This window comes from Nelumbo lutea, chromosome 2, assembly GCF_056320005.1.
Source record: "Nelumbo lutea isolate HS-2025 chromosome 2, American lotus-T2T, whole genome shotgun sequence".
In the NCBI taxonomy this organism is placed as follows: Eukaryota; Viridiplantae; Streptophyta; class Magnoliopsida; order Proteales; family Nelumbonaceae; genus Nelumbo; species Nelumbo lutea.
This window is the reverse complement of record NC_142685.1, coordinates 66,739,003-66,810,842: the sequence shown is the minus strand read 5'-3', so window position 1 is coordinate 66,810,842 and position 71,840 is coordinate 66,739,003. Positions and strand designations below refer to the sequence as shown.

The following is a 71,840-nucleotide window of genomic DNA, read 5'->3' as shown; positions in this document are numbered from 1 at the left end:
AAGAATGCAGGGTGAATCTAATTTTATGGATTGACTGATGCTTAAGTGGGTGTGTTTCACTTGAATGGAATGGAGCCATGAGACTCAAAGCTCAGTTACAGATCGATCTTGGGCGGTTTATTATAGAAGTCTTTGATCATTTGATGTGTGAACATGCAGGGAACTGTGCTGTTTGCACAGTTTCAGATTGGGAAAATTCCATATAATTAAGCTCAGGTTGCTAAAGAACAGAGGTGTACCGGAATTTCGTTGCCTTTAGCCTTCGAAGTTAAATACTGGAGGAATTGAACAAATGTTGTCTCTCCGAATTGAGCACAGTTCTTCCAATGCATCACAGCTAAATCCCAGGCTCTTTCCCTTAGTTCCCCCATATTCTGATCGAGATCTGGCTCATACTTCGTCATGAAAGGCCGCAGGAAGGTTTCATAGACATAACTAGTTCCCTACATTTGCAGTTAAGCTTTCTAACATTAGGAAATTGAGTATAAATTGCAGAACCCAGTAATCGGTAGTTTTCTTTTGTTATTTTTCAATTAATACCATAAAAGAATTACCCTGGTTCTTGGAAACCATAAGTAGATCATGAAGGCCAGCTTCATCTCCCCATACATGGGTAACCTTCACAAGCAAGTATACTCTTCATAAGAAACTTGAAATCTTTTATCTCTCTCTCTGAACATCTACAAATAACTGAAGAGCTAAGCTATGCTTTACCATGAGATGAAGATATCCCCCACCCTCTCAGAAGCAGTAACCAGTGCAACAATGACCCTGCATGGTTTGTTAACAGCAGGTTCTTAGCTTCACCTGAGAAAAAAATAGGCTATACAGTCTGTTCAGAGAATGCAGATTTTCATTTACTGAATACTGTTCCTGTAAAGCTGTTTCATTGACCAGTTATTCAAGAGAATCTTCCTTCAGATGTCACTCACATTTGACAAATAGTCAAATACTAATTGGATTAACCAGCCCATCAGTGCACAACAAGCCAATGCCAAGTCTTATCAGAGGTGCATGGATGTCTCTATACGTTTTAAGCCCATCCTTAATATCAGTGGCACTTGCTTTTATTCATAATTGGATTTTAGTTGGTGACAGTCTCACCAAGAAAGACCAACATCTTTTTCCTTACTTGTCTTCTACATAATACAAAACTGTTTCTAGTAAATTTGGAGATAAAGACCCTGGCCCCTCAATGACTATTGCAACACGCTCCAAGCCCCTGGATCCCCAATGGGAAGAGTGCCGTGTGAATAACATTCACAGTCTGTATTTACACGCTCAAAGGTGAATTCCTTTTTGGGATCCTGGTTCTGATGGTCCGATTGTCTCTTCTAGGCAGTGCCTGGCGAATTGGATTCAGGTGCATCCCATTTTTGATGAGGTTGCATATTGATCTGGGTACAGAGCACTCCTAGTTGGATCTGAGGCTGCCAAACTTGCCCATGGTTTTGAAGGATCCAACACGGCACACTTGCGTAACCAGATGATTTTAACCATCTCATATGAATGTTACTCTGTTTAAAGTGCAAATGTGAAATGGATACAAATTTTGCACCTGGTTCAGTTCCACTTCTACATCCGCTTGTTGGTTATTATGATTTATACTCCTACCTGATTGTAAATTTGCACTAATTGACAGTGCAAATTTTGCATCGAAAAAAACTGGCAAAATTTACACTTTTCTTCTATCTCAATTCTCTCTCATATAAAGCGAGGAACATGTCATTTTATTTCCCATCTTACTCCTCCCAAACAAAAAACCTTCCTCTTCCATCTCTCTTACACCCTTTTCTGCCCCACCAGGATCCATATAGTGAAAGTTTGGCAAAAATTTTATTGGTGGCTGCCAATTTGACGCTCCCTCCTTTACCCAGGTTTGGAACAGCAAGACAAATTCACACTGTGTAGTTTGTGATATTATAAAAAAATAAAGAAAAAAGAAGGGATGAACTCGTATTACTTACTATTTTACTTCTTACAAACAAGACGACATTAAAATCTGAAGCAAAACTGAAAAGGATGACAGAATTGAGCCTAATAGGAAAAGAAGTTTAAAATCACTTTTTCCTTTGATCAATCAAAACGTGCCTCATGAATTTTGACAAATACTACCACCTTAATAATACCGATTGAGCTGAATGGAGTCTATATATCAAGCTCAAATTTGGCGTGAAGCTTAATATAGCCTGAGTTAAATTAAGCTTTATTACAAGCCAAACTTGAATTTCTCAACATTAACTTGATTCGTGTTCACCAGTAAGGGGCTGTTTGAATAACAACTGAAGTTGGTGAAAACACTTGTTGCTTTGTCTTTTAATTGTTAGAATAACTAAACAATAAATTTTTTATGATAATCTACCCAACTTTCGGCTTCAGAAATAAAGAACCCCACAATGACACAACCTCTTTAAAAGGAACTTATGCAGACAAAGCAATAAGCTTTTCAGTTTATCTTCAGCTTTTATCAAACGGTCCCTAAGTTTGGATGCATCAAATCAATGCATTCTAATCCTCAAAACATTGCGCATTTGGTAAGTCATGGACTCATGGGGCTCTAGCTAATCCCGTTATTATTATTATTATTATTATTATTATTTAGAAAATGCAAAAAAAAAAATCTTAATCTTTTTTTAAAATAATTTTATTATAAAAATTTAAACTCTTTATTTTAAACACAGTATCCTTTTTTCCTTTCACATCCTATCTACCGAGATCAGTTAGAACCAGCAAATCTGATCACCAAACCTATGGACTTTCTTTACTAATCTTTAACTAATCATGTCCTTCTTCTGACTATGAATCATGTGGGTCCCAACTCCTAAACCTCCACGTGTACGCCATGGTTAATCACTACAATTGGCAACCTCACAAGTCTACAGCTAGTAATCTATACTTCTATACCTTTCACCAGCCTTCTTCAGACACTTTTTAAACGTTATTTAAAAATTAAGACCAAGTCTACCTACGCTTTCTTCCTTTGGTAAGAAATTTCCTAATAATGGTGGGCTTCCTCTGTCACTGGATTTGTTTGAACAAGAAGGAAGAACAAAACCAATGAAAACTGAAACTCCAATAAGAAGACCTTTGATAATTTCATAGCTTTAGCAAAATTTGAAAGCTAAGGGAAGCTTATCCTTACCAATATTGACACCAAAACCGGAGTTGATCAATCTCGACTCTGTTCTTCTCCATGGTTTTGAAGCACTCGAACGCAGGATATATATACCCTAGCACCATCCTGCCATTCAAAATCCGAAAGCAATTCTAGGTTCAAGAAGAATCGAGATTATTTTTTCCTAATTACAGTCTCAAAAGAAATGAAATCAGAGTCAAGAGAATCAAGATAGATAGGGATGAATAGGATTATAGGAAGATATTTAGCAACATACATGAGACTCCTGGTAATGAGTTCCCCCAACATTTCGTTTTCTTATGCAACAACAATCTTCAATTATTCTACAAAACCACAAATAGATTCAACTCTTTGTAATTCTATGACACAGACAATAGAAGCCAAGGAACGTAAGAAAAATAAGCAGAAAAAAAAAAAAAAAGAAATTAAATGCCTCTCAACCAAACAGAACATTCCAGCTTACAATCCCGAGGAGCTTAGAAGGAATCATACAACCAAACTCTTGTCCCGAAACACAGAGACAACAAGAAAACCAGAGTCTAAAAACAATGAACTCAGCCAAACCTTGGAGACGAATGGAGATTGGTAAATTGATGAAGTCAAGGTCTCTGCCAGAGTTCAAATTGACGGATGAAACCCCTACAATCGCACTGAATCTGGTCAAGATACAGTAAAGCTCCAAGAGATAATTCAAGAATTTGCTTTCAGATTCTGGTTTCCTTTTCCTTTTACCTTCAGCGGTGGATCCTTGGTTGTTCTGTAAGAAAAACTAAGCAACGATGAAGAAATGGTGAGAGAAGGATCAATTTGGATTTCGGAGAAGCTTGAGATGCAAGAATAAAGAAGTCCGCAAGGAATAATCTACAGAGAGAGAGAGAGAGAGAGAGAGGAATAAGGAAGGTTACTTGCCACCAACGCTTCCCTCTTCTTTGATTTTCTGAAATGCAGAAGAGAGAGGGAGAAAAAAAAAGAAGATTCCTTGGGATTCTTCAAAACAGAATGTGTTTGTTTTCGTTGGCGCCCGGTCTCTGGCAGTTGGATTCAGGTAAGGGCATTTTCGTGAGTCAAGTTTATTCATACTGTAGAGTAGACCTTTTGACCGTTGACTACAATTACAAATGATGTATTATGTATATACTGCTTTTCATGTAGAAGAAAAGCGCCCTCTTCTAAACCTACGCCGTTCACCATCCAACGGCGGGGGCCTTAACAAAGCAGCTACTTGTTAACGAGAGGGTGGTTTTAGATTTTAGTATATGGTATTGTTGATGTATGCGACGAGAAGCGATACTGTGGTACTACCGTAGTTATATGAAACCCTATCTGTACAAACATCTTAACATCGAATGGGGTGATAGGGACGTGGGAAAATCTAACGGTTTGGATTCAAAATGCAATTTTTTTTTGAAGCCTTCAAAAAGCAATTAGGTGCAGACGTGGAAGCTTCTATGTATATATCAAGCGGAGTTGCTATGGTTAGACTAGGTATAGCTTTTAACCAACTTCTGTTGTTGATAACTAAAGTTGTCTAGAGTGGGCGAAGTTTCTTCGGTCTTGTTTGGTAGTGGTTAGGCCTGGGAGGGACAGAGGGTGGGCGTGGGGCTGGTCTGGATCATTTCGTTTTGTTCATTTGGGTTTTTTATTCGGTTTTCAAAGTGCATGGGACTTCATCTGGTCTACATTTGGTTACTTGATAATTAACCACATTTTTTTTTTGTATTTTTTAAAGGTTTGTTTAACACCCAAACTCACCTAGAAGAAATTCTTGAATTAGTTAAACCGATTGGAATCGCCAAGTGTTTAATCCAATTATAGGGTCTTTTCATTTTTTATTTATATTTTAAACGATTTCTATCAATAATAATAATAATAATAATAATTTTCAGTCATGACATTTATTTCTGTTTAATATGAGGAGACATGCTTCAGCTTTACGATAAATTTTATATATTTTTAGTATTTTTTATTTTTTATATTTTCCTTAATTTTTATCTCGTTAATTAAAGCATTTAACACTTACGCTCAGTTTGGGAGGAGTGCAAATACAATTACGTAGAGTGCAAAATCTTGCATTTTGTATATATATTTGTATTGTACATATTTATATATCTACAAATACATGTTATTTTGTACGTATTTAAAAATACAAAATATAAGGCTTGTACATATTTGTACTGAGTCTGGATCTCCTGCCCATGAGAACTCTGCCCATGTTTATTGGAGCCACACATGAACATCTCATGTGCATAGTATTATGCAGGGGTAGTGCGTTGTGGATAGGCGTGGGCAGAGTTCTCATGGGCAGGTGATCCAAACTCCCAATTCACGGCTGATTTTCCACTAGGATGAAAAAGACAAAAAAACACATAAATCTTAAGCTTGTGAGTAGGGATGACAATTTGCTCTATTTTCCCGATTCCCGTGAGAATTGGTGGGGATGGGGATGCAGAAAATTTCATTCCCATTGATGGGAATGGGATGGGGATCCCTAATCTCCACCCCAAGGGAATCCCAATTGTATATATAATTGGGTTTATGTTAACATTTTTATAATATGGTTAAATATGTTTCAATGTATTTGAATATACTTAGATTTATTTTGATAGGATTATAAATTATAACAATTTAGTATTCTGGAATGAAAATAAAAACAAAAAAGATAAAGCAAATATTATATCATAAGAAAAAGGTGGAGAGTGGGATCCTAGTGGGTACAGGGATAGGGGGATCCTTGTCCCCATTGGTGGGGACGGGGAGGGATGAGAATGGTGTTTTTTTTTTTTATTTTGGCAGGGAGAGGGATGGGGGTGGCTATCTCCCCTGTACCCACCCTGCCCCATTGCCATTCCCACTAATAGGCTTGGGCTCAGATTGTAAGTATCAAGCCTGAATAATTTTTGAGTGAGTCTCAGGCTTTTCTAAATAAACCCAATCCGATATTATCAGTGTATATATATCAGTATATGATAATATATAATAAAAATATTATAATTATTGTTAATAATATATACTTAAATTTTCTTGTTTCTACTCAGGCTGATTCGGGCTTGAACTGAACATTTTTGTTAATAAAGTGGTCAAATTAACCTGCCCCAAACCCAGCCCGATCTGGCCTATCAACAATTTTAATAAAAATCAGCTCTGAATAGAGATTAAGGTTGCATTTGACATTTCTTATTTTAAAGATTTATCTTTTTTTTTATAATAAAAAATTCAATGTTTATAGGAACATTTTAACTGTAAAAAAGAGACAAATCTTTAAAATAAGGAGTGCCAAATGTAGCCTAAATGCGGTTAATGCCAGAGAATAAAAATACAGCATGATGAAAGTTTTGTTGCCAAACACCACCCAATTAACATGAGATGAGATCAATTGGTTTCTTTCCTAATATATGGCGAACATCCCTGTAGCCGGAAGTCATGGGCAGGGATATATTTACAAACAAATAATCACTTTGACGCAGTTGGATTATTTTATTTTACAAAGCATTTTTTTGTTAATAAAATTTGATTTGGTTGTACATAAAATTAAAGGAACTGAACACATTTTCACTTGCATGCACACAAACTAGTTATATAAAACAAATATTTTTAAGAAAACGACAAATATTCTGAATTGGAATGGGAATGAGACTACGGAAATAGGACCGTTCCGATTTTGATTTGCAGGAATAGCAATTTGGAATTGGAATGGGAATGAGACTACGGAAATAGGACCGTTCCGATTTTGATTCTGAAATCTTTCAGATTTCGGTTCCGATTCCCACTACCAACTAAATAAACCCTTAGTTATTTGTCAAACAGAGAGGGTTAGGGTTAGGATTAGGGTTAGCTCTTCACCGGTGAGAATCCAACCAAAGACAGCCTTAAAAAAAGTAATATAATTTGATGCATACGTCATATTCACCTGAGACATAACAAGTGGTGAAGATAATACGTGGTAAAAGAAGCCTTCTGTAGTCAACAATTCATCAATTGGAAGGATTGAGTGAAGCAAAAGTCGAGGCTATGGCTTTCTAATCAAGAAACACAATAATAAGTTTATATAAAAGAGGAAACTTCCAAGAGCAGAACTCCACTACATGACAAACTTTATGTAACAGAAAGCCGGAACACACTCCTTCACGTTTTAGACTTAACACAGTTTTTGTTAACATGCACGGGTGGTGGACAAACAAACGGGACCATTACTCTACCACATCTCTGATAAAAAATCTGTTTGCTGAAGTATAAAAGAAGACGAAGAAGAAGAGAGAAGGGAAGGAGTTTGTGAATGGGTGGCAATGTATTCTCATTCTGCCTACAAGCTAATATATATTAACAAAAAAATATTACAGAAATAGATAAATACCCCTGATTAGTAATGAGACACCTAGACATAATAAAATAAAATAGGTTTAGGTTCAATAATTAAAGGCCCGTAACATACTATAGAATTGGGACATAAAAGATAAATAAGCTCACCAACACTTAACCACTCCATCCAGCACTCCCCCTTAAGAGTATGTATGTCAGTCATGTTTAACTTGCCAAGTCTAGAAATTTCATTGAAAATATTCTTTTTGTCAAATCATTAGCAATTTGCATCTCATAGGGTGTATAAGAAATGCAAAGTTCACCTGAGACAATTTTCTCTCTTACAAAATGTTGGTCAGTCTCGATATGCTTAGTCCTATCATGTTGTATTAAGTTCATTGCAATGTTGACGGCAATCTTATTGTCACATTACAACTTGAGAGGACCATCAACTTTCATCCCAAGCTCACCAAGGAGGGTCCTAAGCCACAATAGTTCTACAGTATTATGTGCCATAGCCCAATATTAAGCTTTTACACTTGATCTTACAACCACATTTTGCTTTTTATTTCTCAAAGTAATTAAATTTTCTCTAACAAATGTATAATATATGGAAATTGACTTCCTATCTCTAATTGATCCAGCCCAATCTGCATTAGTATATGCCTCAATTTCAATTTTATTGTGTTCTTTGAACAAAATTTATTTCTTTGGACATGTCTTCAAATACCTAAGGATTCTTTCAACTGCTTTCATATGAGGAATCTTGGGAGAGTGCATGAAATGGTTGACAACATGCTTAGATAAGCTAAATTAGGTCGGGTAAGAGATAGATATATCAATTTTCCACTAGCTTTTGGTATCTTTCTTTATCAGGGTAGTACTTTCCAATTGATTCCTAGAGACAATGGTTCCGCTCAACTAGAGTAGATGTTGGTCTACTCCCCATCATACTTGTCTCTTCTAAAAGATAAAAAACATACTTCCTTCGACATATATAAATGCCCTCTTGTGACCTTACAACTTTAATTTTCAATGAAGTATCTTAGATGTCCTAAATATTTGATATCAAATTTAGATGCCAAGAATTCTTCCAATCTTTTTATCTCTTTTGGATCATTCCTTGTAAATCACCATATCATCCACATAGACTATGAGTGTTGTAAGCTTGCTATCCTGTTTTTTTATGAACAAAGTATGATTTGCACCACTCTGAGTGTATTTCACTTTCTTTATGGCCCTATAGAGCTTTTCAAATCAAATTTGAAGAGATCGCTTAAGTCCATATAATGTTTTCCTTAGCTTATATACATTTTCATGAAAATCATAACTAAGTGGAGGATTCATGAATACTTCCTCATGTAAATCACTATTCAAAAAAGCGTTATTCACGTCCAACTGATGTAGCTCTCATGAAAAATTTGTAGATAATGACAGTAGAACCCGAATTGTATTAAGTTTCGTAACTAGAGCAAAAGCCTTCTTGTAGTCCGTCCCTTCCTTTTGAGTAAACCCTTTTGTCACTAGTGTTTTTCCCTTTTGGTAGATCTACTAATTCCAAGTCTTGGCCTTCATTAAGGCTTTCATTTCCTCATTGATTGTCTCTCTCCATCTTGGGTCAGACACTGCCTCTGAACACCTAGCAGGAACATGAATAGAAGAAAGAACAAACACAAAGGAATAATAACGATGAGATAAACATGAATAAGAAACATATTCAGCAATGGGATGTTGAGTAGTATAAGAACAAATAGGCTTACGAAGAGCAATGGGATGATCCAAATTAGAAGTAGGAGTTATATGATTACCTGAAACCATTGAGACAGATTGATCCAAGTCTGATTGGTTGTTGCCACAAGTTGGAGGATCATTTTTTCTTCTTTTGTAGGCAATTCTCATATCTTTCTGTTGTCTATTAATGTCATCAGTCACATCCTCAACATTAAGAGTAGTAATAGGTTTAGTGGGATTCTCACTAGGTTGACCTGGGCAGCTAAAACTAGGAGGATTGGGAGGAGAAGATGGAAGACCCAAGGCTAAAAGAGACATAAAGAAAGAAGGAGAAAAAGAATCCTCTTTCATTCTACTAGTCTCCTCTTGAAGAGGATTCCTAGAGGACTGGAAATATGATTGACACTCAAAAAACACCCCATCTATGGTGATATATTTTCTCTTAGTAACTAGATCATAGCATTTATAACATTTTTGTGTGGGAGAGTATCCTAGGCAAACTCCCTTTGTAGCCCAAAGGATCCAACTTAGTCTTGTTAGGATCCTTGACATGAACAAAACACACACAACCAAAGACCCTAAGAAGAAGATGGAATTTGGAAGGTTAGGACAAAGGACAAAGGACAAAGAAATGAATTCTCATAACCAATACCCTAAATGGAATTCTATTTATTAGATACGATGGTGTAAGGACTACTTGAGACCAATAGTGCTTGAGAATTTTGTACTGAAACATTAAGGCTCAAACTGTCTCCAATAAATGTCTATTTTTGTGCTTAGCAATCCCATTTTGTTAAGGGATACAAGATGAATGATGTAAAATACCTGCATCCTCCATGAATAGATTCAATGAGCTTTCAAAATACTTAGTAACATTATTTGAATAAAACTACTTAATTTCTTGCTAAATTGAGTTTCAATCATTTTACAAAATGCCATGATTGTCTATGGTACTTCATCACACCCTTTTAATAAGTAGATCTATGTACATCATGAATAGTGATCAACAAAGCTGATAAAGTAATGAAAGCCATCTATAGAAACAAGAGGTGAATGACCCATACATCAGAATGAACTAAATAAAAATGAACTTGAATTTCATTACTAGAAATTGGATAAAGAGTTCTACATTGTTTTTACAACAGACACATTTCACAAATCAAACTCTAACTTGAAACACACTTGAACAACTCAGGAAACAATCATTGCATTAAAGAAGAAGGTAAATGACCTAGTCTAGCATGCCACAAATGTAAGTTACTGACTCCTCATTATCCCGATTACTAAATTGATACTTGCATCAAAATAGTAGAGACTTTCAGACTCATGATCGCTCCCAATTGTTCTCTTCGTCAATCTATCCCGAAAGATACAATGAATGGGAAAGAATGTTATGTTACCGTTTAAGTTTTTGGTAAGCTTAGAAATAGATAAGAGGTTGGAAGCAAGATATGAGACATGTAGAACTAATTTAAGAGAGAGATCCTTGCTTAGGTTAAGCTCTCATTTTCTAGAGATGGTGGAGAGGGAACCACCAACAACTCTCATCTTATCTTGGCCAAACATTAAATGATAAGAAGAAAATAAAGAAGACATGTGTGTCATGTGGTCGGTAACACCAGAACCGATAATCCAAGAATTAGACACTATAGGATTAGTCACGTTGTGAGCAGAGACAATACCTGATTTGGCAAGAGAGGTGGATGCAAGGGAATTGTTTTTTAGCCAAGCTAAGGATTTCTACCTCATTAGCTGTGAAATCAAAATAGGACCCTGATGTGTGGGAATTAGTACTCTATCCCATTGGTAGAAATGTACAACTATATGTGTGTTCTTTGGTCTTTCACCACTATTACTTATGACAACATTTCCACTTGATGTTTGGCTCTTCTGAGACTTTTTGTCCTTCCTTAATATAGCTAGTTTCAGGTGAGGATAAAGAATCCAACAAGTCTCTTTCAAATGCCTATCTCCACAGTGAAAGCACTTGAGATGTCTCTTGTTTGAATGCTTATCCCCCTTTTGGGTTGAAGAAATCAAAGTTAACGCTCAACAGGCTGCACTTGGATGTCTACTTGCACCTCTTTCCTTCTAACCTATTCATTTCTTACAAAATAGTAAACATGATGTAAATCTAGAAGCTCACCCCTTCCCAAAATTTGGGATCTTATGCTTTCATACAATGGGTTTAGGCCAGTCAAGAACTTAAAAGCCCTGCCTTCTTCAATTTGTTTATCATGCCTTTCCTTATCTCTTGTATTTTTCCAGTCAAATACAAGGTGGTGGTCCAGTTGTTCCCATAGTCATTCTAAAGTTGCAACAAACATATCCCCTTGTCTCAATGCAACAATATCTTGGGTTAGCTTATATTTCTTGCATTGTTCTTCCACCGTTCATAGGTTTTAAACACATTCTCCCAAATCTTAGAGGTTGTAGGAAAGTACTGAACAATCATTGCTACTCTTTGAGTCATTGAGGCAAGCAGCTAGGACATAATAGTAGCATTCTCTTTATGCCAGGTTGAGTAATTAGCACCATCTTCTTTCAGTTCCTTCTTCTCTCTATCTATATAATCCATAAGTTCCCAGGAAGTAATGAAAAGCTTGGATGAAACAGACCATTCTTTGAAACTGTACTCATCTAACAACACACTAGTGATCTGTAGGCTATGCACATTTGGGTTTTCTAGGTTTGAAGACCTCCCACCAGTCCTATTGTTCTTAGAGGACGCTTGTCTTGATATTGAAGGCATATTTACCTCTAGCAACAACCTACAATTGTAACCTCAATGAAAGGGACCAAATTTCAAACTTACCAGAGTTGTTGTTAGTCTAAGATTAGCTTCCTATAGTTTCTAAGGCCTTTGAACTCAAATCTCGGCAAAAAAAAAAAAAAACTCTGTAAATGGATTGAAAACACTCTTTGTAACCAGTTATGGGCTAAAAACACTCTCTATAACAAGTTCTGGGTTAAAAGTAGTTTCTATGTCCAAAACCACCACTTCTAGAAGTCAAACATGGGTTGTGACCACTCCTGTGGTCTGTTCTAACTCCTAGATAACAATTAGGACTATCCACTTAGTCCTTCCTCCTAGATATTCTCTACACATATCTCTCTAGTTGCCAAGTCCTTCCTCCTAGATATTCTCTACACATATCTCTCTAGTTGCCAAATGGCTACTAACTACTATAGAACCACTAGTAGGGCATAAATGGTTGTGAAAACCTCTCCTTAGTCCCTACACCCAAAGAGAAACCCTAGACACAGACCTTTCTGTAGGTTACGATCAGTCCTAGGGCTTCTTCACTGTAGTAGAGATAAGAGAAGATAAAAGAAATAGAAGAGAGAAGAAGGAAAAAAGGAAAGAAACTAGATGTAATCAATTAGGTCGATTGGTGCTCTCATACCATGTTTGTTGAAGTACATCAATAGAAGAAGCTTGTGAATGGGTAGCAACATATTCTCAATCGGCCCTAGAAGCTAATATATATATTAACAATAAGATATTACAGGATTAGACTAGAATGCCCTTGATTAGTGATGGGACACCTAGACATAATAAAATAAAATAGGTTTAGGCCCAATAACTAAAGGCCCATAACAAACTATAGAATTAGAACATAAAAGAAAAATGAGCCCACCAACACTTAACCACTCGATCCAATAAATTGCACATGGCTTTTAAATCACGGCCTTATACGTATTACTTTGCTTGACCCTACTTTGATTTTGATGAAGTGAGGTTAGGCCATGATTTCACGATGTATTGCTTTGTTTTTTGGAACAACGAACAAGAATTTCATTCCACATGGGTAATTACATTATATGATAAAGCAGAACAAACAAAGGATATGGTGAAGACTAAGGTTGTGTTTGGTATCATTGTTGTTTCTACATGAAACATTATGGGTTGATTAATATAAATTGGGATACAATTGTTATTTGAGACTTTTTATGGTTAAATTAGGCATAGCTTCAAAGTGCATATGTATGGGTCAAAGGCTGTTTCTAAAAACATTAAAGCTGTGTTTGGTTACAATGCAAATAAATTTGTATTAATGCAAAACTATGGTAGTGCAAATTATTTGAGTGTAAATTCTGACCTATTTTTGTTTCAAATTTTAGCTTATTTTGTTTGGTTGCAATACAAATGAAGTAAATTAAGACATGAGTCAGAATAAAGTAAAAGTTAAAACAAAATTAAATGAGAATTTGCATTTCTATATTTGAACTCCCATGCATTTGTACTAGTACAAATAAAATTGCACTTCAACCAAACACAACCTAAATTGGTGTTTCTTGCTCAGGGGTGAAACCTAATCATTATAGCTGAAGTAACTCTCACATGTAATGTGAGGACATATCTTTGACCAATTTTTATTAATGAATCCAAAACATTTCAAATAGAAACAAGAATGACACTAAACACAACCCAAGTCATTGACCGATTAATAGATAAATATCTTGAGCCAATGAAGCTGGAATGCATATAATGAGTTGCCAGAAAATAGAATCCAGCCTTGATGATCTCGAATATTGACACATTTGTAGGAGCATTTATTGCATCATCTGCATTGAGTTTCAACATGTAGCTGCTGGAAGACATTCCAACCGGATACAAAACTACTTCTAGAGCGGTAGAGTGGGCTATGCGCCTGTGCCGCTTGTGATATGGGTTATGCAAGGCATGGTCACTGGAGCAATTGGGCTGTGCCACGGCCTGGGCCATACTTGTAGACTATGTCAGGCTTGGATTTTGAGGCTTGCGGATTGGCACGATATGGAATGGTTATATATATTGTTTTCAATTTTATTATATTATTTTATTCCAATTTTAATGTAATATTTTTCAATTTTATTATATTATTTTATATGTAAACAATTGTATACATTAAATTTTATATAGAGTATTTTTTTGCTAATTAAATTCATATAGAGTAAAATTTTAAATTTTTTTCAATATTTTATCTATCTTGTTAATTTGTTCTAACTTTTTTATTTTATTTTTTTTTCAAATTTTCTAGAAGACTATAATTTCAGGCTTCACCTTTCACGGGTTCTTAGCCAGGCAGGCATGGCATGATCTGCTCAGGCCCATGTGCCAAGCACAGTCAGCTATAGTGTGGGCTGACACGACACGGCCCACATTACATCTCTAACTACTTGATGGCCCTTGGCAATCCAAACAAGAAATAGAAGAGTATTTGTCCATGAGATACTGAAATGCATAGAGTTTGATAAAGTATTCCCTTTTATTTTGTGTATGATCTTCATGAATTTAGCACGGGTAAGATATATGGATTTAAGAACTTCAGTCCAAAGACCTACCTTGTTTAGACAAAGAATGCCATGTGACGATTAGTGAAAGGTGTTGGTAATTAAACCTTACGAAATATGAGCCAATGAAAAGTTAAGTAGATTATGTTACTGATTTATGATCATTTTTGCATAGTAGTAGTAGTGATACTTTATTTATCTATTATTATATAAAATGAATATTTATCATTTTGATACAGGTGATAACAATTAAATTTAATTATATAATATTAATTTATATCTTTACTCTTTACTTATATTTAATAAATATAGATATATACTTTATTTTAATAAAAACTTTTCTATTAATTTTGCAAATTTGGATTGGACCGGACAGTTGAATCCATGTTGGTGATTCAATGATCTTTGTAGGGTCTCAATTTATTAATAGTTCTTATGGGCTGAATGATCTAATCAGTGGTTAAACCAGTAACAAGGGTGTCAATTGGACTGAATTTGGTCCAATCTGATCTGATCGGATATGAATCCATCTCAAATGGAACATGTCCAATCCAATCCAATGAACATTTTGGACCATTTTATATTGGTCCAATTCAATGTCTGAACTGTCCAATCTGTTTAAATTAGTTTTGATTTAGATTTGTTCCAATCCAAACCTGATCCACTGACACCTGCATTCTCATTTTCTATCAATGAACTGGATCTGACCCAATCCAATATAAAACTATTATGAATGGACCAGGTCTAACCCAACCGTATAAATGCTTTGGATCACTAAATTTGGACTAGTCCGGTTAAATGCTTTATTAGTCCATACAAACCGTCCAAAATCAAAACCGGTCCATTGACACTCCTAACCAGTAAAACTTAGACTCAATTGTTTGGCTGTTAACCGAGCCGAATTTGGCAACATTCCCCGGATGCCCAAATGAATTCTCTGCACTATTGGATTAAAGGACCATTTGGGATGGCTGAAGCTTTATAAATTTATTTATTTATTGGGGGTGGAGGGTTTGCGGAACTAAATAATGGGGGTAGCACATCCCCAAACCCTGATAAAGGTGGGACTCTGTCCCGAATCTCCACTACAACAACAAGCCAGAGACTTTATTATAAACTGAACAAATTAGCACCTTCAGAGGGCTGCAAATGTTCTGGAAAGCATATTAAGCTCTGTAACATACACAATACAATTTGAAATGTCTCATATGCTACATCAGAATGAATAGAAAGACTAGACTAAAGGAAAATTGAAAAATAAAAATCAGAATAGGATACTATATTCACTGTGATTTCCCCAAAATGTAGTTTTATTTAAGTTCTTTGGGCAGTTGATTTAAAGTCGAAATTAGGAGTTTAGGACACTTGGTCCAAAACTAACAAACCTCAGCCATATCCCAAGCTCTTACCCTTAATTCAATTGGCATCTTCCTTGCGAGTTGCAAAGTAAGGTGCCATAATGGCTTCATAGATGAATGCCGCTCCCTGGATTTAGGGGCAAATTATATGACATTACAATTATATTTAAGCATAAATTTAGCTTCTCAAATTGTACATATTTAAAGTATATAAGAAAAGAAATACCATGGCTCCAGAATAGCTTAAAGCGAAGAAGGAGACCTGCTTTATCTGCTGATACATGGGAAACCTATGCAAGGATTTGCAGCATTAATGTCCATTATAATAGGAAGTTGGTGCATTTTATTTTAAAATTTAATTAGAAATAGTAAGAGGACACTACCTACCATAAAAAGGCAATTTCATATTCCTCCTCAAAAACATCAAGAATTGCAATAATTATCCTGCAATGAGGTAATGCCTGAGTGTTGCATATGACAATGGGAATATGAAGCAAGACATTAGCTTAATTTTGTTGAGCTTAATATGTGTGTGTTTAGTAGTTCCCAAAAATTTCAAAAATTAAAGAAAAAAAAAATTGTTACTTTTAGCTCATCTCCCACACCTATACTGATTATCTCCCACCTGAATCCACCTCCTTTTAGCAATAACATTTCATAATCCATATCCATTAAGACCAGCTCCTTTCTGTAGATATTTGGTTTCAAGACAAGTAGAAAACCTAAAACATCAAGTGTCGCATGTTTTGTCAAAACTAGTTTGCAACTCATGATTCCATTGATCTAACCTACATGTGGCCTAGCTTGTTGTACTTTGAGCCCACTATATAAAGCCCATGTGATAAAAGTAAGGCCCATATACTTGTTGTGATTGTAATTAGGAAATGGAATCTTAGCTCCCTCCATATAAAGTTATGTATTCTTCTTTCATTTGAAAGAAAATAATAAAAAAAGGAGAATGATGGTTTAACCCTTTATTCTCTTTGAGTTGGTGATCTATCAACATAACAATTAGAACAAATAGAAAACTCAAAGTTCAATGTATCTAAACTTTCGATACAAAATTTTGTGTATCGAGCAACCGGTGCTATTTTAACAGGGGACATGTCACATCAAGATTTACCATACAAAACATTTCAAATAATCAAACTCCCATCTATTAGCATATTGGTGATTATGAATATTAAAAAAAAAATAATCATGTTATCTACTAGAAATTTCTCTAATTAAAAGTATCATCTTTGTTCAAATATTTTTTTTTTGGTCTTTTTTAATTAATTTGATAAACTTTGTTAGAATATTGTGGGATTAAACTCATGAGACGCACTTTGAAACTTTGAGAGAGAGTAATTAAGCAAAAGTTACAACATGGAATAAGTTTATCAGAGAACCAATTTGGGTATATGCTATTTAGGAGGTGTGTTTTGATGATTCATAAAAAGGGGGATTTTAAGGGGTATATCTTCCATAGCATGAGAGAAGAATGAGCAAAATGGAGGAGAGCATGTAAAAGGCGAATACCACTTGGATTAAAAGAAAATTTTCATAAAATAATTGTAACGTCAACTATATTATTTAGAACAAATCATGGCATTGGGTACTCAGGAAATAGCATACCAAAAATGTGTGTCAAAAATGCATATGTTGAGATGGATAAATAGAAAACATTAGAAATGATTGGATTAGAAATTAAATCCTTTGAAAGACCTAAGAATAGTTCCAATAGGCCATAAAATGAGAGAAAGTAGATGAAGATGGTTTGATCATGTGCATAAAAGACACCTATAACACCCATAAGAAGGGACATGAGTTGTAGTAGTAATAAATGATTTAACTGCTCATGAAATATGAAATCTAAAAAGTTTAATAAGATATTAAGTGTCTGAAATCTAAAAAGAGAACCTTTTAGAAACTTTGAATAGAAAAGGTTGTTTGTGTTGGATCAAACCCTTAGTATTTGAAATTAAATTCAAAATAATATTGAAAAATATGAGTAAATTATAAAAAATAATTAATTAAAATTGAATAAAATTAAAAAATGAATATCAATTTATAAATAAAAATAAATTATTAAGAGTTAAAATAATAGTGAAAATAGAAATGAAGGCCATGACGCAATAAACAAAAAGTTAATAATTACCAAATTAATATCTTAAAAATATTAAAATATTTAATAATTAATAATTAATACAAATATAATTTATTAAATAAGGACAAAATTGGAAATAACCATCACTATTGTTGAGAGTTGCAGCGGCGGTGCCTGGAAGACATGAGAGAGAGAGAGAGAGAGAGAGAGAGAGAGAGATCAAAGAACTGTCGCTATTGAGAGTTGTAGCGGCGGTAGCAAGAAAGAACAAGAAGAAGAGAGCAGAACTTCCCAGCAGCAAATCTCCTTTCTCGGATTAGGGGAGGAGTCGAATGGCCTAAATTTTTGGCTTATATGAAGGGCATTATGGGTCATTTCAAATTTCTATGGGGCTCTTTTGTCTTTCACCCATGTACGAAATGCCTCTTAGTGCGTTAAGCACTTATGGAGGCTCTTTTATACTTAGATATGAAATTGGGTTTCAAATCTGAAAATCAGACCCAACCCAAACTTAGGTGGCATCTAAAAAGCAACATTTTCAATCTTTTGGTCTGAAAAATACTATCAAATGCCACTTTAATAATGAATATGCCACTAAATAGAACAGAAGAAAAGAGCAATATTCATTTTGCTAACCCCATATAGTTGGGAGAAGGTTTAGATGATGATGAACTTTTCAGACCTTGCAATTCTCTTAGTTTCAAAATGAGCTTTTCATTCATTCATACAAGAATAACATTCAAAATCATTTGAGAAATAAAGTTGAAATACAAATAGCCACAAATGCAAAACATCACAGAAATAATGTTATATGCATTAAGATTTGAAAAGCATTTTTAATTACCAATATTTACACCAACGGCGGAGTTCTTCAATCTCGGCTTTATTTTTCTTCACAATTGTGCAATAAGCGCGATAGACATGGGGCACACATCTTAGGAGAGCTTTGAAATCCAACATCTAAGACACATGGAAATTTAATTATCTTTCACAAAAATGAAAATAAAAGTTAGTGATATGTAGGGTTTAAGAAGTGCAAAACATGATTAATCATATAGATTACAACTTCGGTCATGAAACCTCTAGCATTTTGCAATAAGAAATTGAATCTTAAAACTAAATAAATAAAGGGAAAATTCTCGATCAGTATCTTGTAATTTGGTTTGAGTAACAATTTGGTCTCCGTACTTTAAAATGTGATAATCCAATATCCAAATTTTCAAAATGTGTCAATCCAGTATCAAAACTTCCAAAATGTGACAATCCAGTACCTATTGCTAATCAGCCATTATATTTGAAAAGTCAAAAATGCCCTTTGAATGCCATATAATTCTCTTTGTCAATCATCCAAATGTTGACAAAAAAAACTGAACAGTCCAAAATCCTAGCCTCTTATATTCAAAAAAGTTGGTGACTGTTTAGAAGAATCTAGAATTTGGGACTGTTGATTTTATTGACAATGTTTGGATGGTTGACAAAGAGAATTAGATGGCATTTTTAGGGTATTTTGACTTTTCAAATGTCACTTAACGGCTGATTAACGAACTACTTAATGGCAGATACCATGTTGTCACACTTTGAAAGTTCGAGGTCCAAATTGTCATTCAAACCAAAATACAGGGTACTGATGGAAAATTTTTCCATAAATAAATAAATTCAAATATTTTAGCAAACTATAAAAACTATAAACTGAAGATAAGTTAGTTTATTTGTGACTGATGGGGATCCATAAAATTGTTGGGGGCCACCGACCCATGGGTTGTACTATTGTTATCGCTCACCAAGGCTTTAAGTATCGTTACACTCTGTGAAAATTAGTATATGAAGATTTTATTTGTCCATCAATGCTTTTTTTTTTCTTAATTTTTTTTAGTTTGATAGTTAAATTATGTAAACGCCACATACCTATTTAACATATATAGCAATTAAAATACCTAAACTCTTATTTATTTACATATCAGTGACCCAGAAAATTGATATGAGAGGGTTTATAACCCTCCCAAGTCCCAACCCTAGTGGTAGTGGGATTTGATCCCAGGTCCCTGCTACAGTGAATCAGAGATGGTTGGATCGTCTGATCCGTGACCTAATGACATTTCCAGTTTTGTCAATGATCTCAGTTTGACAACACTACTGATACAAGTTACAAGCTTTAATCACTTGTTCTGTTCTATGTCCTCAGAGATCAGAAAGTTGCAGTAGAGTGATCACATTCAATCTGTAAAAATATTAATGTAAAGAGTACCTGAAAACCGTTGATTTCAACCTTTGTGTGGTGGCCAGTGAAAATCTCTAAGAATCTCAGTACAACGCTAGCACGTTTCAGCAAACGTTGAACATTGAAAACCCAATCCAAAATTACAAGGATGTCTTCCCCTTTCCTCCAAGGCGGTAGAATGAGGGGCCCTCTCTAAATTCACATACAAGTATTAACTTCTGATATTATAAAGAGCAAATTAACATAGATTTCAAAAACCAGTAATTTGCTTTTTTTTTTTTTTTTTCTCTCGGTTAGAGTTCAAAAGAAATCTTACCCAGATTGCCAAGATTGAGGGATGACATAAAAAGATGAGAATGACCATTTTTTTCTCACCTACTGGTAGGCTACACAAGGATAGCAGAATTCAGTTATAAGAATGTGAGACCACATTTCTCAATGTTTATGAATAATACTAAGAGATCATGCTCTGCGTACCTTGATATCAAATCATCTAAAATATCCCCAAAAATATCAAGCAATATGACTGTTATCCTGCATTGATATTTAAAATATTTGATGTTAAATGATTGTTGATACAAACATATTAGAGTATCATAGGAATTTATGGAAAGGAATTGATGTCTTTTTTTTTTTTTTTTTTTGAGTAAAGAGGTTTTCATTCATCTTAATTAGTAATCTTATAAGATACAATGCCTGTAGAAAGGGAAAATCTATGATGGGAAGATATATATGATATGGGAAAGGCTTTCACCAATTACAACTCCTTGTGAATTTGATGAAAATCCATCTCATTGGTTACTACCTGGTTGATTGGTTATAAGTTGTTTTCTGTATCATATCTTTTTGACGTCATAGTCAAATTGACCAAATAGTAAGAGACAATTACAATGAATATAGGCGATTAAGAAACCGTCTTAGTATGCAATTATAGTATTTAACACACTACTGTGGAGATGGAGAATCCACCACCAAAAAGAATAACTATTCGGTTAAATACAAAACCTCACCTAAATTTTTTGACAAACATAAAAATCCCTCCAAAACTTCTAAAGAATTCGACAAAAACCTCCCTTCCATCATTAACCCAGACCAAAAACCAATAAAACTATGAAATTTCCCTTGATTAATCCTGAGGGTGACATTAAAATATTTTAAAATACCAAAATTGCCCCTACTTCCCCTTCCTCTTGACCGAAAATGAGGGAAATCCTTCCCTTAATCTCCCCTCACTAGTTTTTCTCCTTGATTTATTCTTTCTCCTTCTCTCTTCTCTGTCCCCACTCCCCATTGTCCACCACTCTCTTCCAAGAGCGAGAGCAACCAAAAGGCATTGTTCATCTTCTTCACAATGGCAGCAAACAAAGTTTTGGCAACTACCAACAACAACATCCTCGAAGCTCTCTCATTCTCTCCTTTCTTCTTCTCTCCCCTCTCCCACTTTTCTTCATTTTTTCTCTCTCCCTCTTTCCCTTCTTCCCTATCTTCTGTTTCTTCCTTTTCTTTCCGTTTTCCCTTCCTCTGTTTCTTTTGACCACTGCTACAACTCTCAGTAGTGGTGGTACGCTTTCTCCTCACCACTTCTTTCTTTTCAATCTCTCGTTCTCTCTCAATTTCCCTCTCTCTCTCTCTCTCTCTCTCTCTCTGTGCCCCCCCTATTTGCTTGCAGCGGCAGTTGAGGCCGAGACCGAGGTTAAAGTTAACGATCCTTATTTTCTTGTGTTCTTCCTTTTATTCCTCCCACTTCCCTGAATGGGTTCTGTTACTTCTTTGTTTTGTTAACCTCTCGGTGCATAACAGATCTAGATATAGAAGATTGGCATTTAACACCAATGTTGTATTTGGAGGGTAAGGTCCAGAGATCTCAAACATTAATTCTTTGATTTTTCTAATGGCAAGGTAAATCTGTTCTTGCATCCACACTTGATGAATATGTTCCATTTATTGGGGAAAGTCAGTTTAAATTTTGAGAGGACAATAAAAAATGGGTAATCAAGCTGAAGAAACATCAAAATGTGGTGACCCCCCTCCCCCCAATTCTCATCACCTCTTAGCAACTTCCTTCCTCTTATTCATCTCTCCTCTTCACCTCTCAGAATCCCCAATTGATCACAGATCTTTTGTTTCTTGATTTTATTGTCGGTCGAATTGAGTTCTAGTAGCAGCGGCAACCTAGTCACACCCGGCGACCAACCTCTCGGTTGCAAATCTCCAACCACCGTGGCTGTCCAAGAGCGAATGGTCAACACACTCTAGTTCTCCCTATGTCAATCGAATTCCACAGACCTAAAAATCTTTACAATTCCAGTATTTTGTAATATTGCAAATTTTGCATCACGTTCAAAATCTATTGTAAATTTTACTCCTGAAGAAAAGGCGCAGCATCAAATTGAATAGGGGTGCCACACGGAACAAGGACGGGTTGAGAGTGAAATCCAATGATCTCTAATAACAATTTATCTCCAGATTTTTCAGCTCCCATTATATTAATTTTCAACCATCCAACGGGTAATAATTTGAGACATAAATGTGTTTGGTTGCAGTATAATTTTATTTGCACTACTACGAATACGAATATTGGTTTAATTTTGTTTTCGGCTTTATTTTATTTTGTTTTATTCGTATTGCAATTAAACAAAAATAAGGTAAAATTTAAAACAAGAATAAATCAAAATTTGCACTCAATTCATTTGCAATATTATAATTTTGCATTGATTTAAATAAATTTACACTACAACCAAGCACAGTAGAGGCAATTAATGGGTCCAAGGCATTGGTATTTGGGTACCTATGAAAGAAACCATTCATCGCTTGAGATTGCATGATAATGGCAATGGCTTGTTGGTTGAGCACTTTTATGTTCAAATTTCAAAAGTAGTTCATTTAGATGCCCCCAAATCAACTAAAATAGAGTAGACTTGAAAAGGAAGAATAATTTTTTTTTTTTCAGTTTTAGAGTTCAGCTGGCTGGGTTAACCGGTTAAATATAAACATGTACTGACTCGATTGATTGGTTTTGTGCCGTCTATTTGGACCGAATGGTCGAACCATGAACCTTAAAACCGGTCAAAACGGTTCCTAGAGTCGTTTTTTAAAACATTGAATTTAGTGGGTCTCTAACGCCCATGTTAGGACTTAAGAGGAAGGGAGGAGAGAAAACGAGAGCGCCCTTACCACACTCTTGTATTGTTTCACACGCTTCATGGACAGCCGTCGTCTTCTTATTGGGGATCCAGCACTGGATAATTCCAGTCGATAGGATCGCAGCATATCTAGGGGAGATCACATGCGCCCCCCATGTAGGAGATGCTCCCAGTACACGGTTTGGCGCATATGTGAATTGGATCTAAGGTGAATTGAAAAAAGCAGAAGTAACGGGGGGTAGAGCTTCTTGGTATTACCAATATTCGCACCATTCCCATAGTTTTCGCCGGAGGTGTGGGTCTTCGGCTTCATTTTTCTCAACATCTCTGCAGCACTTGTAAGCATCCAACAGTCTTCCGACATACATTCTGCTTCTGCTCTCCAAAAACCCAGACTCGATACAGTCAATCCCTCATCACTGTAAGAACTGCATGAAATAAATGAAGAAATTCCGGTTTTACCTTCCAGTCTGGTGACGTTCAAATTCCGCTTGAGCTTGAGCTTGCCAGAGAGATGGATGGTTTCAGTGTGGGAAGTAGAGGAAGGAATCGTCATGAACCTGAGAACTGATTTGGATGAAGGAAAAGCTTCATATTGTGCATACTTGCTAGATCGAAAGAGCTTTTGAGAGTCAAAACCCTTTCTTTCCTGGATCCTGAGATTAGGCTTTTGCAATTCGGTTAATTTACCGATTAATTCTTCTCTTCCTCGTTTCGATGTTGGAGCTTGGCTACTACTTGCTGACTACAACAAGATCTGGTCGTGGGTGCTGTGTGGTATGATTGAACGGGCCGGAGACCGGATCACAGGCTCATGGTCAACAAAGCTTGTACGGGGCTAGTATTAATGGCGTTGAGTTGAGGCTGATGAGTTCTGTATATATAATGTGGAATCTGAATACTATCCGTAACCACCAATCACAAAGCATAGATACAGGGACTGTATCATAATAATAATAATAATAATAATAATAATATTAAAATGTGGAGAGGTTTTCGATCAGAAATTGGGTTGACTAAGGCTTAATTTCATATCGGGCCTTTAATATTACTTACCATGCATGAATGAGTTTCTTTATGCACACCAGCCTGCAAATTAATGTGCGTAGAAGATTATAGGCAAGGCTGGAGCTGATCTCACAAACCCAGTATAATAATATACATCAATGCTCGCCCTTAAATTGGCATTAATTCGAGCTAGCACCTATCCCAATTCTATCTAAGAATTCTGAATTCTGACCCTGAGCTAAACCATCATTTTTCCTAATATATAATCAATTAGTAAAGTAGATAAAATAGAAAGAAAATGATAAACATTGCAATATAAAGCACACAAAGATTTCCCATTTACGGGTGTTAAGAGAAGAAATCTACTAGCTCTCAAATGCATCCAAAGTTTACACTCCCCAATTTCTCACACACTCTCTTGTTCTCTTTCTTGGCCTCCTAGATATCAGATGACTTTCTGTATAAGGTATACATTTATGTGAGAAAACCATAAATCGGATTCACCTCACAAACTGTTAAGAAATTATGCTACCGTGATCTCTCGTGAGATCACACTTATGAGTTTAGAGATTAGCCATCCCTATATCAATGAGAAACTAGGACCTACGAGTCCAACCTATGAAATCATGCTCCCGTGAGTCTAGATAACTTATGAGCTTGGGTCTCACGAGTCTACATGATCAGTTGCAAGTCTGAGCAATTTGCAAGACTAGATGTGTGTTGGATCAACCAACCTGCAAGACCAAGCAACTTGTGAGATCCTTAACTAGGGGTGGATTTGAGTTGAGCCAAGTCAAATATCTAGCTATTCAAGCTCAGTTCCCTAATAAAACATCATGCTCGAGCTCGATTCGGGCTAGAGACTTGAGCTCGAATTGGCTCGAGTCAAAAGCTTGTAAGTTTGAGCTCAAAAGTGAGCCAAACATTCTATAAAAATAAAAAGATAGACATAAAAATTTAGAATTATAACAAATAGTTATTATATATATATATATATATATATATATATATATATATATATATATATATATTTTTTATATATATATGTATGTATGTGTATGCATACTAAAAGCTCGATTAGGCTTGTGAGCCTCACGAGCCAAGCTTTATTATGTTCGAGCTTGACTCGATTAGCAAATAAGCATATATATTAGGCTTGAGCTTAGCTTGAAGGCCGGTTTAGATCGAGCTGAATTGAGCTTTTCATGAGCCAAACTCAAATAGCTCGTGAGAAGCTCAGCTCATGGCCACTCCAACATAACAAGTCTATTTGGGCTTTAGTAGCCCAAGCCCTCCACTTCCACCACAAGCCATATGATATTTTGCTTTCAGTTTTTTCTTAACTTATTCGAGTTGGGTTATGGAGTAAATCTCAATTAGAATTCAAGGCACCAACACAATACACAATGTTCTCAACTTTTTATCCAAAACTCTTCTTACTTTTCTGGGATTCTCTTAAACTTAGCCATACTTTTACATGCCTCTAGAGGGAAAGCTTCCTAGGTTGTTGGGATTGGAGAATGTTCTCCACATGACACATAACCTAGAATTTCCCCCTCTTTCTCACCCCACCATATCTCTACAACTTTAAACCACTAGAGATCTAAACACCCCCTTTCACACTACTAGAGAGACCAACACTTGCCAGAGAGATCCTTTTGTCCTGATGGAGAGACACCCTCTCCTCTCTATGTAAAACTTGTATTTTGATAACCTTAATACCTTTGTATCACATTATGGTTGTATTGTACATGCTTCCCTTGTCTGATCCTTTATTGCAAATATTGTATTTCAGTAAGCTTTAAGCTTCTACTCCCAAATCTAGTGTTTTTGTGTTATGGTTGTATTGTGCTCTTTTTCATAGTTAACATAAAGATTGTGTTGGCACTGTTAGCATGACAACCACATCACCACTAGATACCAATCTAAATGAGATCCAAATGTGGTTGTATCTTATCCAATAGGATCAACTACTCCTTAGTTGGTTGTTGTCATTGCTTGTAGAGTTGGTTATTGCTTAACTCATTGGATGTCAAACCACTAAAGAAGCATGGAAAACCCTAGAGAACTTATATGCCTCTAGATCTAAAGCTTGAGTTACATAGCTTAGCAATGAATTGCTTGTCGTACAAAAAGGAGCACCTATGAGAACTTATCTACAAAACATCAAGAACATCTCGAACAGTCTTGCTTGGTTATCCAAGCTCTCTCAAATGGTGAATTATTTTACTACACTTTGAATGGTCTTGGTAGTGAGTTCGATGCTCTAGTTACCTCTCTTACCACTTGAAAGGATGATCTATCATTGGATGATTTTCCAATACTCTTGATCAATCAAGAAACCATATTTGAAATGTGCATGACTCCATCCACCACTGTCTTTCCCTCGATCAATTATGCTGCCAAAAAAATCCTGGTATTCGGGATAACACTACCAGGATCATACCCATGCAGGACACACAAGCTCATTAACCTGGAATCCTATGCTTATCTTTTAGTTGGCTTCCTTATATATATATATATATATATATATATATATATATCTTTATATTATTGTTATTAGTATGTTTACGTATTGTAATCAAACTCTCATTCTCGTTAATATAAATACTCCTTCTCTCAATCATCGAGAGTGAGATTTCCTTTCCAAGTTTAGTGTTCTCTATTATGGTATCAGAGCCAATAAACAGCCCCACCATGTCAAGTAGCAATGCATCTACGTCTGTCCAAACTTTCTACCAAGTTCAAACTCTAGGGCTGCCTAGTATGAATATTGCTCAACTAGTGACAGTGAAATTGGATCGTTGCAACTATTTGCTATGGCATTCACAAGTTTATAATGCACTCAAGGGTATAGGTCTGCTAGGCTATGTTGATGGGTCATATCCATGCCCTGCAAGATTTCTCACAAGTGTTGAAGAGACCTCTTCTAGTACCAGATCCGGTGCCGAGCAAATTGTCAATCCAGATTACTTGACATGGGAGAAACATGATGCTCTTCTACTGAGCTGGTTGTTGTTGTCCATGATGACAGAAGGAGTTCTTGGACAAATGATCAGATGCACTACATTAGCCACATTATGGAAAACAGTTGAAAGACTCTTTGCATCCAAATCACGTCTTCGGATGATGTAACTTAAATTCGAGCTCCAACTTCTCAAAAACGGTATGCTTCCCATGGTAGATTGCCTTTAAAAAGCAAAGTCACTTGCTGATAGTTTATCTGTAATTGGAACTCCTATTTTTAAAAATGATCCTAACTTGCATACACTAATGGGCCTAGGCATAGACTATAAGGATTTTGTAACTTCTATTAGCACTAGATCTGAAGATCTCACTACTGAAGAGCTCCAAGGAATGCTTATAAATCATGAGCTTCGCCATGAATACAAGCAGGACACTCATTCAAAGAAGAGCACAAACAAAGGGGGCAGCGATCAAATACTACCACCTCTCAATGCTCAGATGGCCCATGCCAAATTTGTAAGCGCAAAAATCATATTGTTGATAATTGCTATTATCATTACAGCAGGAAGACAAATGAACCTGCGGTGGCATATGCCACATCTACAACAGCCTCCAACAATGATGCAGTGTGGTACCCAAACTCGGGAGCCACAAATTATATCACAATAGACCTTAATAACTTAAAGTTACACACTGAATATCCTGGCACTGATCAGATCAAGATTGGAAATGGAACAGGTTTTCCTATACTCCATATTTGTTCTTCCTTTTTGAGTACTACTACGCGTCCTTTAGTTTTGAAAGATATCCTACATGTTCCCTCAATTACAAAGAATTTGCTATCTGTGGGCCAATTATGCTCCAATAATGATGTATTCTTTGAATTATACTGATTCCTTTGTTGTGAAGGATCTACAATCCCAAAGGATACTTCTTTGAGACTTGAATAAAGGAGGACTTTATCAACTTGATCCAGGCGGGCTTCCTCATTTTAGCTCCAATTTTGCCTTAGTTGGAGAACGTTGCTCTATTGACACATGACACCACTGATTAGGCCACCCTTGTCCTCGTGTCGTGCGCCATGCAATCTTTTCAAATAAACTACCTTTGTCTTCTAAAAATAAATCATTGGCCTTTTGTTCAGCATGTTAGCTTGGCAAGAGCCATAAATTTCTATTTCATTCTAAGAAGTCTAGTGTTACAAGTCCTCTTCATTTAGTGTTTGCTGATTTATGGGGACCCGCCCCTCTTGCTTCTTTGCAAGGATATAAATACTATATCTCGTTTGTTGATGGTTTTACTAAATTTATTTGGATATATCCACTTCATTCTAAATGAGATGCTCTCAGTGCCTTTATCAAATTCAAACAAATGGTGGAACATTTATTGTGTACTACCATCAAATGGTGGAAAATTTATTGTGGGTCTTTCATCTTAAATAGAACCCAAATGATAGTATCAATCATTACAAAGCTCGGTTTGTTGCTAAGGGCTTCACATAGCAGATTGGTATAAACTACATTGAGACATTTAGCCTAGTCGTCAAACTAGTGACTATTTGAGTTATTCTCTTCATTGCAATCTCACGCCAATGGGCTATCCATAAATTGGATGTCCAAAATGCTTTCTTACATGGCGATTTACAGGAGACCATTTACATGCATCAACCACCAGGCTTTTCCGACCCTACCTATTTGAAGCATGTTTGCCTCTTGCGTAAGTCCTTGTATGGGCTTAAATTGAATCCACAAGCCTGGTACTAGAATCTTAGTGCCTTCTTTCTCAGTGATGGTTTCTTTTGTTCTAAGTCAAATACCTCACTTTTCATCAAGAAAGATTCTACCTTTGTGTTATACCTCATATATGTAGACGACAAAATCTTGATTGGTTCTCACTCCCATCTCATTTCAGATTTGATTCCTCGTATGGGCCAAGCTTTTGCAATCAAAGACATGAGCCCATTAAGTTACTTCCTTGGGGTGGAAGCTATTAGGCTTAAGTTTGGACTCTTTCTTCACCAGCAACATTATATAATAGACTTTCAACGTTTATATCTACAAGACATCAAACCTACATCCACCCCTATGTCATTTTCTAGCACTCTTTCCAAATCTTTTGGGGATCCACTTCCTAACCCATCAGAGCACCGAAGCATGGCAAGAGCTCTCCAATATCTTTCTCTCACTCACCCAGATATTGCATTTTCAGTCCATAAAGTATGTTAGTACATGAGTTCTCCCACCACTGAGCATTGAAAAGTCGTTAAGCGCATCTTTCGATACTTGAAAGCTACCATTCATTATGGGCTTACAATTACTCATTCCTTGGATTTCTGCTTCCATGCCTTCAGTGATGTAGATTGGGTTGGTTGCCTTGATGACCGTAAGTCACATGGTGGGCATTGCATTTACTTTGGCTACAACTTAACTTCTTGGTCCTCTAAGAAACAACCAACTGTTTCATGCTCTGGCACTTAAGCTGAATATAGAAGTGTTGCTTTTGCTTCGTTTGAAATTATTTGGATCACCTCTTTACTTGCGGAATTGGGATATACTCCTAGGTCCTCCCCTGTGCTTAGGTGTGACAATATTGGTGTAACCTACCTCAGCGCCATCCCAGTCCTGCATGCCCAAAGCAAACATATCGAGATTGATATACACTTTGTTTGTGACCTCGTCTCCAAGGGTCATCTTATAGTGTGCTTTTTTTCCTCTTGAGATCAGCTTGTTGACTGTATGACAAAGCCTTTAGCCACCTCTTGTTTTGAGTGGTTGCGTCATAAGATGAACGTGATCTAGCCCACGTCCACCTTGAGGGGGGGGGGTATTCGGTATAACACTACTAGGATCATACCCATGCAAGACATGCAAGCTCATTAACCTAGAATCCTATGCTTATCTTTTAGTTGGCTTCCTTACCTATATCTCTTTATATTATTATTATCAGTATGTTTACATATTATAATCAAACTCTCATTCTCATTAATATAAATACTCCCTCTCTCAATCATCAAGAGTGAGATTTCCTTTCCAAGTTTAGTGTTCTCTATTACCTGGCAAAGGCAAAGCACCAACCTCATTCAAAACAGTAACTGATTCTTCATGTAAGCCATCAAAGTATGAAAATAAACTATGTCTATCACTTAGCCTTTTGGTGCAAGAACCGTTTTGATAGGCAATTTAAACCCAAGCCTAAGAAAGAATCCAATGATCAACAACCTTAGCCTACACTCCTACTCTCGATGATGATGCCTGGTATCCTAACTTAGGTGTCATGCATCACCTCAAGTTGCAACTCCATTCAGAATATTTAGGTCCAGATGAAGTCACAGTAGGGATCCACTTTTCCAATTTCCCATATATTCAAGTGCATTTGTACTTTCTAACTCTGTGCATCCATTAATTCTTCGAAATATCTTACATATACCACAAATCAAACAAAATTTGCTATCAGTTGCTCAATTCATTACCGACAACTATGTGTTTTGAATTTCACCCTCATGTTTATTGTATCAAGGATTGACACAGAGAATCTTCTCATCTAGGGAACACTTAAAGATGGACTATACCAATCCTCTACACCACTTGCCTTAATTTGTTAGTGAAAAATCCTCCTTTGATGTCTGGCATCAATGATTTGGTCACCCTTCTCTTTCTATGTTGAAGTAGATAATAAGCATCGCACAATTGCCCATGTACTCATTAGCTCTTTCATTTTGTTCTACATGCCATTTAGCTAAGAGTCATTGTCTACCTCAATTTCGTTGTTTGAATTCTTGTTCGTCTCCACTAGAACTAATTGTATAAGATCTTTGGAGTCCTACCCCTATTAAGTTAGTAAATGGATTTAATTATTATATTTTGGCCATGTTCGCTTTTCAGTAAGTTACTTACTCGGGTAAATACAGTTACCTGGGAAAGTTTTTCCTAAGAATCACTTACCTGGGTAAGTGCATTTACCCATGTTCTTTTATTTCTCATGTAAATAAGGCAATGACCATTTTAGCCATAAAAACCCATTATTAAAAGGGCATTTTTTGTCCCATTCAAGAGTTGGAAACTTCCTCCTAGGTGGGAAAGTTATTTACCCACCTAGGAGATGGGTGGTAAGTGATACCCAGGAAAATAACTTTCCCTGGTCCCCACATAAACCTGAAAAAATAACATGGGATTCTTGATCAATGGGAACCAAAATCCCATTAACCAACTTTCCCCCTCTCAAAATCCGAAAAAAGAATGCCCCCTTTTAGTTACTTATCTGGGTAAGTGCACTTAGTTGGGTAGGTAAATGCATTTACCCATGTTCTTTTACTTTCTAGGTAAATAAGGAAATGCCCATTTTAGCTATAAAAATCCATATATAAAAGGGGATTTTTTGTCCTATTCATGTTTGGCAACTTTCCCCCAGGTGGGAAAATTAACTTTCCCAGGAAAATAATACTCAGGAAAATGCACTTTTTCTTGGATAAATGATACTCAGGAAAATAAACTTTCCCTGGTCCTCACCTAAATCTGAAAAAAGAACACAGATTTCTTGGTCAATGTGAACCAAAATCCCATTAACCAACTTTCCCCTTTTAAAATCCAAAAATAAAAAAAAAAATTAATAAATAACGCCCCCTTAGATATAAATTTATTTGGCTGGAAGATTCATGTGATGGAGGAGGAATCTAGAAATAAAAAATCTAATTTTGATAAGTAACATATTTTTATGAAGATCTTGAATGGATCTACTGTTCTCATCAAACTAGAAATTCAATTTATAAATGATCTCTTGATGGCTTTTTCAACAGAATTCACACGGAGTGTATTTGGAATCTATTGTATTGTGCAACAGATTAAAGTGTTACTTGGGACAATGGTTTTATTTCATACTACATGTGATCCAAGACATGATACACCTATTTGCCATTTAAGTTGCGGATTGAGAAGATGGCATGTGTTTCAGTTCATAATACCATTAGCAACCATTAAGTTCGTATAGAAAATGAAATATTTGTTTTTGAATAGTAAAGAAAAACTAAATGAGATAAATTGGTGATCATAAGGAATTAAAAAAAAAAAAAACATAAGCATGCAGTTTCTGGGAGGTGTTTCAAGGGCCAACTTTTATAGACTGAACTACTTGTCCATGTTCATAATGAGGACCCTAAATTAATACAAATGGAGTTTCTTGAAAGTAAAAACTCTGTACATAGATTGAAAATATCTCTCCATGAATTTGATATGTAAAATTAAATTGTATGCTGTGTGTAGCATTTTTCCTTGCAGGAGATCCAGGTTCGAATTAATGAGCTACAACGGATAATAGGGCAACCAAGGGTCGGGGTGTTCAATAATATGTTTTTTTTTTTTTTTCAGAAAACAAAAACAACTGACGCATCATCAACAAAATAATACATTTTTTTTCTGATGTGACAGTTTTGTTTGTGTTCAAAAAAAAAAAAACTAATCATGTTGTCGAACACCCCCTAATTATTTTGTGCAGCATTTTATGTTTCTATGGTTGATGTAACTTGTGGTCGTCTGCCTCAAATGCCTAAAATGTGTTATAAATGGTATGGATTTCTAGCTAGTGTAATATAATTTGATACACAATACATCACATTCTCTGAGACAGGACAAGTGGTCAAGATAATATAATTTGATACACAATACAACTGTAGTTTCCTACCCACAAGACATTATAGTTGTATATTGGGAATATTTCTTTAGGAATGGTAGCATATAAATAACTGAGATGTTCTTAACGTACAGCTGTAGTGTCCCATGGGTAGGTGTTGGTAGGGTTCTTGTAGGTAGGAGATCCGAACACAACAAAAAGAGGCCTTGTGTAATCATTGTTCAATTGGATGAATTGAGTGAAACAAAACTCTGGGCTATCTAATCAGAAAACTGAATATTTTTTAGGAAAAAAAAAAATCTATGACACTGGAAAGACATAGTATTAAAAGAGTTTTGATCAATCAAAGCACCCTGTAAATTTTAATGAATACCACCTGATTGGTCACCTCTTTTATCACATGGGTTGATTGGCTGTAAGTTTTCCAATATCGTCTTATCATAATTGAAGATGTATTTTTTAATAAATTTATATGTAACAGAAACCCAGAAGATGGGAAAGTTCCGGAAAGCCGGAACACCCCTTCATGCTTGGGTGGACAAACAAACGGGACCATTACTCTAGTACATCGTCTTCTATTGGATGATGTTTGGCATCGATGCCGATTTCTCAAAAATTGGTGCCACAGTGGAGGCACATTGGAAAAAGAAGAATCAGTGACTTTCAATCTGTTTGGTTGGTCGTTTTTTGCAATTTTTACGAAATCGGCGGCAAAATGCTTCCTAAAATCAGCCCATCTTGAGGGATCACCATTTTCGGTGATTCCCCTGATTTTTAGGTGATTCCGATTTTCGGCCCATCTTGAAGCATCCAACATATCTCCAAGAAAATGATGATTCCAAGGAAAAAATCAATCTGAAAAATCAGTACCAAATAAACTGCTTACATGACATAAATGATACCAAACAATAATTTTTTGTGATTTTTCAAAAATCACCAATTTTTGGATAATCAGCAAGGAGAAATCATCATATCAATGCCAAACATCACGTTAGTTACCTCAAATACGGGAGTGGTTTGGAATTTGGATAAAAATCAATAGATACGGCTACTTTAAATCAGCGGGCTGAATGATCTAATTAGAGGTTAAACCGGTAAAACCTAGACCCAATGAATTGTGTGGCTTTTAAACCAGTTCGAGTCCCTTACGCCATTAGATCAAGGGACTGTTTGGGAGGGCTAAAACATTGTCTTTTATTATTATTTAGGGGAAGGGGGTTACAACTAGCCAAAGACTTTACCAATAACTGAGCCAGTTGGTGCCTTTTGGAGAGCATATAGGTTTTGTAACATGTATTATGCAATTAATTTGCATTATTTCATATGCTACAGAAAAACAAATAGAAAGATTAGAATTAATTAAAGAAAATAAAAAAAAAAAGAATAGAAAGATGCATATCAGAATATGGCACTACATTCACTAATGATTTCCCAAAAATGCAATTCTACATTAAGTGCCATGGGCAAACGATGTCCAAATTAGGACTCTTAATTGGCCCAAAACTAACACAAATCTCAGCCATATGCCAAGCTCTTGCCCTTAATTCTGGAAAAAATTTTCAATTGGTATCTTCCTTGTTGATTGCAAAGTAAGGTGCCACCAAGGTTTCATAGATGGTTGTCGCTCCCTAGATTTATGAACAGATTTTATGATATTAGAATTAGATTAATCATGAATGCAGCGTCTCTAATTAATTAAATACATATTTAGAAGAATAGATGAAAAAGAAATACCATGGCTCCAGGATAGCTTAAACTGATGAAGAAGAGCAGTTTTAGCAGACCATACATGGGTAACCTATATAATGAAAGGATTTGCACAAGTCCATTATAAGAAATTGGTGCATTTTGTTTTAACATTTACAAATTCTAATTGAGAGAGAGCACTACGTACCATGAAATGAATTTCTCATATTCGTGCTCAAAAATTCCAAGAATTGTAACTATTATCCTGCAAAATAGTGTCATTCAGTTGCTGTTATTCATAAATGAGGCAATACCTATCTACCCAAAAAAGTAAAAGAAAGAAAAAGGAGGTAATGTCTATCTTTCTTGTTTCACATAATTAAGATAATGGGAATATAAAGCAATACAATGGCATTTGGTCCTAAATGTAGACCTGTTGATGGCTGGGTTGGGGCTCAACTTATACAAAAAATTGAATGCATCACTGAACTGAAGCCCGATCCATGAATAGGTCTACCTGAAAGCAAAAACATGCAAATACGCTAAGAGTACGGCATCCAACTGCACATAGGAAGCTTGTTTAGGAGATCTGGTCTGCTTTAAAAAAAATTGTTTATCCCCCTAAACTAACCTACACTGATTATCTCCCACCTGATCAACCTCCTTTTGGCAATAATGTTTCATAATCTATGTCCAATATTTACTTTATGATAACCTCTTTTCTGCAGCTATTTGGTTCTAAGACAAGAAATACCTAATACATCAAATGTCACATATTTTGTCAAAATGGCTTATCACTCCTTGATTCCAATTTATCTCACCTACAAGTAGCTGAATTTTTAAATTTTAACACTTTGTCCCCTCCATTTTCATTCAGTCAGTTGACTTTGAAAAAGATTCATATGAGACTTTCAAGTGCTTGTTAAACGTTTCTAAATTCCCACCTTAATTTGTGGGACCATTTTTCTCTTCTCTTACATATTTGTATAAACCCTTTACTTATGTTTCTTTCTTCTTCTTTTTCACCCAATGTAAAGTGGGTGAGAAACAGATAATGTACTTTGCTCTCCTCAATTATTTTTCATTTTGAAATTTTGTCCCTTATCCCATATTGACGCAGCGTAGAAGCAATGAGAACCGGAGCTGGCTATGCAAGCACCGGGCGTCCGCTAGCACCTAGCGAAAAACACCGATTTCTCTAGGAGAGAGAAAAAGGTGGCGAAAATAGGAAGAAGAGAAATTGAAAAAATTCTGAAAATCTGAAGTATGAATTGATTAATAATTCTGGGGAATAGCAGTATTTATAATACATTGAGAAATTATAAAAGAACTAGGAAAAGAAATTAGATTTGATCTAAACATCTCAAACTTGTAGATAGGATCGAACTCTTCTTGACTTGATCTCCCCCGCCCGATCTCCCTTGATCTTATCCATGGATGAATCTTGGATTATCTAGAATTCTTGAATTCTTGATGAGTCTTGGATTCTTTGAATTCTTGATGAGTCTTGGATTCTTGTCCTTATCCTAGGAGCTGCCGCCCCTAGGGTGAGATGGGCCTTGGGATGGGCCTCCATCATTCTCCCCCACTTGGAGAGAACTCGACCCCGAGTCGTGACGAGGATAGGCAAGTGTTGTCTCTGGCAGGTACCGGTGAAGGTCAGCAACGTTGAAGGTCTTGGATATACCCATATGATCTGGTAGGTCCACTATATAGGCATTATCATTAATCTTCTTCATGATCTTGTATGGATCGTACTTCCGAGGCTTCAACTTGTTGTAGGTACCTATGGGAATTCTTTCCTTCCTTAAGAAGACCATAACATCATCACCTACATCAAGCACTTGAGGTCGGCGGTGTTTATCTGCGGCCATCTTGTACTTGGCGTTGGATTGCTCTAGCTTCTGCTTCACGGCGTTTTGGACGGACTGGATTTGTTCTGCCATCTACTCTGCTGAGATACTGGCGCTGGGTAACTTGGGTAGTTTCACTAGATCCAACGCATGGTTAGGGACCTTCATGTACACGATGGAGAATGGGGATCTGCCTGTAGAACTATGCACTGCATTGTTATAGGCGAACTCAGCCTGGGCTATGGCGAAGTCCCATTGTTTCGGTCGTTCCCGACATATGCTGCGAATTAAATTCCCTAAGGTTCGATTTACCACTTCTGTTTGTCCATCTGTCTGCGGATGGGCTGTACTGTTGAAATTAAGTAATGAATCAAACAACCTCCACAGGGTCATCCAAAAGTGACTGAGGAACCGTGTGTCACGATCTGAAGTGATGGTCTTGGGTACCCTATGTAAGCGAACAATCTCCCTGAAAAATAATTTGGCTGTTGCGGATGCATCTGCTGTTTTCTTGCATGGGAGGAAGTGAGCCATTTTTGAGAACCTATCAACCACCACGAAGATGGAGTCCATGTTCCTCTGGGTCTTTGGCAAGCCTAGCACAAAATCCATGGACAAGTCTTCCCATATAGCAGTAGGAACGGGTAGGGGCATGTAGAGACCTGTGTTCTGGGTTTGTCTCTTAGTTGTCTGACAAACATAGCACCTGCTTACGATGGTAGACACGTCCCTTCTCAATTTCGGCCAGTAATATCGCCCCTTAACAGCTTCTATTGTTTTGTCCCTTCCCAAGTGTCCTGCTAGTCCACTCCCATGCAAATCCCTGATGATCTTTTCGCGGAGGGAGGTGCAAGGGATACACAGCTGCTCCCCTTTCATAAGGAACCTGTCATAAATAAAGAAGTCTTCTGCTGACTGCTTATTCACACATTTCTCCCATACCTGTTGGAAGTCTTCATCTTGGGCATATAAGTCTTTTAGGCACTCAAAACCCATAATCTCAACGCTGAGGGTCTTGATGAGAGCTACACGCCTACTAAGTGCATCAACCACTTTATTTTGTTGTCCTGTCTTATACACAATTTTATATGGAAACTTGTCTAGAAAAGCAGATCATCTAGCATGTAAATCACTTCTTAATTGCTTTTGCCCACTAAGATATTTTAGGGCCTGGTGGTCAGTATAGAGAACAAATTCTTTTGCAATTAAATAGTGTTCCCATGTTTTCAAGGCTCTTATCACAGCATAAAACTCCTTGTCATAAGTAGACCACTTTCTCTTGGCTTCACATAATTTTTCACTAAAGAAGGCAATGGGTCTTTTCTCTTGGGACAATACGGCCCCTATGCCAAATCCACTGGCGTCACATTCAACTTCAAATAATTTATTGAAATCTGGTAAGGCAAGAACAGGAGCAATACATAACTTTTCTTTTATGAGAGCAAAACTTTGCTCTTGTTCTTCTCCCCATTGAAATTTCCCCTTCTTCAAGCATTCAGTAGTGGGAGCCATGATACTACTAAAATTCTTAATAAAACGCTATAGAAGGTTGCCAACCCATGAAATCGCCTGACATCTGTGACAGTGGATGGGGTCGGCCACTCCCTAATGGCTTTCACCTTTTTCTCATCTACTTTCACACCATCCTTGCTTATAATAAATCCCAGGAATAATAAATTATCATTCATAAAGATGCATTTCTTCAAATTAGCATATAATTTGTTTTCCCTCAATGTTTTTAGGACCTCCCTAATATGTCCCACATACTCAGTGATAGATTTACTGTATATCAAAATATCATCGAAATAGACTACCACAAATTTACCAATGAAGGGGCGCAATACCTGGTTCATCAGCCTCATGAAAGTGCTGGGCGTGTTGGTTAGTCCAAAGGGCATGACCAACCACTCGAACAAGCCATCTCTAGTCTTGAAGGTTGTCTTCCATTCATCTCCGAGACAGATCCCAATTTGATGATATCCACTCCTGAGATCTATTTTTGAGAAAACTACAGTTCTACTTAGTTGGTCCAGCATGTCATCCAGCCTAGGAATGGGGAATTTGTACCCAATGGTGATCTTGTTAATGGCCCTGCTGTCGACACACATTCTCCAACTACCATCCTTCTTAGGTGTTAATAAGGCAGGTACTGCACAAGGACTCATGCTGATTTGAATGTGTCCCTTTTTCAATAATTCTTCTACCTTTGCTCGTAAAATTTCATTCTCCTTAGGACTCATCCTGTAATGTGGGAGGTTAGGTAGACTAGCACTTGAAACAAAATCAATATGGTGCTGTATATCTCTCATGGGAGGGAGTTCATTTGGTAACTCCTCTGGAACTACATCATTAAATTCATCCAGTAGTCTCTGTATTTCAGCTAGAATGGTATTTTCATCATTAACATCTTCTCCTTTTACTACTAACAAATGTATCTCATGAGTATCCTTACATTCTTTAACAAATTCAGCATGATGATGGGTGATGGTAAGGAAATTTTTCTCATGTGCCTTTGGAGTATTTGTAATACTTTTTTCTGCTATGGGTAACAAAGTATAACGTGTACCTTCTTTTTCAACTTGGTAGGTATTCTTCCTACCCATGTGCCTTGCATCTGTATCAAATTGCCAAGGCCTCCCTAACAAAATATGGCAAGCATCCATATCTACAATATCACAATATGCTTCATCATGGTACTTACCAATTGAAAAAGGTACCTTGCAGCGTTCTTCCACTCGTACACCGCCTCCTTTCTTGATCCATCCAATTGTGTATGGGTTGGGATGTTTTTCAGGAATCAGCTGTAATTGTTGGATAACATCCTTGCAAATAATATTTTCCTGACTACCACTATCAATAATTAAATTAAATAATTTTCCCTTGACAGTACACCTGGTACGAAATAATCTGTGCCTTTGAGAAGTATCCTTATTTTTCTTGGACAACATTAATTTTCTTACCACACAAGTATACTCCTCATGCTCATATGGACCCTCTTCATCCTCCCCATCAGGTCCACAATATACTTCTTCCCCAATATCTTCTTCCTCTTCCCTTTCTACCATATTGACTGCCTTCCTCCTGGGACAGTCACTGGATCTATGTCCAACCTCATTACATTTAAAACATTTAATAGGAGCAGGCCTTACATAAGGGTTACTGGTTTTAGGAGGGTTGGAAGGATTACCTCGAGTATGTCCTCCTGTAGTAGCCTTACCGACGTTACTTGTACTTGCTGGGTGAGAAGGTTGTACTGTCGGAACTGCTTTGTTCCTGTTGACAGTTGCCGGTCTGTTGTTGCTCCCGCTGTACCGGCGATAATTATCACTGCATGCCTTGTCATAGAACATTAATTCTGCTTTCAAGGCTAGGTTCCTTGCTTCCTGCACACTAAGAACCATTTGTACAGCAATTTTGTCTCTGATGGACGGTCTCAAACCGCTTAGATAACGGGCTGCCTGCTGGTTATCACTTTCAGATAATTGGTTTCTTTCAGCTAATCTCAAAAATTCAGATGTATACTCGTTAACACTATGAGAACCCTGCGCACACCTCTGATAAGATTCAAACATGTACTGTTCATAATCTGGGGGTAAAAATCTACCTCTTATAAGTTGTTTCATGCGCCTCTAGGTTCGAACATGACCCCTTCCTTCTCTCATCCGGGTTTCTCTCATCCGTTCCCACCAAACAGATGCGCCTCCCTTTAATCGGAAAGCTACCAATTTTACCCTTCGTTCCTCTGGTATTTCCATGTAATCAAAGAACCTATCGACTTCTGTGATCCAATCTAGAAGTCCCTCTATACCAAGATCTCCACTAAAAGTAGGAATATCTACCTTGAGTTTAAATTCATCATTATTCCTACGGGGGTTGAAATTACCTTGATTGTGCCAATTTCTACCGTTTCTGTCGTTGCCTGGAAGAGCTGAAGCACCACCAAATTCGAAATCGTCATCACTGTCGTCGTCAAGAACTGGACGTCGGGACGCAGTAGCGACGGGTGGTCTGTCGTGGTCGTCTCCTGTGATCTGCTGTGGATGTTCCCGGATTCGTGGGACAACCTCCCGTAACAAGGTTTGCAATTGTTCAGTCACCTCTGCCAACTGTCGTTCGATGTTACGTGTGGCTGTACGTTGCTCTTCGATTGCTCTCCAAACAGCTGGGAACCCCTGATCTCCGTCACGGGGTGGGTTGCGACTGCTACCGTTTGGGTTGGACATGACTGGGCGAATTCCCTGCTCTGATACCACCTGACGCAGCATGGAAGCAATGAGAACCGGAACTGGCTATGCAAGCATCGGGCGTCCGCTAGCACTTAGCGAAAAACACTGATTTCTTTAGGAGAGAGAAAAGTGTGGCGAAAATAGGAAGAAGAGAAATTGAAAAAATTCTGAAAATCTGAAGTATGAATTGATTAATAATTCTGGGGAATAGCAGTATTTATAATACATTGAGAAATTATAAAAGAACTAGGAAAAGAAATTAGATTTGATCTAAACATCTCAAACTTGTAGATAGGATCGAACTCTTCTTGACTTGATCTCCCCCGTCCGATCTCCCTTGATCTTATCCATGCATGAATCTTGGATTATCTAGAATTCTTGAATTCTTGATGAATCTTGGATTCTTTGAATTCTTGATGTGTCTTGGATTCTTGTCCTTATCCTAGGAGCTGCCGCCCCTAGGGTGAGATGGGCCTTGGGATGGGCCTCCATCACATATGCATCCTAAAAGGACCTTTTAGTTAATTAATCCTTTCTGTCAATCCAATTAACGAAGAGGTAGAAAAGTGTTGGAATTTGAAAGTTCAGTGGGTGTTTGTCATAAATGAAAGTTCGGGAGCTAAGTGTCCCTACCCTCAAAGTATAGGGTGGTTATCTGCAATTTATCTTTTTATTTTATTTTTATTTGATATTTTAATAATAGACATGCGATATCATGATATTTTACAAAATAATTCAAATCACACTCCCATCTTGGTATTGATTACCCTGAATATCAAGACAATCATATGATATGCTATAGTAGGGATTGGCTACTATTTATAATTAATTTAGAAAACTAATCATGTTACCCTTTGAACATTTCTCTACATAATTAGAGGTATCATCTTTATTCTAATAAAATTTTTCTACTTGTCTTTTATAAATATTTTGATGAACTTTTTTAGAATGAGCCACACCATGAAGCTTTGAGATAAACTAATTGAGCAAAGGTTATGAGATGAAACAAATATATTAGAGGACCAGTTTGGGTTTATGGCAGAGAAATCAACCATGAAAGATTTTATTCTTTTGAGATAATTGATAAAAATCTTTGAAGAGAAAAATATAGATTTTCATATGATGTTGATTGATGTAGAGAAAGTATATGATAGAGTCTCTAAAGGGATATTATGGTGGATCTTGGAAAAGAAAATGTTCCAAATAGATATGTGGACGTAATTAAGGCTATGCATGAGGATAGATAATCATTGGAACACTTGTGGGTGGTACTGTAACTTGAATTGGATTAGTCTGAAGGTAACCCAAAAAATATTGGGTTGAGGCTTTACCCAAAAACCTAAACTTAGTTTCATGTTTATATGGATAATTATTACATAAACATCTATTTATGTGAGTACTATAGATGTATGCAACTACCTATATATGCAAATGTACGTTTTTTAAAAAATATACAACTATGCATAATACATCAAAAATATGCCAACTATAAGTTATGCAATTTTTTTTAAACATGATAAGTATGCTATTTTATATATAATAACGTTAATATTAAATTGACTTCAACCCTTGATTGTAGAAAAAAGAAATATATATATATATATATATATATATATATATATATATATATGTATGTGTGTGTTTGTGTGTATGTATATATACAAAATTTACATATATATACACATGTATGTACAAATGTGTATTGTTGGATCAGGCTTGGGCCGAGTTTGGGCTACCAACTTCTTAGGTCAGAACCCAGTGCATGTAAAATTTTGGGCTGGGCCCACACAAAGTGCACCCCTAGTAAGAAGTGATTCTATTATAATTTGAAGGAGAGGACTAGGGGTGGACCAAAAAGGACATTGGTTGAAATAATAAGAAATGATTTAAATACTCATAATTTAATAATAAGATGTCATTAAATAGAGCAAAATGGCCAAATTGGATTCATGTAGTGACCCATATAGTGGGGATAAGGCTTAAATGATAATGATTATGATGAACTTTCAAAGATCTATTCATACATTCAAACAAGAATGAGATTCAAAATCACTTGAGAATTAAAGTTGAAGTAGAAACATTAATTAGGAGATTTAAAATTAAACAATAAGTTCCATAGCATCAATTAAGAAGCACAAAAACAAAGCATCCTAGAACCCGAAGTTAGTTACAAAGCAAAGCACCATAGAACTTAAGTTACATGTATTAATATTTGAAGAACATTTTAAATTACCAATATTGACACCAACGCCGGAGTTCTTCAATCTCGCCTTTATTTTTCTCCACAATTGTGCAATAATAATAAGTAGGGTAAGCATATCTTACGAGCACTTTCCAATCAAGCATCTAAGACATGAAATTTTATTTTTGACAAATGAAGATAAAAGTTAATGATGTATAGGGATCAAGAAGTGTAAAACATGTAAGATCATGTACTTTGATGGATGAAAATCTCTAATATTTTCTATAAGAAATTGAATCCTAAAAATAAACAGGTAAATTCAATTATCCTGGCAACATCAATTTAAAGTGGAAAGATTATAAATTGAAGGTACCGACTTGGGCTTAGACTTAGATAGATTGAAGTGATAATCAATCTATCTAGACAACAGTAGTATATGAGGAATCAGGTGCCCGTATAGACAACATTTCAACAAAAAATCTAGTTTTCCATGGAAGGAGAAATGGGGCAAATTGAACTGAAGTTCCATCAAGAATGAATATCAAGTTGTCAATATCTTCATCAATCCTCTAGCCTTCAAAAAATTATGCATTTTAGAGATCTTATAAAAATTACAAATTAGAGAGGTATTGAATCGTTCACAATTAACTACATGGCTTATATATTTCTGTCATTTTTGGGGTTTCTGAAAAGATAGTTCAAGTCTTCTAGTGTATGTTGAATATCAAAAGCTGTTCAGCTTGTGAAGTTATTAGGTTTTGACCGAACCGGATGATTGGACCATTAAATTAACCTGGAAAACTACGAAATGCAAATACACCAATGCGTGAATTAATTTTGTCTTTTCCTTCAAACACTAGTGTGGAGGCCGCATGTGACAGAGAATTTCATCAGACCATTTGGGTGTTGGGAGCTAATAGTGTGCACAAGCACAACGCGTCAATCCATCCATTCAGTCCCCTACTTGTTTTTTCTTGGTCAATTATATAATTACTCTTTTACCCCACACCAATAATAACATGTCATGCCCGAGGACATTACCAATGGCATAGGCTCTTAGCCTCCAATACCAAAAGACTTTCCTTCAGGCTGCGTTTGTTTTCAATGTAAATATAAATCGGTGTAAAACTCCAACCTCGATTCATACTTGTTGGCATTTGGATGGAGTAATGTAGTTTTACATCGAAAATCAATATAAATTCTAGTTAGGTTAGAATTTTACATCAATAATTGATTTAAATATAACATTGATAAAATCGATGTAAATATTACATCAATAATCACACTTCTCAAAGTTACAACAGTTTACTCATTTAAACTGGTCAAAGTTGAACTCCATCAATATACATTTACATCGATAAATATTTATACCTTAAACAAACATGGCCTCAAGCAAAATTACAAGTTTTGCTTGTGTGGAATAAATGATGTCATGGGTTATTGGCTCAACCCTTGACCTAATAACCTTTCTAGGTTATAAATTACAAGTTTCAATCGCATGATCATTTTATGTAAAAGCATGCAAAGGGTACCTGAGTTTTGTTGCTTTCGACCTTTGCGTAGTGACCGGTCAAAACACCTAACATTCTCATTGCAAGGCTGACCTTACCCAGCCAACGTACAACAGTGAAAACCCAAGCTAACATAGGGGGGTGTTGACCATGATGTTTCATACCAGGTGGTAGAATGTAATGCCTTCTCTAAATTCACATACAAGTTTTTCTGATATTAGATCAAGAGCAAAAACGTACAGTAAATAATTTCTTTTACTCTATCTATTAAAAGAGCTGCTAGTGCATAAGAAATCTTACCCAGACAGCGGGATGACAAAAAATGATGAGAATGACCAATTTCTTCTTACCTACTGGTATGCTATACAAGGAGGATAATAGAATTCCACTATAAGAATATGAGAACTCACTTCTCAATGTTTATCAACACTAAAGAGAGAAAGAGCACTGCGTACCTTGAAATCAAACCATCTAGAAATTTCTCAAAAATACCAACCAGTGTGGCTGCTATCCTACAATGATATTTGAAACATTTGGTGTTAAATGATTGCTGTAACACATATACAAGAATTTGGTTCGAAGGATTTTATGAAAAGGGATTAATTCTTGCAATCCTTCATTTGTCCACACTAGTTTTATGGAAAGAGATTTTATTCCAAGTTAAGATCTGTTGGCTGGCTATCGAATTGATCCCCAATGAGGTAATGACCATGGTTCCTTAATTTTTAAAGCAAATGACCAGGAATGGTTCAAACCCTCCAACTCACATTTTTTTAAACGTGTATTAAAGACAAATAAAAGGTTATGGATTTAAATTTTACCATTAGCATTTTGATGAAACCTCTATTCATTTAGTAATTGGGTGGTTTTATAAAAGTGGAACCAATCATCCAATTTTGACCGATTTTTCAAGATGGTATGACTGAACCACCTAGGGGCAGTTCAACCAATCCAATCGGCCAGTTTGGTCCAGTTTTCGTTTTTATTTTATTTTATTTTATTTCTTTTTTGTTTTCTTTGTATGGGGTTGGGTTTGAGTTTTGGGTTACAAGTTGGGCTTTGGCTGACCTAAACATTGGTTGGGCTTGGAGGCCTTGGATAGTCTGAACCCAGTCCATTTCTACTTAAACCCACCTTGAAAAAATGCATACATTTATTTCATTTGTAAATGTAAGTGAAACTAGCAGGGAAACCTATGCTCTACACAGGTAAAATAGAATAATGTCATTTGGAGGTATAATAATAAAATAAACTATCTTTTTTAACTGCCATTATATTACTACGAATAATAAATAATTATAGCATGCACCATTTTGGTTTAGGGTTGTCAACGGGTCAGGTCTAGGTAAAAGTAGTCACAAACCAATTATTTAATTGGGATAAAATCATAGACCAGATTATATTCAAATAATAACTTAAAATAATACTAAATTATTTTTATGTTAATAAGTTAAACATTTTTAACTAATATTATCTTATTTATTATCTATCAAATTTACTATTTCAAACATAAAATACGATAAATATTACAAGAAAGTTAAAAAATTATATATTTCCATAAAATAATCAGTTTTTGATCTAAATCGGTTTTGGACAGGTAAGAACAAAAACTGGCCCAATTATTAATCGAGACAAAATCATGGAACCATAACTATTATAATTATGTTCGATCAATTTAGCTCCATTAGGTATACCAAACCCATTGGTTCAACCCTAGTTTTTCTTAAATAAATTAATATTTATATGATAATTCATTAAATTGAATAAAATAAGTAAATGGATAAATAAAAGTTTATTGGGATGAGACTGATATAGACTACTTTGAACCAAACCCGACCCATTGACAGTCCTAAATATTGGGCTCAAGGGGAGAGAATAATTTGTTAGTAAAATATTTCTAAATAAATATATAAATTAGTAAAATAAATAAATAAATTTTTATTAATTCTCTCAATGTCAAATCTCCTTTATTTTATTAATTTATAAATAACTTATTTACTTTTATTAAATAAATAAATAATTAAAAAATAATAATATTAAAATAAATAAATGAATAAAAAAAGTTTAAATAGAGATTAGGAAGAGAGAGAAAATTAGGCAAGAGAGAAGATGAATGACATTTTTTTATAGGATGGCATAATCGTAACTCTATAATTTTCGAATATTATAGAGACAATTATATAGTGAGATAAAGAGTAAATTTGTCCTATATGTGGTAGTCCTGTAATTTTAGAATACCATAAAGCCAATTATATATGGAGATTTATCTTTATGTGGCATTCCTGTACTTTACTGAAGTCATTTTCACACTCTTGGTGGTCTTTATATGTGAGATACCATTTCTTGGAAAGAAAATGTAAGTAAAATTTACACATATCTCCAATCAATTCTACTCCTAAATTGGTCCATATATAAGGATTGGAAGAAAAACATAAACTCGATTAAGTTTGACCCAAGTTGTGTCAAATTAAGCTGGAGTTGAACTAGAATTTATTAACTTGTGTTTGTCCTCAAGTAGGGCCAAGCCTAAGCCTCGGTTTGCACCTTGGGCCTGGGTTGACCTTCAACCTAACCCAATCCATTAGAGTTGCATGCCAATGTCAAATTATTAAGGGTGCTAGTGGGTCAAGTTAAGTGGTAAGCCAATACTGACTAATTGGCGTTGTGAGTTTGTATAAGTTTTCTTGAATATAAGCTACGTTGGGTTATTTGGATTTGGTATGATTTCGGGTTGATCTAAACCCGTACAGAACCCAACCCAACCCGTTGACAACCTATTCATTTTATTTTTGATCTTTCCAATCTTGGGATTGTGTGAGGAACATCTAAATTAGAATCTCCTTTTCTGTTTGACACAAGAAGGTATTACTTTTCCAAACTGTCACCACATCAGTATCAATGTTGTCATTGAAGTTCTTTTTGTTGGTAGATAAAGGAGAAATAACAATACCTACAAGCAAAAAACAAAAACAAAGTTTGACCAAAGCAACTATAACGAGTTCATATATATCTCCGCCTCACAGCACATCCCTGCTGTGTATTAGGAATATCCTCTGATGAAGATATCATCGATTCTGATACTATCATTACGGAATGTTTCAACACATGATGAAAATGTGCTGTGAGAAGTTATGGGGCGAAGATGTAAACTCAATAGACCACTAAAAAAACAAACCACAAAAACTAAAAGAAACTAAAACGAAGGAAGTTTGTACACAGCCAGTTCCTCATCCAGCCATGAGGGGTTGATGCTAAACCTTTATTGGGACCAAATGCTTACATTATTGATTTTATTATGAATAAAAGATCATTTTATGGGCGTGTTCAGATAATTGTCCCTTGATACTATATTAATATTATGTTTAAGATGGCATAATTGTTTTAATATGGACATAAATATTCATAATTAGTGGATAAATATGGGGAATTTATCTTGGCAAGCTTGACATTTACATACGGGCTAAGGTAGTGGAGCTGTGAATCTCAGTTGCTTGGGTTGTGACCTAAGATATGAGGAAGTGTATTTAAGGAACATTGAACCAGATCAAATTTAGTGTGCTCTTAGACTTTATGACTGGTGAAATAATTAAATGTTGCATTTAATCCCTAGACTTGATTATATTGGGTATTAGACTCAGTTACCTTTGATAATCAACCAATGAAATCCTTATAGGGTCAACTACCTTAATATTGGTATTGGTACTATACTGGCTATTAGGCTTAGCTACATTTTATATATCAACTATCGAGATCCTTCTAGGGTCAATATTCAGGTATGTTGGAGCATTTTACCTTGGTACTTGAGCCAATGACCTATGTGATGGGAACTACTACTATGTCATTAGGACATAGAAATTTTTTCGGAGTAGGATTACAAGAATCCTCTATTAGGGTTCATCTGGGAGTTGGACATTTTGTCGTACTGGCTTAAAGGAAATAAGTCCTTCCCTAGATGAAGTGCTGAGTGTTAATAGTAGAGAGATTAATTTCATACCTAATAATCACTTAAATGGGCTAAACTAATAAGACTTGGGCTTTTCGAATGGTAAAACTCTAAGTATCTAAGGTTGTGTTTGGAAATAATGTAAACGGAGTGTAAATTTGCACTCTAGTTCAGTTTTGCATTTGTTTGGTAACACTGCATTTATGCATTTACATTGATAATAAGATGTAAAAGTACATAAATAAAAAAAGAAGTAAATTTGCATTCAAGTGGGCTTTTAATAAAAAAAAAAAAAATGGAATTCATGTTTGCATCCATTATAGCTAAAAGTGTTTTTGGTAAGAAGGTAAATTTGTTAGTGCAAAATTAACCCAAATTTATAATATATATGAACCGTTTTATATTCTACATATTTGCATTCACACTTATTTGCATTGTTTCCAAATGCAGCCCAAGTGTTAGACACTAAGTAGGCTTTACCCATGGCCAAATTTGCCCAGGTGGCAAATTCAACTTAACACGGTTGGTTCCACTCGGCTATAAGTTGAAAGAGGGTCTTAGTTGGTTTGATCTTCTTAGCTAGTGGGTCCCATACCATGCAAGCTTCTAACTCCCTCTTAGAAGATTTCCAATTAGTTTTGGGTCTCAAATTCAGTTGGGGTTTACTATTGACTATAATTAAGCTAGAACTAGTCTAATGATTAGGACGATTTGACTAAGAATCCTATTAAAATGGTTATAGAGTTTGGGTTAAATAAGGAGAGCTAGTTTCTTTTCACTTTTCCAAATTGGTTTAGGAAGCTTTGATGGATTAGGAAAGGACTCATTAGAGCTCTTTCTAAATCCATTACAACTAGATAACTAGGGGGATTTGAACTACACCAGTTTTACCCCCCTTCTAGCTGAATTCGGCCTAGTACTCTTAAGACATCCACATAGGGTTTTGAACCTCCTCTCAACCACAGTTTGAGAGCATCCTTTGGTGAGGTTTTCCAAAAAAAAAAATCTAAGTGAATAGTTCACCCAAATCATGGCTAAGAGGGACTGATTAGGAACTACAGATACCAGGTTTTAAAAATCGGAACAGTTCAACCGTTCAGTTTGAAAGAATGGCCCATTCTAACTAAAAAATAAAAAATAAAAAATAAAAAACAATTAAAACCACTGTCTGGTTGACGAATCAACAGTTTGACTGTCAAGGTCAGTGAATCGTTAACCAAGTCAATGAATTTCGGCCCAAGAATGGTTTTAGGGTGAAATGAAACTGGTTGCTTAGATAATTTCAGAGTCAACCAATCTGACCGTCTAATTCAATCCACTTTTCAAAACCATGACAGATACCAAGGTTGTATCGTCTTCAACCAATATATTGGATTAAAAATTTTGAATTTAGCTCCCTATTTTATTGGGATTTTCACATATTATGAACATTAGACAATCATTTTCACCAAAACCAATCATTAGAAGCTAAAAGATAAGTTGCAGTCTTGGAAGAAAAGAAAAAATCCAAAGGTTTAACATGATCTAATATGTCCTGAAGCAAAATATAAATGGACATGCTACTTCCTTTCCCCATTTGTTGAAAGTTCAAGTTTTCAAATTCAGAACCTGTACTAGGGCTGTTCACAAAATGGTAAGAATCGACCAAGCCCACTAAATCAACCAAACTAGCCCAGTTTAACTCAATTTAGTTGGTTCTTAAGAAAAACTGACCTGTCTCGGTTTGAAAAATGTAAAACATGACTTTTCGGTTTGGTTGTGGTTTTTTATGTTGTAAACTGAAATCATACCAGTTGGACTAATAAATTTAAAAGTCTCATATATTAATACTAGTTGGAGATAAGTCTTCTGTTTACTTTACAATCTTCCATGTCTCATTGGAAGCGATGTAAAACATCATCCGTGTAAAAATTTATGCCTTTTGGTTTTATTCGCATTTGGATAGAGTGTAAATCAAGATCAATGTGAAATTCTACTTCCAGTTCAGATTTATCGGTGTTTGGATGAAGTGAAAATCAATGTAAAATCTCATCTAAAATAAAATTTAAATTAATTATTAATATAAATACTGCATCGATAAAATCAATGTAAAATGTCATATTTTTCGAAACTCAATAATCAAAACCTTTTTTATGTGTGAAACTCCATAAATGGAGGTTTTTAGGCTGTATTTAGTCACAGTGCAATTTTATTTGCACTAGTGCAAATATAAAAAATGCAAGTTTTTATTTAATTTTGTTTTGAATTTTATTTTATTCTGTTTCATGCATTAATTTAATTCATTTGTACGGAAAGCAAATAAAATAAGCTAATATTTAAAACAAAAATAAATTAGAACTTACACTTAAATCATTTACACTATCATGATTTTGCATCAATACAAATTTATTTGCATTGCAACTAAACACAGTCTTAGTGACAAAAAACCGACCAAATTAACCAAACCGATCAACCGATTAACCGATTAATTTCGATTCGATTTCGATCCTTGGTTATAACCCCGATTTGATTTAAAAAATTAGCGTACGGTTCGGTTAATTAATAATTTGGTCTGCGACGTTGATAACCTAAAAAGGTTGTAGACCCGTGTATTTTATTGACTGGTATGAGCCATATTATTAGCTTCAGAGCCTAGTAAACACCTATCACATTCACCTAAGCCTATCTTCATTCAACCCCACCCCAACCCTTTCCTCGTCCTCCTCCATTTGAGTGGTTTTGCCCTTTTCGATAAACAACAAGAGGTTTTGGCCTGATTGATGGCAGGGATGAGTCATGGACAGGGTCATCTTCTTAACAGGGATCCTGCAGTGTATCTTACACGGATCGATGGGTAATAAGTCTGAATCTCCTAAGCTTGACCAATCAAGTATACTAACTTCAAGTTTTAGGAGATCGGGACATATTATTAACAAGAAGATCCCTTCATGAAATTGAAAAAAAAATCAAACTCATAATTAACGGGAAAAGGTTGGTATTGGTGTTACCAATATTCGCACCATTCCCGGAGTTGTCGCCGGAGTTGTGGGTCACGGACTTCATTTTTCTCCACATCTATGCAGCAATTGTATGCATCGATTAATCCTCCCAGATACATTCTGGCGAGCCATCCAAAAATCCGGTCAATCGCTCTTCGTCAGAACTACATGTAAAAGAAATTGAAGATGACGACTCTATAGTTCAGACAGCTACTGGTTTACTTTTACCTTCAAGTTCGAGAGTCAAATTCCACTTAAGCTCGTCAGAGAGATAGATCGTTTCAGTGTGGCAAGTAGGGGAAGGAATCGGCATGAATCTGGGAGCTGATTTGGAAGAAGGAACAATTTCATACTGTGCATACTTCCTGCATCGAAAGGGCTTTTAACGGAGAAACCCTTCTTTCCTGGATCCTGAGTATAGGCTTCTGCAATTCAGTTAATTCACCACATCTAACAGATACCTGCCCAGATTCTTCTCTTTCTCGACTCATGGTTGGAGCTTGGCTACATCCTAACTACAGAAAGATTTGAACTTCTGGTTTACTCGAGGCTGCTGCTGAGTTCTACCCATGTTATGTATAATCGAATCGGAATCTCCTATAACCACGATCTGTAACCACCAATCACAAAGCATGGACACAGTTGGAGATGACTGCCTGCGACTGCATCAGAAAATTAAAATATTGAGTCTTTCAGCAACTGGGTTGACTTAATTTCACTTGGGGCCTTCAACGTTACTAACCATGAATGAGCTTCTCCATTATAGAGTTCTTATCTAAAACTCTTCCTCTGTTTTAACAAATGATTAGGTGAAGTGAACCATTAGGTAGATTGTAAAACTTGGTTGCTGGGTTGATTTTGATCAAAGAAATATTAACAATGCATGTAGACCACTTTATGTCAGTCATTAATGGATACCTAACGGAAGATAGGTATCCCATAAATACAAGTGTCTGACAGAGGTGTCTCTGGACGTATTAAAAAATGGGGGTAAGTTTAGGTGAATCCCACAAAACTAAGGGCGAGTTTCAGATAAAAACCCAAAATCATATTACTCCTGGACGAGTTAAAAATGATACTGGTTTGATCCATTGCTTGGTCTCAACTCTCAAGTTAAAGACGACTAGCTCAAAATTTTAGTCCATTCTATTCATCTCTCTTGCACATGCCACAAAGCTAGCTTGTCTTTGTATAATAATAATAATAAGAATCTGCTGCAACTCATAAAGAGAAAAAAAAAAAAAAAAGGAGAAGAGAACAGTAAATGCCATCCGCCATTGCCGGGGAAGACAACACAGAATACACGTGCTTTTCCATTGTCAATATGCATTGGATTCGGCAATAATTTTGTTAAATGATCATAGTCAGATCTGGGTTTTATTTCATTGGATACGGTTAATTATTTGAAAAATGTTGTCATTTGTTTGGATAAGACAATAGCTAATTGCCGCTAAATCAGCTTCAGCTGACAGTTTTCGCCCTTTAAAGGGAGTGAAGGATAGAGTCTAACATCTATTCCCAATTCCCATAATAACATGTTTTGTTGCAGAGAGCTCTTGCTCAAATGGAGCCATTCCAGAGCTCTGGACAGTAGGCTACAGGGGAGAATGGAGTAACTTTGTTGAGAAAACTGGTGACTGCATTAGGATGATACCATATGAACCGTTTTTGGTTTATGATCAGTTTGTTTACCGTGCAAATATTTCATTTGTATTGGTATAAAGATATGGGAGTGCAAATAGGCTATGTGTAAATTTTGGTTTACTTTTGCTTCAAATTTGATATTGTCCTATTTGTTTGTGAAAGAAAACTGAGTTAGGACTAGGAGGGTTGTCTCTTTAGGAGTGAGGTAGGAAGCAAGATAATTTGGTCCCCATCCCCACTTTATATGAGAGAGAATTGAGGTACGAGGAAGGACTCGTGTCTGATGTAGAATTTGCACTGTCAATGAGTACAAATTGTGTATCATATAAGAGTGCAAATCATAATTTCAAACAAACGGATGCAAAACTGAACCAAGTGCATAATTTGTATCTAATTCAGATTTGGCACTGCAAACAAACAGAATCTTAAGCACTAATGATGTTCATAACCATCTTGTGTATTGGCAAGCCATAGATCTAAGCTATTCAGAGATCGAACTCTTCTTGCAGAAATGACTCTGTTAGTGAAACTGTTGTTTGTACCATATCTGTAAGACAGCAACTCCTAATATCTTGAAAAGTCTACAACCCCCTTTGATCGCTGTTCAACCTTGCTGCCTTTCCTCACAACCATGGGAAACAAAAAGAATAAATGCATCTCTAAATCCTTCGTCGTTCACAAGACCTTACAATGCTAGAGGCTTCTTTTGAGTTTGAGCTCTGTTTGTAGTTCAAATCCGAACAGGATGCAAGATTTGTATTCAGCTCAGATATGCATGTCTTTGTTTGACAATGATTTGCATTCATACTTAATAGAAAATTTGCAATCTCCCATTTGTACTTATTGGAAGTGCAAATTTAATATCAATTGATGCAAAGTTTACACCATCTTCCTATAAAGTGGGGAACCACATAATTTTTTACTCTTCCTGAACAAACAGCTTTCCTCTTTACTTTGTATTCACTGACAATGCAAATTTATACCAACTAATGCAAAATTTACACCTTCCTCCTACCTTCATATTCTCTTCTATAAAGTAGGGACTACATTGTTCACTTACCATTATACTCCTCCCAAACAGAACCTTCCTCTTTCCTTTCTTTCATTTTATTCCCAATTTACTCTTCCTATAGAGAAAATAATGTAAAGCTCAACACCATTTGCACTCCCATGCATTCACACCACTTTATATTGCAAATGAAATTTGAATTGGTGTAAATGCACAGTAGCGTTAATGGTTCAGTGTAAATACTGATTTATATTTGCTGAGGTTTGATTTAGTTTTGTTTTGTGAATAAAACTGGAAACAAGATGGCAAGCTCCCACTTTATATGAATAGTAATAAAAGCAAGCAAAAGAAGAAGGTTGTCTGTTTGACAGGAGTAAAATAAAAAGTAAAATTATGTAGCCCCTGATTTATATGAGAGGCTTACCCTGAAAAAATAAAAACAAGAGATTTATATGAAAAGACATAAAAGTAGGAAGAAGGTGGTGCAAATTTTGCATCAGTTTTTTGCCAATAAAAGCAAATTTGGCTAAAGGTGCAAAATTCACATCATGTGACGGTGCAAATAATAGTTGCACATAAGTATGTACACCAAACCTAGTCCAAAATTTGTATTCAATTTGCAAACAAACTAAGAACAAACCAAAAAAGAGAACAAACATTTGCAGTTTTTCCATATTAATTTTGGCTTGATCATGCCATTTATGGTTCAACCCAAATTAATGCACTAGAAGGCCAGCATATTGCAAAGGCATAAGAAGATAGGTTGCATTTGGATAGCCTTCAGGATTTTCGCACAAAGCTCAATTTTGGAACTTAAAAAATGATCAGGCTTTCGATTATTATGTTTCTTAATGCACCTCTTACTGAGTTCCGATCTTCTCAATGTAATCTGACACCTCACATCTCATACATGGAGGGTTCCACTTTTATGATAGGTCCCAGTCTCTTGGTTGTGCGGTGTCAAATCACTTTTGGAGTGTTAGAACATATTTTGTTGGCAGGTGATCCCAACTCCTTTTTACCAACGATTCATTTTTGTTTCTCACAACCCAAAGCTAAAAATCAAAAGCTTATCCAATAGGACTTCAGATCTCCTGCCCACAAGAACTCTGCCCACGTCTACCCACAACATACTACCCCCGTGAATTGGGAACATCTCCCCCTACATAACACTATACAGGAGGATGAGATATTCTCCATGTGTGACTGCAATGTTATACAGGTAGACGTGGGCAGAATTTGTGTGGACAGGAGATCTGGACTCATCCAATAGTGCCAATTTATTAAGGTGCCATGCTAATTGAGTAGAGATGCAAATGGATTGGATCTAATTTAGATAAAGGTCATTAAAATCCAATCCAGTAAAAAACCAAGAGATCTAAATTCGGTCCAATATCTGGCATATATGTAAAAATATGGATTCAAATTTGATTTATTTAAATCCAAGCATCCGATTTCATTAAAATATTTATATAAATGGAAAAAATATGCATATCTAAATCCATCATAGTTCTAAAGAATTTTCATACTAAAATTAATGTTTTATATTTTTTTGATAAAATGTTTTATATGTATATATAACTGTATTATCGGATCAAGCAATATTCTATTTCAAATGATACCAATCCAGCCAATCATGACTAAACAGTTATCTGAATCCGGCTTAAACTAATTACATTCGGATTCCACTTGAACCAATAATTTATGCCTATACATAGGTTTTTTTTCTATAACCTGAATATTGGTGCTTAATACATAGTTACAAAAATCACATATTCAGAGTTTTCAATAATTGATACTCCTTTAATTTCTAGTCCATTCGCAAATAGATATATTAGGCTGTTTATTAACGCTCAAACCCATTAAAAGGCTCTAACTCAGTATTTAACATTTCGATGACCCTGAAAACCAATACAAATCGATACTTTGAATCATATGTATATTAGGATTTTGGATCGAATGAAACAATATCCTAATTCAATTCAATTAATAAACGGACCACTTTTTCAGATTTTTGATCGGTTTCAATCCAATCCATTTGCAGCTTTACAGCTGAAGAAAGATGAACTATTTTCATCATCCTGACTGAGAACTTCAATAGATTAGGCATAAAAATAAATGCAATGCAAACTACTTTCATTTGGAATGTCGGACTGGTTCACTTCAAAATGAACAGAAAATGAAGCACCACCCCCAAATCTACAGGTCATTGTGAACTAGAAAAGGTGTGGATGGAGAAACCTAGAATTTAATGGTTAAGCTTTCTCAGCTCCAAATAGTAATCAGTACTATTTTAACAGAGAATGTGCAAGCCTCAGTAAGCTGGGGTTCACAAGAATTGGTGTATAGGGCCAGCAGCTCAACCCTCAATTTAACCATCTGAGTTCTATTTGATAAAAATAATATATTAAAATATAAAACCTGGAAACAAGTATGATAGAATCTAGGCAGAGACAACAGGAAAGCTATAATGCCTCACAAGTTTCACTCATGCTGACAATTCCATGTACAGGACTAATTTTGAGTTAAGATATAATATCAAATTTCTCCCAGATATTTCTCTTCACTTTTTTTTCACTCTTAAGTAAGCAATGTGATAAGATGATTTTACATGTTATACTAACGCTGGAATGAGATAGAGTAGGATCCAGTGTTGGGATCTTTAACAGATTTGAAGTTGTCAAGGCTCATCCCAAAGCGCCCTAACAAGGAGTTCCCCATCTCTTTTAGCTTTCCTGTTCACCAGCAAGTTAGCTCAGTGTCACATTAAGAGGATTACTAACCCATTTAAAGGGCACAGAAATACCATATACCACATAGAGTATGCACAAATGAAACCCTAAAACTAATGATTGCAAGTGTTGTATCCATGGTCAATGGTGTCAGTAAGAAAATGCAAGCCATTGGACAAGTTTCATCATAAAGACTTAAAGAGGCATATAATAGCAATGACCATCCCATTTTCAACAGTTTTACATTGACACTAAACTATGTTATTATCTTTACTTTGGCACCAAAGTTTCAAAGTATCAATACTCTTCATAAGTAAAAAATGTGTATTAATAAGTTTACCTAGTCTTACCATTTCTTATCCTTTTTGTACAGCCAGCTGTCAGTACTTGTCTGATGTTTCGATACATTATGTTAAAATTAATATATGTAATAAAAGCTAAAAGTAAATACATAAATTGAATATGAAAGAGTAACTGTATCTAAAAATGTATAAAGAAATTTTTTTTTTACCAATAACAATCAGCTTTATTAAATTAGAGGAAGCAATTACAAGATATAAGTGAGACAAAATGGCTTAACTCCCCATCAACAAATTACAAAAAGAGATAAATAAGAAATTAGGCCAAAACAAAGACACCCTATTCACCCCTTGCTTAGCTAACCCATCAGCAAAAGAGTTGGCATTTCTTTTCACCCAGCTGTACTTCACCTCAAAGTCCCTAGAAAAACCATTTGAACTTATTCCTTTCATTGCTATAACTCCGCATGGTATTGTTGTCTTCCTTTAGCCATCTAACCACCACCTTCAAAGACCAATCTTCTAATGTTCAATTGTCTTGCTCTTTGGATTCCTTCCAGAACCGCAGAGATCTTGGCCCTGAGATAGTCCCCTTCTCCAGTCGGGCCTGAATACAAAGCCAGAATAGACCCTTCCTCATTCCTGAAGACAACCGCAATCCCAGACGGCCCTGGATTTCCAAAACTAGTCCCATCAAAGTTCAGTTTTATGAATCCAGAGGGTGGGGGAGTCCAAATGGGGCTAGAAATCATCTTAACTGGAGCAGAGTTTATTATCTCTTTCCAATTTCTCAGCAAGTCAATCATGGAAAAAACTGTAAAACAGTCCAATGATTTCAGCCAGTGAACCACCCTTAGGTGTATCAGATCTGTAAAGCTCTCAATTGTTCTCTCCTTGTTTGAAAATACACGAAGTTCCTTTCTTCCCATAAGGACAGCAAATTGCTGCCCTAATGCATCTCCACGTAATCCTCCATCTTTTCTTAGGCCAACTGAAAAAGGACGAAGAAAATAGACTTTGCACATTCAAAGGGGGGGTTCCAATTACACCCAAAAAGGGAGAAAGCCAACTCCCAAATAGATTTAGTAAACAGGAAAGTAACAATAAGGTGGTAGCCAGTTTCCCCATCAACCTTGCAAAGGGAACACCAATCTGGGGATAAACAAGAATTAGATTTCTTTCTTTGAAGCAGGTCACTTGTGTGGATTCTTTGCAATAAAGTTTCCCAGCAAAAACTACCAACCTGAGGAGGAATTTGCTTACTCCAAACCTCTTTAACAGGGAAGGGTAACCAAAGAGGAGTAGGAGGATAAATAAGTTAAGCTTTCAAAAAAAGAGGCACAAGAGAAGGCACCAAAGGAGGAGGGTCCAAATTCTGATATCTTCCTTAGTGGGGTATAGGAAAACACTATCAAGGATGTTTAGCAATGTCAAAGTGAAGTCCAAATCTGTATCCCTAATGGCCCTTCTCAGGCCTAGGTTCCACCCAATGCCTGAAGTTGAGTCTGAAGGAACTAAGAAGGAAGAAATAGGTTCATTCTTTAGGTCTGACATAGCAAACAAAGAGAGGAACTATTCCATCAAAGGGGAATACCCAACACAAGTTTGTTCCCAAAATTTTATTAGGTTACCTAAGTTCAAGCTATACCTGATCCAAGGAGATAATGCTAGGAGTATATCATGGATGGCCTTCCACAGAGATGCAGTTGTAGTTCTTGCCAGAATTCCAAGATCCCAACCATTGTCCTCCAACCCATGAATGCTAGCCACTATCTTCGTCCACAATTTGTCCCTTTCCAAAGAGAATCTCCACAACCACTTTCCTAGCAAGGCCATGTTTCTTTTCCTAATATTCCCTATCCCAAGACCTCCTAGGCTTTTATTTCTAGTTATCACCTCCCAACCCACCCTATGATCCTTCTTCTCCTCTCCTGGCTCCCACAAGAAGTCCCTCATTAATTTTTCCAATATGTTTGAGACTTTGGTTGGAATCTTGAACACTAACAGGAAGTAAACAAATAAGTTAGCTAAGGTAGACCTAATCAAAGTGGTCCTCCACCCCAAGGAAAAATAATTCTTCCTCCAAGAAGCATTTGTTGTATATAATATGAGTAAACTAGCAAATGTGCAAATTAAGTACATTTAATACTTTATTTAGTAAAGAAGGTTATAACCATGAAACAAACTAAAGAAAATAAAATTTCAAAAATAAGACAAATAAATAAAACAAATATATATGTCATTAGCTATGAAATAAATGCACTGCACCTTAAATGCATAAAAGATTGCAAATAGATTTAGTATGAATATATACATTATTTAATTTAGATAGAGAAGGTTATAAACATAACACCGAATACAAATAATAATTCAAAATGATAGGATTCATATTAAAAAATATACATGTAATAAACAGAAAATATGCAAACCGGCTATAAAAGGAAATAAATTGCCTCAGCTCTGCCTTCAGCTTTTAAAACCTTGGTTTTTACTTGGGATTTTAAGAGAAATAAAGAGGAAATGACACTAAGGTTAGAAATTGCAAGGAAGAGATGACAATGTTCTGATATGCATGGTCAAGTCTTATCTGGAAACCCTCGACTTTTCCTTTTTTTTTAGTTTTCACTTTCTCTGCTCTTATTCTTCATTTTTTTTTCTTTTGGTTCTATTTTGTATGTTTGGTACAATGGTGGCCTTCTGTTTTTGAATGGACATGGTAACACATCTGTCTGTGCATGTGTGGCGAGTGGCGACAGGATCACCTGCAATTGCAAGCAAAAACTCTGCACACACTCTGAAAGCATGAGCATCCAGAGGCACATTAGGATCATCTCCAAATGAACTCAATATACATGTAAGGAAGATATTCCCAATGTGCAACAGGATGCTATGTGTGTTGTGTGTGAGAGAGAGAGAGAGGAGAGAGAAATCTGGTTGCAAAAACATGTTAGAGTGCTCTGTTATGTACCTATTAATGAAAGAGGAAATGCTGGAAATGTCATTCCCTTCATTAATTTAAAATGCATGACTCTTTACCTCCATGAAGAAACCAGCATTGTCAGTACAAATTGAATAAAATGAGAACAGGGTTGGACCATGTTTGAACCCAATCAGAGACATCATTGGATCCATTAAAGGCCCACTTTTTAAAACAATGAACATATTTGAAGTCGGATCTCTCAGGAGGGCTATGTTTTTTGCATCCTTGGAAATGAATTGATAATATCTTCCTGTCTTTTCCCGTTCCATCAAGCATAGAACTTGGAATCTATCACCTCATGTAATGCTGTCAATGGGTTGGGTCCGGTCAGGGTAGACCCAGATCCAACCCAATAGGTAAATGTGCAATAAGAACCTGATACTATAGGATCATAATTGGAACTAACAGGTCTGACCAAATAAGACCCGGTTATAATTGAGACATAATAGGCTGATGGGCATGAGATTGTAGGTCCAAGCCTGTGAACGACCTGTTTTTTGTGCCAAAAAAAGGCCAAATGTTAGGTTTGTATCCAGTCAACCCCTCCCCCCCCCCCCAAGACCCCTGATAGACAACACCAACATTGGGTAATCACCCTTTAGAACCCATCTAAATGATATCTTCACTTTAGATGCCAAGAACCTAGCTTTTTGACAAGACGGGTGTTACAGCTATAAAGACTATCTCGTACATCCAATAAGAACTTATGAGTCTACATCAACCCATGGGTTGATATAATTGCATGCAAATGATGTGTTTAATATGATTTAAGGTTGAACCAAAAGGAACATAAAATCAAATCTGTATTATATGTTAACTGCAACTATATTGATAGGCAAGAAATAGCTTTATTGATAATCAAAAACAGAGGGAAAAAGAAAGCAAAAGACCATCAGAACAAGGTGATCAAGAACCAAGGCCAAACACAAACAATAGAAAATCCAAACCACAGTGAAATCCTTCCAATCCCCCCACCCCCGAAACAAGCCAGTCCATCTGTCGATAAATTAGGAAATCCCTGGATCTAGAAGAACAACATACCAACTCAAGAAGCCAATCATCTTATACGTATGTATGTTTGTATATCTGTATAACCATGGTTAGATATATACATGCATGCATGTATGGAAAGACATAAAATAGATGTATACACACTCCACACTGGTATCTGCATTTATGTATATTGATGCATATTTTAACTGATTACTTGTCATATAAAAGCAAATAAACCTCAACCATCCAAAAGTTAAAAAGAACAATTTCCTTCAACAATAAAAAACGGTGAGAAGAATGAAAAGGAAGTTTCTATGATCATACCAATCATCTCTTCCTTCATCTTTTCCCGCTTTTCCACTGCCAGTGGCTCCAACCTACGTATGGTTGTAATAGCTTGTTTGTTTGAAGGGTCTGATTCCAATATCTTTTTCATGTCTGCAGGAAAACAGTAAAGAGACAAATTAGAGAGAAAGAGGATTACTGCTAGATGAAAGTAACTCCTAGATATTGCCAGCATATAAATATTAATCAAACAAAAAGGAAAAGAGTGTTGAAGAAAATTTTGGATGGTAACTACAGGATAATGACTCCTGGCCAATGTTAATATATTAAGCTTATATTCAAGTCACCAAAGACCCTGGAAAAAAAGGCTGAAAATGGCAGGAAGATGGCACAACAATGCATAACAAGGAAAAGATCAAAAGAGCTAACATCTTGAATATGATAAGGAATCAATACATGGATAAATATTTTTAACCTCCTTATGTACCTGAAATAGCCTCTTCATAGTTTTCAAGCTTTTCATGTGCCTCTCCTCTTCTAACTAGAGCTTTCATGTATGTAGGATTCAACTCCAATGCTTTAGTGCATTCCTTAATTGTGTCATTGTATTTTCCCTGAGATTTAAGTTCCAAATCACAAGAAGCAAAATAGTTATCGCATCTGCAAATCCAGCAATTCATAAAAGGACAGTGTGTGTAAATGAGAGAAGGCAGCAGCAGATGGAAAGAAACAAAAAGGAGCACAACAGAATTAGGACTCAATAACCAGATCCAGGAATCAGAATAACTAGAATATGTGTTAGGTACTCATCACACTTCTTTTCTGCTTTTTTTTCCTTCTTTTTGGATAGGTGAACTACCATAAGAAAAATGGGTGAAATTTGCATTGAAAGGTAAAGGCCTTAAATTAAAATTGAACTGCTAAAACTTGTCCATAAAGACTAAAAGATCCCATGAATCTTTTTTATTGAAAACAGTAACTTTCATTAAAACAGCAGCTAAAACATACTCTCTCTCTCTCTCACATTCTAGGACTGAAACCGGTGCAGATCAAATCAATAACAGTGTTGACCCCATATTTTATCTCAAGGTTTACAATACTGCCCAAACGAATTCTTCCTAAGGGTCCCCTGCTTTGCCAAAGCATCAGCCAAACCATTGGTTGATCTCCTTGTCCAATTGAAAAGCACTCCAGCTTCCCTTGCTAGGCAGAAAATCTCCCTAATTTGCTGTCTAAATTTCCAAACCCCCAAGCTTTTTGTCTGCAGCCATCCTTTTAACAGTTTAGAGTCTCCCTCCACCTCAAAATTTTGAAGTCCCCATTGCTTGGCCAGCCTCAGACCTTGAAGGCCAAAATATCAGCTCTTAATGAATCTCCCACACCTATTGGGCCAGAGTATAGTGCTATTAGCCTGCCCTCCCCGTCTCTGAATGAATCTCCCCCAACTCCAAAAGGACCCAGGTTGCCTAAAGAGCTTCTATCAAAATTCAATTTTACCTTTTGTTGTGCTGAAGGTAACAATTAAACCTGAACCATATTCCTTATAGTTGAAGAACTTGCCACTACCAACCACCCTCTAAAAATGTCCTCAGCTGAATAATCTTTGGATAGCTCAATTGATTTCAGCCAATGCATGACCTACACAAGTATGGAATCAATGACCTGCTCCTTGGATCTCTCTAATCCTTTGAAGATTCTATTATTCTTCTCTTCCCAAATTGACCAAAGGATAGCTGCTTCCGTGGCTCTCCACGTTGCCCTACCCTTTTCTTTGGTAATCAACTTGGAACAAAAAAGCCTACCACATCCAAAGGAGGGGTCCACCTAAAACTAAAGAGAGAAGAAAACTAACTCCAAACATAAGAAGCAAAAAGGACTAGATAATAATAGGTGTGTGATTGTCTCACCACCTCCTAAGAAAAGACAAAAGACATGAGGGTAGATGCAGCAATATAGACTTCTTTGTAGCTTGTCCAAAGCGTTGATTTCTTGGAGCACCACCTCCCAACGAAAAAGCCCTTATTTTTGGGGGTACAGAGTTACACCAAACTCTTTTTGTTGGAAAGGATCCTCCCATGTTAGGGGACCAAAGGAGGGAAGTGAAAAAGGAAGCACAAGTAGAAGAGCCAAAAGAGGACGCCAACCAATTTCTTCTTTTTTTTTTTACCAACAACCACATTTCATTAATTAATCACAAAAATAATTACAAGGAGGAAGACACACTTTCTTATCTTCCAACTGGAGCATGAGCTCCCAAGAACAGAAAAAAGGAAAAAATTACACATGCCCAAAACATTAACTCCCTCTCGACTCCTTGCTTAGCTAACCCATCAGCAAAAGAGTTAGCTGATCTTTTCACCAAGCTGGTCTTAATTTCCATCTCTTGAACCAGCCACCTAAATTTCCTCCTCTCATTACTGTACATCCATAACCTGTTATTTTCTTTATTCAGACACCCTACCACCACTTCCAAGTCCCCTTCAATGATGAGTTTTCTTATATCCATCTCCTTAGCTCTTTGGACTCCTTCCAAAACTGCAAAGATCTCAGCCCTGTGAGAGTCACCCACTCCAATTGGGCCTGAGAACATGGCTGAAACAAACCCATTCTCATCCCTAAACACACCTCCAATCCCCAATTGTCCAGGATTCCCCCAACTACTCCCATCAAAGTTTAGTTTTAAAAAACCGGCCGATGGAGGGGGCAGCCCAAGACACCCTCAATTCTGTTTTGGGCTGGGTGCAACTAGCAATCTCACCCCACTTCCTCAATAAATCATCCACTGTGAAGTCTGTAAATAGCTATGAAGATTTCAGCCACTGTACTACCCTTATATGGATCAGTTCTCTGATGTGAGCGCCAGCAGCAGCAGCAGTAATTTAGTGTTCTCAGCAGCAGCAATTTAGTGTTCTCATCCTATCTTATCTATTCAGTATTCTTACCTTATCTACTTTCAGTAGAAGGGATTAGTAGGAGTCTTATCTATTCAGTTATCTTATCTTATCAGTTCAGTAGGATAGATTAAGGGAGTTTTATCTTATCTAATTACAGTTCTTATCTTATCTTATCAGTTCAGTAGGATAGATTAATGAAGTCTTATCTTATCAGTTCAGTGTTATCTTATCAGTTTAATAGGATAGAGTAGTAGATTAGCAAGGAGTCTTCCTAAAAGTAGGATTCTACCTCTTGTAATCTCCTATTTAAGGAGCTGATATTATTCAATAAACACATCGAAAATTTCAGTCAAGAAGGAGAGCAGAGGAGAGTTTGGTGACCTCTTGAACAAATCACCATTAAGGCGCCAAGATAGGTTCCTCAAGAAAAGGGAGGAACAAGGGAAAACAGGAGGTTTTCCCCGTGGACTGACCCGTGACGGAGATCCTATTCCGTGGGCCCATAACAGTCTCTCAATTCTTCACTATCCCTCTCTACTTCAAAGAAGATCCTGGAATTTCTTTCCTCCCACAGAACCCAACATACTGCAGCCCTCAAGCATCTCCACATGGACACCAACCAAAATTTTCTGTCCAAACAAGACTGGTCCAAGAACATTTTACTAAGAAGGGATATAAGTTCATCTACCAATCCCATTTCTAACTCCCTTAGACCTCTCCTTAGTCCCAAACCAAGAATTTTCATTACCACAAACAGAGGAGATTACTCTCCCTTTGGTTAGGGAAAAGGAATACATAGAAATCTATCTTTTAGAGAGGCATCCCCAAACCGAACATCTTCCTAGAAAAGCACTTTGTTACCTAGACAAGCAGCAAACCTGATATATGGAAGAAAGAAGGGCAATAAACCATGAATCACTTTCCAAGGAGACGACTGAGAAGCCCTAGGGTCAAGACCAGCATCCCAACCATTGTCTTCCATGCCATAAATACTCGCAATCACTTTATGCCACAAATTATCCTGGTCCAGAGGCAATCTCCATAATCATTTTCCCAATAGTGTCAGATTCCTTAGGTTGATATTTCCTATCCCCACTTCTAGACACCACCTCCCACTTCATTAGATGATCTTTCTTTGTATCTCTTGGCTCCCACAGGAAACCCATCATTAATTCCTTCGATTGGCTAGCCACTTTAGTGGGGATCTTGAAGGTAGATAAGTAGTAGACTAGCAAGTTAGTCAAAGTTGACTTTATTTTATTATTCATCCCCCTAAAGAGATAATTTCTCTTCCACCCTGCTAAGCCTCTTTATTAGAGTTATTATTCTCTTCCCTAGTTAGAAGTTGTCCATTCCACTCCAACTAAGAAACAATATTTCTTCTTTTTGTCCCATTTGCTACTGAATGGAAAAAAACTTTTATTACCATCACCTTCCTTTAACCACTAGGATCTAGATTTTTGTCTCCAACTGGTCTCTTTTCTCAAAATCTCTTCCAATTCCTGTTTAAACTTTTAACCTCCACCTTTCAACTCTTTCTTCCACCCTTAATCTCCTTCCCCTTCAAGACCATCTAACTCCTCTATCCTATGTGCTATCCAAACCTTTCTTTTCTCCAAAAGCCAAAAACCCTCCTTACTCCACTCTTTAATCCCAGCCTTCAATCTTTGCAGTTTCTTATAAAATATATACCCCTTTGACCGAAACTCCACCTGATCCTCCTCCCATCATTCTCTCATTTTTGTTTTGCAGTCTGGATGAAAGAGCCATATATTCTCAAATCTTTTAAGGGCACAAACCTCCTCCCACTCTTTCTTGGAAAATTCTGATTAGGTGGTGATCTGAAGTAGATCTCAATAAATCTCTAACTACCAAACCCCTCCAACCCTCCTCTCAATCTGCAAAATACAGAAATCTATCCATTTTGCAACAGATGGGTGTCTCTTGAAAATTGGACCAAGTATACTTCGCTTGTAATAGAGGCAGCACTCTCAAATCATTAGAATCCACAAATTGATTGAACTTTCACATTCTAGAGGTATTTGTTTTATGTAGGAACCTAATCACGTTAAAATCCCCTGCAAGTAGGGGTGCAATCAAGTAGAGCCGAGCCAAACTTTAGCATGTCTTGGCTCAGCTTGACTAAAACACTACTAGGTTCAAGTTCGATTCGAACTATACTTTCCAATTCAAGCTCGGCTTGATTAAATTTTATATGAGCTCAGGTTTGGCTCAAAAACTCAAATTTGAATATATTTTATATTTTATATATGATATATTGTTTTATAATATATAGTATATTCTATAATATGCATTTATGTATGTTTTCACGAGATTTTGAACCGCACTTTTTATTGGTGGAGCTCAAGATTGAATAACTAATCGAGTTTACCCTGAGGTTCATACTCAATTCAAGCTCGATTAGAATCAAACTTAAACCTAAACTATCTGATTAGAGCTCAATTTGATTGCAGCCTTAGCCACAAGCACCACGGGCCCACCCAAAGGCCTCTAATTTCTAATGATTCCTCCTAAAGACCTTCCCTCTCCCTATAAGAAGTGGATTCATAAACCAAGCCATCTTCCTTTCTCTTTAACTTGACAGAGATGGAGAAATTTCCAATCAATTCTTCCAAGCACACTAGGTCTTCATTTTTTTTCACAAAAGCAATAATTCCCCCAGAAGATCCCCATGATTGTGAAAAGGCCCAGCTCATTCCTCTAACAGTCCAGATCTGCCTTACCCACCTTCTCTCCACATCAGACAACTTTGACTCTTGAAACAGCACTATATTTGGCTTCCCCTTCCCCAACAATTCTCTTATCGCACTTCTTTTTCTCTCACTACCCAAACCCCTTACATTCCAGCTTATTATGTTCATGTATAACAACTTAGAGCTGACCCTTTACTCATTCACTGCCCTTTCATTACTTGTTTCCTTCCCTCTGATACTCCATTTATCATAATCCACTTCACAAGTTAGCCCCTCCACCTCACTTAATTTTTTCTTTCTTTTCTTATTTGATCCTCGTGTCCTCTTACTTAATTCCCTTGGTTCACTAGGTTTTTCCTTAACACCCCCCCGTTTGCTCCTTCCCTTCTTTTTGCACTTCCGTGATCCTTATTTAATTTCAGTATTTTCCCCATTCTCCTTTTTTTGGTTAGCAGGACTTGGTTGACCCTGGTTTCCAAAACAAGGACTATTGCTAGGAAAGGTTTCCTTAGAATCAACGTTTGGACTTTTTAACCAAAGAAAGGGGTATGCACTATGTAGTAGCTTTGCCAAAAAGTTGTGGGTTGTTTTTTCAATGCCCACTATCACCTTGCAAACTTTGTCTGCAATTGGTTCTCCACTCTCTTCCATTTCAGTTTTTTTCCTCACCTGAAAGAACACCCTTTATTCCTAAGTATTGTTGCACCTTAGTCATAGCCTTTGTTTGTGTCTCACAAGTGCCATCTTCGAAAAACAGTGTCAGACAAGCATCTTCCTCAACCCCAATCTTGGCTCTGATATTGCTTTCCACACTTCCTATAATGGATTCCTCTGAAGAACCTTCTACATCAATGTTCTCCTTACCTAGACTGATCCAATCTGAATCAAAATCTTCATCCCTTTCCTTTCCACAATTGTACCTTGGATTTGTATTCTCTAGGCTGAGTAAGAGACTAGCCTTGGTTTCCAAACCCAAATTCCTTCCATCACCGCTTTCCTCTACACTTCAGTCGTAGAGTCCTTTTGGGACGATGATAGAGCATTAGAACCATTTGCCAATGTTCGATTACAAACCCCAGTAACATGACCATTGAACTGGTCACATGACGTCATGACCTGAACTTACTTGGCCAAAATGTTTTCTTTGAGCCAGATGGCCAAAATGTTTCAGTTAAAGGCCCATGTAGCAAAGTTTGCCCCCCCCCTCTCTAAGACCACCATCGACCTGAGATGCTTCTGGAGCAAATAAGATTTCTCTCTCTAGCCCCTGTTCCGTTTCTAACAAATAATGCTTAAGCTCCTGTTGACCTCCAGCTACCCCCATACATCTCAAGCCTCAAGGCCCAGAATCCAACTATCTTTGTCCATGATCAGACACTCCTGCTGATTAGTAATTTCCGTTACTTCCACTACTAAAGAAGAAATTAGGCTCTTCATTCTTCCGCCATTAGCAATAGCATGAAAGAATCTAGTATTGCAATCCCCCTCCTTGATCCATTTTACTCTGGACTGCTGCTTCCAACTGATTTCCTCCCTTAAAAATGTTTCCTCTAATTCTTTCTTTAATTTTCACCTCAAATCTCTCTCTCCACCTTCAAGGGAGCTCGTCTCTTCCTTCCTATTAATTTCCTCAATCTGTGATATTATAATTGTCTTCCTTTCCTCCAATCTCCCAAAGGTCACTCTATTCCATTCTTTAATTTCTTCCTTTAAGGACAGTAGCTTCCTCAAAAATCTTCGGCCTTCCCATTTTGGCAATTGCCTTTGCATATTCCAGCACACTTTTACCTTTTCCTTGAAATCTGGGTGGGTCGACCACAAATTCTTGAACCTAAAAGGGGAAGGCCCCCGCAAAGTTCTCCACTGGAACATCTTGCTCAAGAAGTCTCCAATTTGATATCATTGACATAGGGGCTTATGGACCACCAAAGGTGCATCATGAATGATAAATCTTGCTATTGGACTTGTAAAAGGAGACAACAAATCTAAAATACTAAGATGAGTTATGCTCAAGCTTTTGCATCGAATGTCAATATACTTGTTTCTTTTCAATAAGCAATTGAATCAGGGAAAAAGAAAAGTAGCTTCATCATATTTAACTTAATATAGAGCATAAATTAGCATACTAACACTATGAATCAGAGAAAGGCCCATATTATGAAATTTTTGCATGTTATACATACATTATAGTTTATAGACACAGCATACCAGTTTTAAGAAACATATAGCACGATTTGCATGACATATGGAACGTATTTCCACAGATGAGGGCATCTCAGGAGCCAACTGTAAAGCAAGTTCATATTGTGACAATGCATCTTCATACTGTCCTGCTCCAAAAAGTTTATTGCCTTCAGCTTTTGCATCAGCAGCTTGGGACAAAGCTCTCTGCTTCAAAAATAAATAATAAAAAGTTAAATGAGTAAACTTTTAGGATTGAAGAGAAAAATACTATGGCAGAACACAATAAAGTGGTTGCATATTTATCTATATATCAATCTGTCCATCTATCTACAGAAATACACACATACATGTATACACATTTCTATATGTAAACTTTGTGAAATTCATCCAATGTAAATCACAGATAAATTTCTTGCACTTCCATTCCAAAACATTCAGAGAAGATAAAATAGGAAAATCATGAAATTTGTATACCATGACAAACAGTTAAGCTTAATAACTTTAAGAGAAATGGTAAAAAATGGAAATTCAAGAAAACTGAAAATCTCAAGATAAAGCCTAGAAGTCACAAAAAGAATGCAAAAATAAGATAAATCAATAAATATACACTATACCCTAGTCTATTGTGAACTTATTACAAGGTTTTAGGCTATTAGAATATCAAACTATAATATGTGCAGTCTTTTTGCTTGTTAAATTTGTTGCAAATGGTTTGATTAGAAATATAACAATAGAAGAGTCCTCAATCAAAAAATTAGAATGTACTACTTCTCACAACTGAACCCTAAAGCATTTATTATTGTTTGTGAACCTTTATACTTTTAAACAGCTTTTCAAGCACAACCAAATTCCTCCAACAAAAATCCATTGCCCCAGATTCCATATATATTTCAACTAACACTCCCATCCTTCTTGTTATTAAATTTCTAGTTTCGGCATATTGAGCATCCAGCTTAAAATCAACTACCTTGCTAAATTAACAGAAAACCATCATTTCAATAAGTCAAGGACTGTATTTGTTAACAGTAAGAAAGCAACCACATTAGATATTCTCGTAAAGGAACAAATGTTTGTTGATAAAAAAAAAAGGACAGCAATATTTCTTAGGATAACATGACAAAATATGCTAAGCAACTTAAAGTAGGCAAATTAACTGAATGTTGCCCTTTTTTTTGTTTTCTTTTTTGTTATTTTATTTATTTTTCTGAAACCAACTGAATGTTACTCTTAATGGAGAATCATCAATAACTAACTCATACACAGGATTCAGAAGAGACCTTCAAGCTTTACAACGAATAATTTGATCTGGAAAATGATTAAGTGAGAGAATTGCAACGAGCTGTGATCATTTCATTCAATAATCCCAAAATAATCGAAACAAAATATACTTCCCATTATCCCAAAAAGAAATGAGAAATAACCCAAAAGAAATAAGTGTTCCAATATTCTGGTTAGTTTTCAGAAGCAAATGAATCCAGAAAAGATCTTAGAAGAAAGTGAAATTAAAAAAGGGACCTCTTTCAACTGTTCATCTGTCAATGCATCTTCATAAGAGTCATCTTTAGAAGGTGCAGCTTGTTCTTCGCCTTCTCCATCTCCTTCACCTTCACCATCACTGGCTGTTAGGTAACCTTCAGCTTCTCTCGTCGTTGTTTCTTCATCTGAAGCAGTAGAAGCCTTTTCCGGAGCACTTGAATTAACAGATTGTTGCGGGGTTTCGTCTGCGATGACCACCATTTCTCTTCAATCGACGCTCGATCAAAAGCTGTCGGTTAAAATATCAAGTCGAAGAATACGAATCAATTATATCAAATGATTCAAAATTAAGGATGGAAGAGTATCACTTCGAGTAAGTTCTGCAGAGATTAATAACGGAGGACTGGGAAAAAGAAAAAAAAATTATTAGGGTTTAGAATCTTCCAGAGAAGATTTTTTTTTTAGATCTTCCCTTCTTTTTATAAGCTAAAAAAGCGAAAGAGATACCCAAGAGATGAAGAAATTTCGTTATTCGGTGAAACCCTTTGATGAAGACATGAAGTTCCTAGACGAGCCCGAGCCGTCCTCAAAGAGATTCTACGACTTCCGGGAGCGGAAGATCCAGAATTTTGCAATTTTAGAATAAAAAAAAAAAAAAAGGAGGAAATGCTGCTTTCGGCGGTACAAGTTTGTCACAAAAATGCCATGCCACATTGCCACTTGGCAAAACTTAAGAAATAACAAGGAAAAAATCTTCAACAATACCCTGAATTTTGGGGTTGTGTCCGTCATTCCTCGAACTTTAAAACCTATTTTTGCAATATTCTAAACTTTCAAATTGTGCCCTACGATTAGTTGATCGTTAATCAATACCGTCACATGAGATCAGGTGTGCATTATATAATTTTAAAATATTAAAATTACTCTTTATGATATTTTTTTTACCATTTTACCATTTTGTTTGAGTGTTCGAAGAATGAAAAGGCAAAAAAGTTATGAAACTGGCACCGACCAACTCTTGACTTCTGCTCCCCTATTCAAGCTCCCCCGTTCAACAATCACCTGCCTGATTTCATAACCCTTTTTTCCCTTTCCTTCTATTAACACTTAGACAAAATGGATAAACTGGTCAAAAAAATGTCATAAAAGATAATTTTGCTATTTTGAAATTATTTAATATGCACCTAATGTCACGTGACAGTGTTGATTGACATCAACTAACGATAGGATCTATTAGACACAATTTGAAAGTTTAGGGTATTGTAGAGACGCATTTTGAGATTCAGGAACTGACTTGACACAACCCCCAAAGTTCAAGGTACTATTGAGGAATTTTCCCAAAGAATAATTGTTTGCTAATGCATCCAGTAGGCAGCGAACCAGGTTAGCTATTCCAACGAAAAACG

At 36.2% G+C, this 71,840-nt stretch overlaps 4 protein-coding genes and 1 long non-coding RNA gene across 13 annotated transcripts in view; all 5 read right to left on the bottom strand.

Moving 5' to 3' along the window:
• LOC148871311 (putative HVA22-like protein g) overlaps positions 1–4,097 on the bottom strand; it is a 4,390-nt gene extending 293 nt beyond the window's left edge. The window contains exons 1-7 of one of the 2 annotated variants that reach the window (XM_088972476.1): positions 3,869–4,097; positions 3,701–3,775; positions 3,393–3,459; positions 3,143–3,241; positions 715–771; positions 555–618; positions 240–443 (exon numbers count right to left, since the gene is read on the bottom strand). In XM_088972476.1, coding sequence (XP_088828602.1) covers positions 240–443; positions 555–618; positions 715–771; positions 3,143–3,241; positions 3,393–3,424 — 456 coding nt within the window. In that variant the 5' untranslated portion in view covers positions 3,425–3,459; positions 3,701–3,775; positions 3,869–4,097. Of the gene's footprint in view, positions 1–239; positions 444–554; positions 619–714; positions 772–3,142; positions 3,242–3,392; positions 3,460–3,700; positions 3,787–3,868 lie in introns of both variants that reach the window. The other variant, XM_088972477.1, reaches the window with a different exon arrangement.
• A 4,549-nt stretch (positions 4,098–8,646) lies between these two features.
• Positions 8,647–9,988, bottom strand: LOC148871310 (uncharacterized). The gene is made up of 2 exons (XR_016107342.1): positions 9,241–9,988; positions 8,647–9,071 (listed from the first exon to the last, which is right to left on the bottom strand). It is a non-coding gene; the product is annotated as an uncharacterized LOC148871310 (long non-coding RNA).
• A 5,538-nt stretch (positions 9,989–15,526) lies between these two features.
• On the bottom strand, positions 15,527–24,170 carry LOC148871309 (uncharacterized). The gene is made up of 9 exons (XM_088970360.1): positions 23,711–24,170; positions 23,507–23,623; positions 20,583–20,639; positions 20,422–20,491; positions 20,133–20,297; positions 18,732–18,847; positions 16,186–16,242; positions 16,025–16,088; positions 15,527–15,925 (listed from the first exon to the last, which is right to left on the bottom strand). Exons 2-9 carry the CDS (start codon positions 23,614–23,616, stop codon positions 15,857–15,859), a joined length of 708 nt encoding a protein of 235 aa, XP_088826486.1. The 5' UTR covers positions 23,617–23,623; positions 23,711–24,170; the 3' UTR covers positions 15,527–15,856.
• A 10,071-nt stretch (positions 24,171–34,241) lies between these two features.
• LOC148871308 (uncharacterized) lies at positions 34,242–52,166 on the bottom strand. 7 transcript variants are annotated; one of them, XR_016108146.1, is made up of 11 exons: positions 51,967–52,136; positions 51,453–51,886; positions 51,234–51,344; positions 44,759–44,815; positions 44,604–44,664; positions 44,325–44,492; positions 42,844–42,956; positions 40,268–40,637; positions 34,740–34,796; positions 34,580–34,643; positions 34,242–34,473 (listed from the first exon to the last, which is right to left on the bottom strand). XR_016108146.1 is itself a non-coding variant. In XM_088973636.1 (10 exons), the coding sequence occupies exons 3-10, from the start codon at positions 51,341–51,343 to the stop codon at positions 34,405–34,407; spliced, it is 699 nt and encodes a 232-aa protein (XP_088829762.1). In that variant the 5' UTR covers position 51,344; positions 51,453–51,886; positions 51,967–52,136; the 3' UTR covers positions 34,242–34,404. The 7 variants fall into 7 exon arrangements, 2 of the variants coding, with proteins under 2 accessions (XP_088829762.1, XP_088829761.1); XR_016108142.1 differs by lacking the exon at positions 42,844–42,956 and adding an exon at positions 34,965–35,092 and having other exon boundaries at positions 51,967–52,092; XR_016108145.1 differs by having other exon boundaries at positions 51,453–52,166.
• Positions 52,167–56,266: 4,100 nt separating this feature from the next.
• LOC148871307 (uncharacterized) lies at positions 56,267–71,141 on the bottom strand. 2 transcript variants are annotated; one of them, XM_088970358.1, is made up of 6 exons: positions 70,942–71,141; positions 70,474–70,723; positions 68,983–69,162; positions 61,654–61,780; positions 61,206–61,319; positions 56,267–56,612 (listed from the first exon to the last, which is right to left on the bottom strand). In XM_088970358.1, the coding sequence occupies exons 2-6, from the start codon at positions 70,693–70,695 to the stop codon at positions 56,497–56,499; spliced, it is 759 nt and encodes a 252-aa protein (XP_088826484.1). In that variant the 5' UTR covers positions 70,696–70,723; positions 70,942–71,141; the 3' UTR covers positions 56,267–56,496. The 2 variants fall into 2 exon arrangements, with proteins under 2 accessions (XP_088826484.1, XP_088826485.1); XM_088970359.1 differs by having other exon boundaries at positions 70,474–70,837; positions 70,942–71,052.
• Between the last annotated feature and the right edge of the window lie 699 nt (positions 71,142–71,840).

What these genes read in the sequence shown, in the direction of transcription:
- LOC148871309 (XM_088970360.1), bottom strand. Translation starts at nt 23,616, where the DNA reads ATGTATGTCGGAAGACTGTTGGATGCTTACAAGTGCTGCAGAGATGTT. An exon ending in CCTCAATCTTGGCAATCTGG is followed by an intron (nt 20,298 to 20,421) that starts GTAAGATTTCTT and finishes ATGTGAATTTAG; the next exon opens with AGAGGGCCCCTCATTCTACC. An exon ending in TATGAAATTGCCTTTTTATG is followed by an intron (nt 16,089 to 16,185) that starts GTAGGTAGTGTC and finishes ATCCTTGCATAG; the next exon opens with GTTTCCCATGTATCAGCAGA.
- LOC148871308 (XM_088973635.1), bottom strand. Translation starts at nt 51,343, where the DNA reads ATGTATCTGGGAGGATTAATCGATGCATACAATTGCTGCATAGATGTG. An exon ending in CGGGAATGGTGCGAATATTG is followed by an intron (nt 44,816 to 51,233) that starts GTAACACCAATA and finishes ATATCATTGTAG; the next exon opens with GATAGCAGCCACACTGGTTG. An exon ending in TATGAGAAATTCATTTCATG is followed by an intron (nt 34,644 to 34,739) that starts GTACGTAGTGCT and finishes TTCATTATATAG; the next exon opens with GTTACCCATGTATGGTCTGC.
- LOC148871307 (XM_088970358.1), bottom strand. Translation starts at nt 70,695, where the DNA reads ATGGTGGTCATCGCAGACGAAACCCCGCAACAATCTGTTAATTCAAGT. An exon ending in CAGATGAACAGTTGAAAGAG is followed by an intron (nt 69,163 to 70,473) that starts GTCCCTTTTTTA and finishes TTTTTGAAGCAG; the next exon opens with AGAGCTTTGTCCCAAGCTGC. An exon ending in CTATGAAGAGGCTATTTCAG is followed by an intron (nt 61,320 to 61,653) that starts GTACATAAGGAG and finishes GTTTTCCTGCAG; the next exon opens with ACATGAAAAAGATATTGGAA.